Source organism: Cryptomeria japonica, chromosome 5, assembly GCF_030272615.1.
Source record: "Cryptomeria japonica chromosome 5, Sugi_1.0, whole genome shotgun sequence".
Lineage (NCBI taxonomy): Eukaryota > Viridiplantae > Streptophyta > Pinopsida > Cupressales > Cupressaceae > Cryptomeria > Cryptomeria japonica.
The window spans coordinates 554,933,041-555,005,129 of record NC_081409.1 but is presented as its reverse complement, the minus strand read 5'-3'; the positions used below and the strand labels follow the sequence as shown (position 1 = coordinate 555,005,129).

At 36.6% G+C, this 72,089-nt stretch overlaps 1 protein-coding gene across 1 annotated transcript; it reads left to right on the top strand.

Moving 5' to 3' along the window:
- Positions 1 to 38,985: 38,985 nt before the first annotated feature.
- Positions 38,986 to 58,930, top strand: LOC131875971 (glycine-rich cell wall structural protein 1.8-like). Its single transcript, XM_059220717.1, has 3 exons — positions 38,986 to 39,124; positions 52,137 to 52,535; positions 58,731 to 58,930. The coding sequence occupies exons 1-3, from the start codon at positions 38,986 to 38,988 to the stop codon at positions 58,928 to 58,930; spliced, it is 738 nt and encodes a 245-aa protein (XP_059076700.1).
- Positions 58,931 to 72,089: the final 13,159 nt, after the last annotated feature.

Genomic DNA, 72,089 nt, shown 5'->3' with positions numbered 1-72,089 from the left:
ATAGTAATACACATGTCGAGAACTTAGATTTTCATTAATTCTTTCAAAATATAGCCATATGATACATTTCATTCAATAGTAATACACCAATCTGTGTGATTCTACATGCAAATTGCAAAAGTGAATACAAAGTTTCAGAACCCTTTGCAAATGACCCTGAATTCCCTTTTATAGAAACAAGAGAGTGACAACAACTCTTGTGTGATTCTCCAATGTTCATGCAAAAGTGAATACAAAGTTTCAGAACCCTTTGCAAAATTGCAAATGACCCTGAATTCCCTTTTATAGAAACAAGGGATCAACAACAGCTTCAGGTCGAATTGCAAGTTTGCAACATGTGAACACTGAACATCAAAATCACAAACTCAACACATATTTATATGGCCATCACAGGCCGTATTAGCAATTTAACATCTGCTACATGTTTGATGTCTCATATTCAAAAAATAGAGTTCAAAATTAAATATTAATTCACACCATGAGTCATGACAAATTAAACATAGATACTAGCTATAGGAGTGCCTAAAACCTACTAATCAGAAATAGAGAAATGCATAAATGTTAAAGCAAGGGAGAATTTGAGAATACAAATTTACTGGCTGGAGTTTTGCAGTGTGCATCATAGATACATACGCTGGATTAGCAAAATAGCAATAGCGAGTGCTATTTTTTTCCTATTCATAAATTAGATTCATAGGCTGGATTAGCAAAATAGCAAATAGGAAAAAAAAAACCTTGAAATTAAGAATAAAAGAAGAAAATTGTGCAATACATACTATGATTCTTAAGAATTTTGTGCCAATTTTTGTAGGGTGCTCCACTCTTCGTCTGATGGAAGGTCAATATTCTGTAAACTATGGAAAGTCAACTCCAACTTCATCAACATTCCATATTTAGAAGATTTACTTGACATCACTATTTCATCCACTAGCGAATTTAGAGTTGTAAATGGTTGGATGAATTCCAGAAAGCTTTTGGGAGTTGTGTCCTTTGGAAGCAAGTCTAAATTAGACTTCATTTTTTTCTCCATGATTTCTTTGTAAGCTTCTTCTCCAATGAATTTATTTTCTGTGTCAACAGGCTTAGGCAAACCAAGTTTAATCAAATTATTTTTCTTTTCTTGCAGCTTCATTATTTTTTGTCCACAACTGTCCATAACTTCTGATGTTTCCCTTAGCTTCTGGCATTTTTGAATGATAGATGATGTCTTAACTATGGCATCAATGCGGCTCTTAATTCCCTTAGATGCCAAGTAGCTGTCACTGGAACTATAGACTACTTTCAGAATCTTTTTTGCCATTTCCTCTTTTGAATAAACATGTGTGCTCTTCTCATAGTGCCCTTTGATTTTTATAAAAATTTGTCTCATACTTTCAGTCAATTGAAACCATTCACACAACTTCTCACTCCTCTGCATTATTTCCCACCAAATGTTTTCTTGTATATACTTCGTTGTATTTTTCATATTATCTTTGAATCTATCATCCAAAGTTTTTATTTTATCATTTGCATTGTGCAGGTCTTCTTTCATTTGTGCACATTTTTTTCTTTCTTCCTCTACTTCCTCTTGCAAATGTTTTTCTTTTTCCTCCCCATGATCCAATAGGTCCTATAATTTTTTCATTTCGGCGGCAGCAGACTCATAACTTCTGTATAATTTTTGAAAACTGGCTTTTTCCTCAACAATTTTTTTACTGCTTTTAGCCAGTTTTTCTATCAGGTCCTTCAATTCTGCATCCTTCTTGTCCTACTCTGCAATTTCTACTGCAGAGCCCAAATTTTTTATCCTTTTCTGTAATTCATTGCACTTGCTATCTGCTGCTTTCCTCCTTGATTTTTCATTTTCTAGGTTTGCCTGTAACTTTTCTATTTGTTTCTCCAGTTTATTTTTTTCTCTCTCCACCTTTAGTAGTGAAGTGTAGACCACTTCGTTAGTCCTTTTTGACACACTAATTTTGTCCACATTATGTACTTTGGAAAAATCCATTTGGAGGGTGCTAACTTGAAATTGAGAGGGATCTATCTAACTGTGTGGTGGATTTTTATCTTTAGATGTGTCCGGGGGCATAACAACCATGAACTCCATCATAGCTTTCTCTGGGTCATATGTTGGAAATACCCTATTCCTTGCAGGTTGTTCATTTACAACTTCAGACATGGAATTCCTATGAAATGCTTTCTTTTTTTGTTTTTGTTGTGTGTTCATATTTTTCATAGTAATCACGAAATTGAAAATTTGGGCTTGCTAAAGCAATTGAATGTTTGAAATGTGACATAGGAATACCATAGGCTCCAGTTCCACTTATTCCTATGGTTTTAAATAATGCTTGACCAGGATTAGGATTACCAACAACAGTTCCTGATGCTATCCCACTCCCACTGACACTTTCATGTGTAGTTTTCATAGTCTTTTGAGGTGTGTGATCTGAAGTTGCAAATGATTGATTTGTAGTGTCAGTGGCACTTGATATAGGATTCTCAATAGTAGGAGATTGAGTATCTATCTCTAGTGGCCTCTTGCGAGAGATATTTTTTTGTTGCCCTTGTCCAACACCAAGACAACTAGTATCAGTAGTAGTACCCATGCCAACATCACCAATCACAGTGGCACTTGACTGAACAATAATAGGAATACTATCCCCAGATTCCCCACCAGTGGCAGTGGCACTTGATTCACCACCAATGGGAATACCATGATGTGGTGGTGGTTGTGGATTTGAACCTGAAACAAATGTAGGTGGATTCTGAGGGTAATGAGTAGTACCTATCGGTGACGAATCTAAAAAATCAAGTCCAATGACTGGTTTATAAGGACCTTTTGATTTTGACCCACCAATCATAGCGGCACTTGACTGAACAATAATAGGATTACTATCCCCAGATTCCCCACCAGTGGCATTGGCACTTAATTCATCACCAATGTTGAATACCATGATGTGGTGGTGGTTGTGGATTTGAACTAGAAACAAATGTAGGTGGACCCTGAGGGTAATGAGTAGTACCTATCCCTGATGAATCTGAAGAATCAAGTCCAATGACTGGTTTATAAGGACCTTTTGATTTTGACTGTGATGGAAGTTGTACCTAAAGTGGATACCAAATGCCCTCTCCTCTGGGACCTAGACCACCACCTTCAAAACCCATTTTTTCCACAAGGTTTTCCCCTTTGCTATATTTGTCTTTCATGGACTCACTGACTCCACCTAATATTTTAGGCACTATAGTAGTTGTTGGAGGGGGCTCAATGACAACCTAATGCTCATCATCATCACCTTCAGTTCCACCATGCTCCATATCCCACAATTTGCTAAACTTTGCATCCTCGTCGATGCTCTCAAATTCTGCACTTGTCTTTGGTTCACCGAGATTCCTCCTCATAGTCCAAAAATCATTTATTTTGGTTTGAGTCCAGCTATTCTCTTTACATTCATGCAGAATTGATTTGGGAATTGTTTTTAGATGGATTAGCAGATTTTATGTAGAAATTGTAGGACCTCCTATTTTGGATGCCCTCATTGCCCTGGCCCTCCATAATTTGTGATGAAATTTCTTCATTTGAAATGTTATTGTCAGCTGCAATTTTCTCCATCTCTTTTTTAACCTTATCCCAGGAGTCCTTGTTTCTAAGCTTTTCTAGCAATGGTTTACTTTCATGTTGACATAACGCTGAAGAGTTCCCATTTTTCTTAAGCCTTGCTTGAACTACACCAATTAGATCATACTGCCAGAGACCCTCATCACCAAAGTTAAAAACTGTTAAGAAATCATGTGCCACAATGAATGTTTTTCTCTCAAATGTGAACCCTCCACATGAGAAAGGAAAGGAAGGAAATATGCTCTTCTTTTACTGACCATGGAAGTGCCTATCTGTGCTCTCCAATTGCCATACATACTCTAATGCAAATACCCTCTCTGTCACATGTATTGGAAGTCTGTATGGTTTTACTGCTAATCCGTAAAACCTTAGCACAGTGAATTCTTCCATGAAGAACCAGTCAGCCAATTCTATTAGACTTCTGAGTTGAATGCAATCTCTACAAGACATAGGCAACCTAGGCATTGGAGTGCTTGTAATTTTATTATACATTGGTGCCAAAAAGAAGTCTACAAAATTGTTGTAGTTCTTTCTGTTATCATGCATCCTTATCTTTGGGCTCCAATCATATATTGGATAGTCTGTTCTCTTCCCAGTCTTCTCATCAATCTTATAGCTCACAATTTGAAGCTTGTTGGTCTCAAATATTGCATGATACTTGGATAGAAGGAGATAGCACAAGTAGGATGAGAACCTAAATGTCTTACAGGAACCTTTTTTTATCATAAGTAATTGTTTTTGCATGGATTTTACAATGTGATCAATAAAATTATATCTTACTGGCTGACTTGCACAATGGATATTATAAATCATTTCAAGAAGGCTTGCACCCACTTCCCTATCATTTTCCAATCCTAGGCAAAACGATAGCAAGGAAATACTGTCCTCAACCCATGGAACAAAAATTTTAGAATCATAAGGAGGCTTATGATTCTGATCCAACACAATACTAGTACCAATCTTTATTAGACCTTTGATAAATGAATCTCTGCGACTTGGATCGAGACTCTCATAATTCCCTGCCAGCTTTTCAAGGTCAATTTGGACGTTTGAATTTTGGGCTTCAAATTCTAGGTTCAACAAACGAGCAAATTCTCCCTCATTTATGGATAGAATTTCCTCTTTTGTATTTTTATTGACAATTGCTTTTTTATCTTCATCATAATTTTTGGCGCAGACCATGACAAAATCAGGGCAAGGGAATACTTCAGGTAACACCATGCTTCCCAATCCAACATCCCACGATGCGATTTTATTTGTTATTTTTTGTAACATTGCGTTGAAAACAGAAAATTTTGCCCTGGATGCATCTGCCGCCTTACTAGACAATGTATATCTAATATCTATGATACGCTTTTCACCATGGATAGCAGGGTCATAAATATCATGGTATTCATCAGTGAAACTTGGTGTTTTAACCAGTTCGGTTAGGTACATTTTGTTTTTCACTTGGCTTCTTGTTGAACTACTACTTCCCATTTTCCCCATCACTATTATTGTTAATAATTCAAAATAATGCTAGGCAGCTAGATAAAAACCTAAAAATGCTAACCCTCAAATTGGACCATGAGATTACCAAAAGAAAAAAAGGTGGGATGTAGGTGTTCTAGATTTTACCCAGAAATTGGAATTTCTATTTCACTAGATTGGCGCAGACAGTCTCTGTTGCAACTTGCATTCCTCAAACTAGTAGTTGTTTCTGAATCTCCCTCGATTTACAGGTTTATCCAAGAAATGGAAGATGATTATGATTTACGAGTCTCTTATTTTGAAAACTCTAAAAAGTAGAAAAGTAAAACCTAAAGGGCAAAATATCAAGAATCATGTTGTAATTTTATTAATTACTATTAATAACTATTCGATGCCGAAGGACAAAACATTCATTACTTCAGTATAAATTCTGAGGACATTATGAATCATGTTGTAATTTTATTAATTATTATTAATTATTCAATGCCGAAGGACAAAACATTCAATACTTCAGTATAAATTCTGAATTTTTGAGGACATTAAATGTAATACATTCAATTCCGAGCGAAGTTCTCCCAAATGTGTTCACTTCCCACATTCGGGCCGAAATCCACCCTAAGTCGTTGATCTTTGCTCATCCAATGGACGAGGGACCAAGGTACCTGTTGTGACTTTACGGGTGAGTTTTTTAAGTCTGTTTAATAATTTTAAACTTCTGTCCGAAAAAGTGCTCTACAGACTTACTTAAATTTAATTAAATTTAAAACGTTTCAATTCCGGGCGACGTTCTCCGAAATGTGTTCACTTCCCACATTCGGGCCGAAATCCACCCTAAGCCGTTGATCTTTGCTCATCCAACGGATGATGGTACCTATTGTCAGTTGTCATGGGTCCCATCACTTTTGCCAGTTTTCAGGCACGTCACCATACTCGTGTCACTTTTCCGGTTTGATTTTTAGTCTATTTAATCATTTTAAACCTCCACCCGAAAAAAGTTTTATAGACTTAATTGTATTTAATTACATTTAAAATGTCCAATTCTGGGCGAAGTTCTCCCAAATGTGTTCACTTCCCACATTCAGGCCGAAATCCACCCTAGTCGTTGATCTTTGTTCATCCAACGGTTGCAGGTCGATCTTACCTGTTTTAAGATGTAGTGGGTCCCACTACTTTTGCCATTTTTCTAGCACGTCACCATACTCTCGTCACTTTTCTAGTTTGATTTTTAGTCTATTTAATCATTTTAAAATTCTGCCCGAAAAAAGAGATTTTTAGAATTAATTATATTTAATTAAATTTAAAATGTCCAATTCCGAGCGAAGTTCTCAGAAAGGTGTTCGCTTCCCACATTCGGGCCGAAATCCACCCTAGTCGTTGATCTTTGTTCATCCAACGGTCGATGGTACCTATTTTTCGATGAAGTGGGTCCCATGACTTCTGCCATTTTTTCTGGCACGTCACCATACTCGTTACTTTTCTGGTCTGTTTTTAAAGTCTACTAAATCATTTTAAAATTCCTCTCGAAAAAGAGATTTATAGTCTATAGAGTCATAGACAATAAGTATTAAGTATAGACTTTCACTTAATTCTATTTAATTAAATTTAAAATGTTCAATTCCGGGCATTGGACAATAGTTTGAGATAACTATTAAAAATAATGTTAATATTATTTGTAAAAATTTTAAATTCAAAAATAGTATTAAACATGAAACTTAGTTTCTAGAATAAAACAAATAACTAAATAAAAATATAAATTTTGATCTGCAATTTGAAAGGTAAAAGTTTAATATTAAAAAAAAAGCATTCAATATTAAATCTAAAATATTAATTTAACGTTTACCAAAATTCTTTGAAAATATGTTTACGATATATCATTTTCAAAAATAGTTTTAAAATATATATAAAATTTCAACATAAATTTAGTCTATTAATTTAAAAAAATGTGCAACTGCAGTCCTCAACCTGTTAAGGCGAGAAAATTTGGAAAGTACAAATGCCAAGGTGGCGATTAATTGTTGCACAAGGAGTTGTCTACGGCATGTCATACAAAAGGAGGAAGGGGAGGATGGCAGGAAATCTTTTTTTTGATCTCATGGCATTAATGTCTTATTGTGCACATTCATTACCCGGCCTATAAGAGTTAAGATGGAGGCAGATTTTTTTACCTTTTCATCTGTGTACCACTTTTTGCTTTGAAGCAGCTGCAAGTGCAGAACAAAACTGTAGTTCCTAGTTTGTAGAATCATACCTTTTGTAAGACAATGGGGGCCAATTTCACACTTCGAACAAACAAGAAGTTGGTGCCCTTTTTGGGCAAAGTATCTGATAAACGAATGCAAGGACTATTCAGGTTTAAGGAGGAGAAGTTGTGGGCGGTAGCTCGATTGATGCTTGCGGAGGAGGTGGCACATATCAATCACCGGTATTGAACTAACATGGAGGTTTACTCTCTGATTATGGTGTGGGCCTGTGAATTCGAACCGGAGCTAGAAAAGGTAAAACTCACATTGGTCAAATTGATTGATGGGGAGTTTTTGATTAACCTGGATTCAATCTTGGAGTGGGTGGTGCCAGGAGTTGGCATTCGAATTATGGAAGGGGATGACCAGGAGGAATTTCTTCCTTTTATTCGTGGCCCAGAGGATGAAATCAAATACCAGTGCCATGAACGAGCCCGAGTGGGGTAAGAAGCGATGAAACTCTTTGTTAAATTAACGAGGGTGGATGAAGTCCTGAATGCTTTGCATGTGGTGGCAAGGATGGAGGTTGGTAGGGCATTGAGAGATGGGGCTAAAGAAGGAAGGGCCATACAGCTACTGGCAAGCTTGGAGGGTGACCCCGACTTCGGGTTCCTAAACTGCATTCCAAAAATGAAAGCTGAAGCGGCAAAAGGGAAAGCCAAAGCATCGACCTCTGAGGAGGGAAGGGACTGGGAGGACTAGGGGGATAGTGAGACTGAGTGAGCGGCCTATTGGCAATGAACTAGTTTTTTTGTTTGCTTGCTATAAGTTGTGGACAAATTTTGTATCTTGAAACGTTTCAATTAATTGAATGAAAAAACCTTGACCGATAAACTTTTGTATCTTGCAACTTTTGAAATTTTGTATTTTGAATGACTATATAGTAATAGTATATATTTATAAAATTATAATCAACCATAATCAATGTACAAATAATTAATGGAACGAATTGAATTTTTTTTTTATAGCATTACATAAAAAGATCACGGTATTAAATTTATTTCCATTGTTTAACAAATAATTGAAATAATGTAGCCGGTACCTCATATACAAAAAGCATTTGAAAGAAATTAATTAATAAAAATGAAATAGAATTATAGAAAGCATTTTTATATCCATAAGAATGTAAGAGGCAAAGTGAAACAAACTAGAATTTGAAAAATTATCATTAAATTATTTATGCTTTTGAAATTTACAATTTTTTCGTCAGAGATTTGAGTCCCCCAAAAACTTAAAAGCCAAAATGAGTGAGCCTCTGGCACTCAGCCTATTAGGGTTCAAGGACATAGGAAAAAAAAACTACAGGTAGTGGAATTGTTTACAATTTTTCCCTATGAATCTATCCCTCCTTCCATGTAGAATTCTTTAGACAGCATAAGCTGATAGAATTCTTCAAGCCACATGTAGTTTGGAAAGTCATCCAAGAGGAACCATTTCCGAAGGAAGTCCCTGCCAATCCGCGCCCATTTTCTGTGACATGTCAGTTGCTCCGCATTCAGGTTTAGGAGAAACCGTTGCCTGGCCACTAGCACTGCTTGGTCAGGGAGGAGAAGCTTGGATAATTCACTCACCCAAGGGATCCCCACCCCTACTTCTGCAAGAATGACAAGAGTAATGTCATCTCTAAGGAAGTCTTCCTTAAAATCCTTCCTCAACAGCATCAGCATATCCACCTTGTCTCCTCCCAAGTCCAGAAGAGACGCTAAGAAGCGGGATGTAATGTCCGTGTTAACACGGTACCTATTTTCATTTTGCAAAAATTCTCTGCCCAGCACCATCCACACAGCTTCATTGGTGAATGACCCAACCTCCTTGTAGACTGATTGGAGGGTTGGGTCTCTAACGGAGCCTAGAAAGGCCCTCTGGTCCTCTACAGAAATGCTTCTCAAGCGGATGGGAGTGTCCATCTTGAGAAAATAGATTAACAAATTAAACAACCTGAGCACTGAGCACTGAGCCTATAAACCTAAAATACCGTGAGCTCTGACGATTTATCTACTAAATGGCAAAGGCTAATTGAAGATGAAAGAAGCAGAGATCGTATACAAATTGTTGAAGCTCCTGATTGTAATAATTACTTCTTTAACAGTATTAACTGTTATAAAAAAATTTAAATCTTTCGTATCTCTGCAAATCTTTCCCATAAATGCACGAGTGTGCGAAATTGGAAACAGCTATGAACTAGTACCAAATTGGCAAGTATCACATTGGAAGTCGTGGGGACAGAGTGGATTGCCATAAGTGAAAAGATATATATTAAATGAATGAAATTATGGATCGTGATTCGTGACATTTGATACGTGTCTATTGAATCCAATTCCATTCCGGGCACTTTCTGGTGAGCTATGTTCTCTTCAGAAGATTGGGCCAAAATAAAACTTCATCCATTGATATACAATCATCAAAAAGTTTAAAATCATTGATAGATTTTAGGTATGTGTCACCCTTTACGTGTCAAAGAGGCCGCGTTTATTGATACATCGTGCAGAGTCCGGACTCAATGTATTATGTGATGTGATGTGCCTTGTCTATTAATGGCAATGAATTTATGAAATCACCAATGAATTAAATATTATACCATAAATAACAAAATATTCGCCAATACATTTAAATAATTTTCAAGCGGTGGATAAAAATCGCCAATACATTTAAATAATTTTTCCTTCGGAGTAAAAATTTTCGCTCATCCAATTATATATTTGTTCCTTTTAACAATAATTATTTGCCTCCCACAATAAATATTTTCCCCATAGAACAAGGTATTATTCACCAGAAATTTATCACATTTTCGTACACTAGAAAAAAATTCGCCAATACAAAATAATTTTTTCGTCATTTAAAAAAAAAAATTCGCCATCGATATGAAAATTTCACCCTGAAAATAATGTTTGATTCGCCAGGATTTTACATAGTTGCCCCGGGGGGGGTTTCTTAAAGTTATCCCTAGTCATCTCCCCAACTGGCAAATGGAACATGTTATGCTCCGAATGAAATCTCTCAACTAACGTCGTGAGCATACCATCATTCACACCGATATCAAGTAAATCAAGAAGGTGGGTCAATCCACACAAATTAATATGTGCCCAGTCAACCTCTGACAACTGATGCACTAATGTCATCTTCGATGGATAGACGCATCTAAAAAGAACATGAGGCAATCAAACCTGCAAAATCAAACAACGAAGCATCAAGAGATATTTCAAATGAGCTTATAAGAGAAGTAAAACATCATGCAAATTCAACTACGCCAATTGCAAAATCAAAATTTCAAGTTTGCACCTTAAAAAATACTCTCTATTTTCCAAACGATAAAAAATAGAAGGGCAGAAACTCGTACGAGTCAGGAATGGGCCTCGTATGACAAAAGACTCCCATACGATACAAGACTACACTTAGGATGACAAAAGGGGCTCTTTTGAATGTTGTTGTATGATACAAGGGTGGGCATTGAATGACAAAACTAGTAGGCTTAAACGACAAAACAAACTTCATCAATTTGTTGTATGAGATAGGATCCTGTCTCGCACGACAAAACGAGAATGGATGACTTTAAACGTGCTAAAAATTAAAAAATTCAACAAAAAAATTCAAAAATGAAATGATCAATCACTTACCATTGGCTCATAGTTCCAAGGTCGATTATGTTGTCTTTGTCGCTCGAATCGATGCTCACGAGTGGGAACCACCATTTTTCTTCACAGAAGGCTTTTTGAATTTTCAAACTTTTAAAATGATTTGAAAATGACACTTTTACCCCATATATAGCCAAAACCCTAATTTTTTAATTTGCTTTGATGGACATGAAAATTGTACCCTTAGCTAATTTTCCCATTCAGATTCCATTTTCAGGATCTAAATCGAAATACAACATCATTTTCCTAGTCAATTTCAAAATTTGAACCACTTAATGCTTTTTCATCAGATGCTCATTCTCGCTTCAATTTGCGCTCAATTTCTCATGAATCAATGTTGAATCTCAATTTCAATTCTTCATATCACTTTGCTCTCAATTTCTCATCAATCAAGGCCAAATCTACGAAAATTCCTTAGAATCAATTTGTGCTCAAATAACTTCTCATTGCCAAAAATTGCCTATAATCATGTACCCTCGCTATCTTTCGATTTCGCTCCCGAGGGGGCATAGAAGTGACCTTATGACCTCATATCTTCAAAGACGAGAAAATTTTCAAATCTTCATCAAAAGTCGAGCAAAAAAATCTTTTCAACTAAAGAAAATCAAATTCTTATTGCTAAGGGGCATCTCAGCTTCATCTCTTCACATCAAGTTGAGATCTCTCGATCATCTGAATCGAATCAATCGCTAGGGGCATATCAGTTTCATCACCTCAAATCAAGCTGATATTTGTCTTCTTCTGAATTAATCTCTTAACGTTAATCAGTTTCATCATTTTTCATCAAGATAATTATTCGTTTAAACTCAATCAAGGGTTTAAAGAGTATCTTCGATCACATGCTCAATCTAAGCAGGTGTTTAGTTTCATCGCATCAAATCAAGCTGGATAGTTTATCTTTGCTCATCGTATCTTGATCCATCAAGTTTAAGATCTATTGTATCTTCGCTCGTTGTGTCTAGATCAATCAAGTTCTAGATCAGTAAGATCTGCTTCTTGATCAATCAAGTTTAAGTTTGGTATCTTTGCTCTCTATCGTTCCTAGTTCAATCAAGTTCGGGATCGGTTTTCACTTTAATCAACTCTGTTCAGCTTCATTGCTTCAAATCAAGCTAAACACCTCGCTTTTCATCTGGTTCGTGATCAATCAAGTTTAGAACTGGCATCTCCTAGACATCATCTATTCTTTGAACCAACGCGCTACTCGCACATTAATTCAAAGAGGGGTAAATGTAATACCCTAAAATTGGTCATCTAAACCATGGGCCCCTAATCTCGACAACATCACCAAGGTCCTAACCAAAGGCAATTAAATCAATCTTGAGCACATTATTAATTCTTCAATCATCAAATATTACATGGCAAATCAATTACTCAATATTAATTAAATATTTATTTAATTAATTAAATCATTCCAAGAATATCATTTTGATCAATTATCCTATTTAATTTATTAAATATCCTAGCATATTTAATTAATTAATAAATTTGCCATTTAATCGTGAAAAAAAGAATTAATTTATTACAAAAGAGGAATTAATTACAAAGCAAGAGTTGAATTGAAAATAAAATAAAAGAATTGAATTGAGAGAGAAATCAAACTTGAGATATTATTTCTTCTTCTAAATTTAGAACTTGAAATTAGAAAAGCAATTGATTGAATTATTAATCATTCTCTATAATTGGAACTCAAAGCTTTTCAGAAAAAGAAGTTCAGTTGCATTAAAAGACCCTTTTCTTGAATAAATCAAATGATTGCATGGAATTATCTATTTTTATCACAAATGCATGGAATTAATTAATTATTATTTCTAATGCAACTTGAACTTTTTATCTGAATGCATTTCAATTAAACTATAATTGGAATCTATCTCAAAGTTAACTGAACTTGATTTCTCAGTTATTTCAATTAATTCTAAATTGTGCTTTTTCTTGATCTCTCTTGTGAATTCTTTATAAATTCAGCCTTCGGCTCTCATTCAAATCACCCCAGAGACATTTGAGAAACACCTTGGAGATTATTATTATGCTGGTTTTCGCTCTGGAGTCATTGAAGATCTTGTGCTTGCTTTTTGAGATTATTGCATCTTAGTTTAGATTTTTCTATATTTAGTTTATTCCATATTGCTTGAATCCATATTTCTTGAATTCACTATTGCTTGAATTATTCATCCATCTTGCATCTGTTTTGCTTGTATATCATTATCATATAGATTAAATCCTTCATCTTGGTGTAGTCTAGTCACTGGTATTGCTTATAAAAATCTGAGAGCAATCTTATACTCACATCTTTTAGAAGGCAATTAGTCACTTTGTTATGGTTTATTATTTATTGATTATTGATTTACTAACCATACATGTAATGACTTAATTGAAGTGTTGTGCTTGCAGCTATCAGACTCTTTTTCACTTTTTCACACACACAATAGTAAGATGGATAAATGATGTTAAAGTGAATTATAAGTGGTGGATGCGAAAGTTATGTCATAAAGGAAGTGTGAAGATTCATAGATGTATTGAGAAAACATATTAGTATACATTGTGAACTATTATCTACATTGTTACAAATGCTATTTTGTATATAGTTCAATCTACTATTTATTTTGTATTGGAAGAGTAGTTTTGTATCTTGCCTTGAACAAGTGATCTTCAACTGAGCAAGTCCCTATTTGTATCTTACCTAAGGTTATGTGCCTGAGTCAGCAAGTCTAGAGTAGTAAGTTCTTTTTGGCAGGAAGCCTTGTTCATTGCAAAATAGTTATAATATATTATGAGTTTGAATATCATCGTGGTTTTTCCCAGTTTGGGTTTTCCATGTAAAAATCTTGGTGCTCTTGTGAGAGTGTTTTGATAATTGGGTTGTTCACTTTCATACACATGTATTGGGATAATTGTCATTGATCAAATAACTTAACATGATCAGGTTTTTGTAAATGCTAATTTACCCCTCCTTCTCTGCTTCTGGTAGTGTTCAACAAAGAATAGATGGAAAAATAAAATTTGTAGCAAGAGAGTTCCAAAGAATAGGAATACAAAGGTCAAAAGCATGACAAAAAAATGCAAATATGTAGCAATGAGAAGCAAAAGTGCAGCAACATATCATAAATGTGTAGAAACAGGCAACAAATATGCCACAACAATGATATTTTTTTCAAAATTGAACAAGTACACAAAATGCTAAACAAATATCTCAAATAGCTAGGAAAATGCAATAAACTATAAAAAGACAACCTCGACAATTTGACAAAACTAATCAAAAAAGGTGCTCAGGCCTACAAACAAGTTTGATGAACTTGGGTAAATAACTTAGCAAATAGCAATAGTTTTTCATTTTTTGCAAGATGATCATCAATTATATAATAGTGATTGACATTTTTACAAGGTAATATTTTTTTATTTGACAGAATCAAATGCATAACAATAATGGTCAAATGTGTAGCAATAAACCACAAAACCGTGGTAATAAATCTCAAATGCACAGAATATAGAATTAAAATGGAGGAAAAAGGAACAAATGTGTAGGTATACACATTAGATATGCAAAAAGGCTATAGGTTGCTAATTTGGCCTAAAATTTGAACTTTTTTGGTCAAAATCTAAGTTGTTTGTGTGATAAATATGGCAAGAAGACACATCAAATAATAGAAAATACGTGTTTGGTTGCTTTTAACTCTTTAAACTCTAAAATAATAATATAAAAGAGGGCCCTAAATGGGTCCCTAAAGGATGAAATGGATAAACTGGTTTCACATAACATATCAAGACACTCATAAGTGAATCGCAACCTAAAAGTCAAGTGTGTTAGTTACTAGACAATCAATAAAATACAACCAAGAAGCAAATAGATAGAGATCTAGACCTATAAAATATTTCCCTTCTCTCTCTTAGAGAGGTAATGAATACACCAAAACCCCAATATTCCTATCTCATTTATAGTACATGTTGATTATCTTCAAGGTACAATCTACATCCCTTGCACCAATCCAATAGTGCTAAAAGGTTGGCCTCTAAAAAATCACAAAAGTGTTAGCATTACACTATGTGTTGTCATTGATGTCAAATCCTTTGGTCCAAATTAGGTCTGGATGTGGTATGATGAGAAGAAGTATTTGATTAAGCTATGTTGTGCACTTGGAGTTTTCTTGGTTTTACCGAATGAGTTTGGTATATCGAAAGATGTTTCTTAGTATTATCTTTGGGTATGGATTGGTCCGGAGCTTAAGGACTTGGACTGGATATTGAGGTTGTATAAAATGCAGATATATTTTGGGTCCAACTTTGGTAATGTAAGTAGAATGTTGATATGTTTGATGTGGAATAGTGTGATATGGTCCACTTCTCATTCCTTCCCACTATCGGAATGTTTAGTGGAGACCTATTTTAGATCTTTGTCTTAGCCGACATTGAGAATTTTGATTTTCCTAGACAATATTTATAGGAATATGATTTGATGAGTTAAGATATGGCTTTTTATGTTGAAGACATGTGAGATTGAAATAATTCCAGTTGTTGTGCGGGTATAGTATTGTGGATTGTTACCGAAACTAGTTTTGGTAGTGCAGACTATGATTTTGTGGTGGATTATCTTTATCTTTCTTTCTTCATCGGTAGTGAGCCTTTTAGGGAAGTGAGAACCTTGGCAGTGATCCACCCTTTGTAAAAATCACTTTAACTGGTGTCATCTTAACCGATGTTTATATATTGAGAATTAGCATTCTTCATGGTTTTTCCCTTTTTGGGTTTTCCACGTAAATTTTGGTGTTTCTTGTGTCTGATCTGTTTCTTGCATGTGCTTTCATTTTTCTTTTTAATTTTGTTAATTATTCCATATTTGTGTATTAAGGTTAAAAGAAAATTTTATTGTCAACTTATTCACCCCCCCCACTTCAGTTGCCCGAATAATCAACAATTAGTATCAAAGTTGTGGTTCCCTAATATAGAGATTAATCGCTTGAGGTAGATCTTGATCCGATGGCACACAAGTTATCCATTTCTATCTTTGAAGGGTCTGATTATAGGTTTTGGAAAGTGAAGATGAGAGGTTATTTGGTTTCTCTGAGATGCAATACTTGGAAGGTTGTGGAGACTAAGTATGTTCTATCGGTGAACAGTCTTAACACTTCGGATGAAATTCAAGCTTGTGAAGAAAATGAAAAGGCGAGGTATGCTATTTTTAGTGCATTATCAAAAACTAAATTAACTAAGTCTATCTCTTTGAATACTGCTCATGAGGTTTGGCAGAAGCTGAAAGACATCTATGAAGGGAATGAGAGATTCAAACTAACAAAGAGATAACAGCTAAGAGAAGATACGAAAACCTAAGGATGGAAGAAGGAGAAGATATTGTGAGCTATTTTGAGAGGGTTGATACCATAGTGAATGAGATTAAAGAACTTAGAGGTACCTTGAATAAGGAAGATGTGATTGACAAAATCCTGATGACATTATCGATAAGCTACAATGACAAGATCTCATCGATTGAAGAGAATTATGATCCAAATAAATTCACCAGAGAGTTGTTGTTTGGCACCCTGACTGCATTTGAAGTAAGGAAATTCAAAAAGGATAAAGACAAGTTAGAAACTGCATTCGCATCTGAACATAGTTTGGGTGATGAAGAGAGCCTGAATGAGATAGACGAAAACTTTGTGAGAAAGTTGAAGAAAGGCACTAGAAAATACAAAGGTATGTTACCCTATAAATGTTTTAGATGTGGTAAGACTGGTCATATTGCAACTAGATGTTTGGAAAGGGGAAATAGACAAAAATTTAAGGAAAACAAGGGAAAATTCAATAAGGAATATTACTTTAAGGATGATGTTGGTATCTCAAATGATGAATCAGACTATGAGGATGGTGATTGCTTGTTTTTGGTAGAAAAGGATGTTCCTAAGTTTGATATCTCTAAGACTATTGCTAATGCATTTCATGTTAGAAGAGATAAGAATGAATGGCTGATTGACAGAAGATGTTCAAATCATATGACTGGTGATAAAAGTAAATTCATAAAACTTGAAAAATATGATGGAGGTTTAGTTAAGTTTGGAGATGATCAAACAAAACAAATTGTTGGTATCAATTACTTTTAATGGAAAACATAACATTGACAATGTTTACTATATGAAGGGGTACATCATAATCTCTTGAGTGTTGGACAAATGTGTGAAATTGGATACAATGTTGTTTTCAGGACAATGGATGTGAGATTTGGAAGGAGTTCAGAATGGTCATTACAGCTAGAAGAAGGACAAATGGAAACATGTACCAGTTAGAAGGAGCTATGTAAAACATTGCTTGATATCACAACTTGACAACAACTTCTTATGGAACTAGAGGATGTGTCATATCAATTATTCATAACCTGGTACAGATTAGTTCAAGGAGTGTAGTAAGAGACTTGCCTAGATTGACTAAACCGAAGAAAAACATCTATAGGGAATGTCAAATAAAAAAGAAGACTAGAAGCACATTCAGAGGAAAGGAGTATTCATCGACCATATTACTAGACCTGGTTCACACAAATCTTTGTGGTCCGACCCAGGCAAGGATCCTACAAGGTGAGATTTATTTTATGTTACTAATCGATGATTATTCTAGAATGACTCGGGTTCCATTTCTGAGAGATAAATCTGAAGCATTAGAAAAGTTCAAGATATTCAAAGCAAAAGTTGAAAATTAAGTTGACAGGAAAATTAAGTGTTTAAGGTCCGACAAAGGAGGAGAATTCATCTCAAATGAGTTCAATGACTTTTGTGATAAGCATGGCATCAAAAGACAGTTATCTTGTCCCCGGACACCTCAGCAAAATGGTGTAGTTGAAATAATGAATCGGACCATACAAGAAGCAGCTAGAGCCATGATAAAAGGAGCAGGATTACCAACAGTTTATTGGAAAGAAGAAATTCATACAAAAACATACTCACTTAATATAATTCTATATCAGAGGAAGTATAGTAAGGCATCTTATCAACTTTGCTATGGGAGAACTTCGACAGTGAAATATTTCAAATTTTTTGGAACCAAGTGCTATATCCGAAGAGATGAGGATAATCTTGGAAAGTTTGACAATAGAGAAGATGAAGGCATATTCTTGGGTGATTCAACCAAGAGAAAAGCATATCATTGTTTCAACAAAAGATTGAATAATATTGTTGAAAGTGCAAGGGTAAAAGTTGATGAGAACACTTCAAAGGATTCGGAGATAGCAGCAAGATATGAATCAGATGAGTCCGGAGAAAGGAAAAGAAAGAAGAAAGAAGGAGTGAAGAAACAAATGATCAGGATGCTCCAGCATCTACATCCAAGACTCCAAGGTATGTCAAAAAGAGTCACTTAGAAGAATAGCTCATCAGAGATAAGCGCAAAGGTGTCATCACAAGAAGCAAAGTAGCACAAGAAGAGGTCTTGTTGTGTTTGCTATCTGAAATTGAGCCAAAGATAGTAGAAGAGGCTTGAAATGATCAAAACTAGATGAAGGCAATGAAAGAGGAACTAGATCAGATTGAGAAAAACTAGACATGGGAATTAGTTAGCAGATCAGAAATCAAGAATGTGATTGGAACCAAATGGGTATTACAGAACAAGCTGGATGAAGATGGAAAGGTTGTAACAAATAAGGAAATGTTGGTTTGCAAAGGATACACTCAAATTGAAGCAATTGACTTTGATGAAACTTATGCCCCAGTTTAAAGGATTGAGGCAATCCAAATGTTCCTGGTGTTTGCAACATTCAAGGATTTCAAAGTCTATCAGATGGATGTGAAATCAACATTTTTGAATGGAGAATTGAAAGAAGAGGTTTACATTGAACAAATAGAAGGATTCAAGTTGAAAGATAATCCAAACATTGTTTACAGGCTAAAAAAGGCTTTGTATGGACTGAAACAAGCCCCTAGAGCTTGGTATGGGAGATTAGACAAGTATCTAACTGATCAAGGATTTCAGAAGGGTTTAGCAGACAACAACTTGTATTTCAAGACAGATTCGGATATAACTCTAATTGTGGTATTATATGTTGATGATATAATTGTGGGAGGAAATAAAGACATGTGTAGAAGATTTGTTGTTGAGATGCAGAAAGAATTTGAAATGTCCATGATTGGTGAGTTAAACTTCTTCCTTGGATTCCAAGTTAATCAGAATAATAAAGGAATTTTCATTTCTCAATCTCAGTATGTCAAAGTGTAGTGTCAAAAATTGCATACCCCTTTGTAATTTGACCTACATCTTTTGTAACCACTTTGGTGTCCATTCCCCTAGCACTTGAGTAGGCTCACTTTAGCCCTTGTAGTAGCCTTTTCCCTCTCAAGATGCTCAAGATACCTTTCAGTAGCTATCATTTATCTTATGTTTCCTATTAGCCGCATGTTTCTCTTGTCACTTGTCGTTTCTAAGCATGATTTGTCTAGACACTAGCATGTTGCATGGATGTCCATGCATTGCGCATTTGTCCCATGACATCTTAACATTCAAATATTGGTTCTACTCATTTTGACACTTGTCACCTATCTTGGTCGGTGGAAACGGCTTGCGACCCTCTATTTCCCTCCTCTTCTCTCATTTTAAAGGGATCTTGTTTCTCTTCTTTCAAGCTCTCTAGATTCAGGACACAATCTCTCTTATTCTTTGGTCTCTCTCTCGCTTGCTACATCAGTCTCTAGTTTGCTAAAACATTCTCAAACTCTCACAATATTATTTTGCAACTCTCTTAGATTTCTCAAGCCTTTTTGGTAATATCTATATGTTTATCCTATTTTTGAGCATCTTGGGATTCATCACATCCCTTATCCATCAAATCATTTATCATTTATCATTTATCATTTATCATTTATCATTTATCATTTATCTTATCTTGCATCTATTTTATTTATCTATCTATCTATATGGGCTATTCGTAGAGGTGGAAACATCAAAATGGGGGTTTGACTGAGGTAGACTCCAAAACACAACCCCCAACATTTTCCTTCTTGCTTGTGTAGGTTTATAATCATAAGAAAGAGATCATTCAGCAAGAGGCTTCAATCGTGGACTGGTTGCGAGCTTCCTAATTTTACCTCTTCTCAAGTCATTCTAATATTTCTCATTATATGTTATTAGCTTATCTTGTTGTTTTTCCATGTTTATTTAATAATATAATTGTATCTGCTACCCCCATACAGTTTCTATATTCTATCAATACTGGACGATAATGTGTCATGCTGGTGTCCCAGCTTCACGCACTCGTCTTGAGGACAAAGACTCAATAGAGTCATCTGGGAGTCTTGTCTGTAGTCTATTAGCTTAGCTTTTCATTTTTATCCCCTGGCTCATCCTTAGCACCAATTTGAGTGAGGTAGAAGAGGATCGATTTGTCCTCTGAGATTCATTATCTTGGAGGTTACAAATCCCCACCTCTATACAAATAACTATTGAAGAAGTTTGGGTTGGAGAATTCCAAACCAGTATGTACACCTATGAGTACCAGATGCAAGTTAACTAAAGATGTCAAATCTCCTAAGGCAGATGCAAGTCGGTACAAATCAATGATTAGAGGTCTGTTATATCTTACTACTACTAGACCAGATATCATGCATGCAGTATGTTTGGTAGCAAGGTTTTAGCAAGAACTGAAAGAATCACATGTTATGGTAGTGAAAAGGATTTTTAGATATCTGAAAGGTACAAAAGAATTTGGTTTGTGGTATCCCAAGAGCTCATATTTTACCCTCATAGCTTACATAGATGCAAACTAGGCCGGAAGTATTGATGACAAAAAAAGTACAAGTGGGGAGCATTCTTTCTTGGCTCCCGATTAGTTGCTTGGTTGAGTAAGAAGCAAGATTTTGTGTCTTTATCTATGACAGAAGTAGAGTACATTGCAACATCTTCTTGTTGTACTCAAATTTTATGGATGAAACAGACCTTGAAGGACATTGGTGTAAAGTTTGATGATCCCATTCCAATCATGTGTGATAATACGAGTGCAAAAAATATCTCAAAGAATTTGGTACAACATTCCAGAACAAAGCATATATCTATTAGGTATCACTTCTTGAGGGAAAAAATTCTAGATAATAAGGTCAGACTTGAGCATGTACCTACAAAAGAGAAGATTCCACACATATTGACTAAGGCATTGTGCAAAAACACTTTTGAGTATCTTCATCAGAAGTTAGGGGTATTACCCCTTACCAGTTTGAACTAGTGTGCATTTCAGATGTGCATTGGTCTAGTGAGCAGCATGCAGATTCTTTTCTGGACCAATGTCAGTGTGCTTCCTCTTAAGGGGAGCAAGAATGAGTTTCTCAAGGGGATTTTTTTCCACCTTTGTCATTTCTATCAAAGGGGGTGAGAGAGAGAGATGATTGTGTTGATCTTTCATTTTTCATGTTTTTTTTGTTATTGATGGATGTGGTAATCAATGACAAAGGGGGAGATTGATAGCATTATAATATGTGGTTTCATTGATGTCAAATCCTTTGGTTTGGATGTGGTATGATGAGTATAAGTGTTTGATTAAGTTATTTTGTGTGCTTGGAGGTTTCCCAATTTCACCAAATGAGTTTGATATCTCAGAAGATGTTTCTCAGTATTATCTTTAGGTATGGATTGGTCTGAAGCTCGAGGACTTGGACCGGATATTGAGGTTGTATAACATGCAGATGTATTTTGGGTCCAACTTTGGTAATGTAAGTAGTGTGTTGATATGTTCAATGTGGAATAGTGTGATATGGTTCACTTCTCATTCCTTCCCACCACTGGAATGTTTAGTGGAGACTTATTTTAGATCTTTGTCTTAGCCAACATTGAGAATTTTGATTTTTGAAGACAATATTTATAGGAATATAATTTGATGAGTTGAGATATGGATTTTTGCATTGAATACATGTGAGATTGAAATAAATCTAGTTGTGTGAGTATAGTATTGTAGATTATTACTGGATCTAGTTCTGGCAGTGCAGACTGTGATTTTCTGGTGGATTCTCTATATCTTTCTTTCTTCATCAGAAATGAGCCTTTCAAGGTAGTGAGCACCTTGGTAGTGAGACACCCTTTGTAAAAATCACCTTAACCGATGTCACCTTAACTGGTGTTTATATATTGAGAATTATCATTCTTCTTGGTTTTTCTCTTTTTGGGTTTTCCATGTAAATTCTGGTGTTTCTTGTGTCTGATATGTTTCTTGGATGCACTTTCATTTTTTGTTAACTCTGTTAATTAATTATGGATCTATGTATTAAGGTTAAAAGAAAATTTTATTGTCAATTGATTCAACCCGCCCCCCTCTCAGTTGCCCAGATAATCAATAACAAAAAACACATGTACAAGAATGAGACCCAAGTGTTTAAGCTTAAATCCCTCACCTTGAGTCCTGAATCACCAGGGACCCCGAGGATACACTTGACACATCATATTGGATTGAGGTACAACTTTCACTCTCACCCCTTTATATAGTTCATTGGAGATACCGCTTGAGGTTGAACCTTGGGGTTAGCTTTCATCCAACATTCATCTTTACATGCTTCAATTACTAATACTGGTTCAACTTGAGAAATTAAACATACCTCATTAGATGTCAATCTCCTTCTTGTCATCACTCCATTGTTCTTATCCCCAATGATTTGATATTCTGAATGATTCAATTTCACATACCTAGGAGTCTTTTGACTCTTTGTTCCTCTTCCTGGTTCTTCAGTTACTGCTGAATTTTTTGATACTACCAGAGTAACGGGTTCAACATTTTGTTCTGTTAAAGATGTTACTAGTTTAGTTATGATCATTTCCACCACCGGTTCTTGCTCATAAACTCTGATTTGACTTCTATTCAGCTCATCCACCTTGACATTAGCATTCTCCACAATTCTCTGCAATCTCTTGTTATAACATCTATATGCTTTACTTTCATTAGAATAACCAAGAAAAATTCCTTCATCACATCTAGGATAAAAATTGCCAATGATATCATCTCTCCTAATATAACATTTACTACCAAAGATTTTGAAATACTTAACTGTAGGTGTATTTCCAAACCATAATTCATAAGGTGTCTTACTGATTTCTCCTTTGATATGTACTCTATTGAATGTATAAACCGATGTGCTCACTGCTTCTCTCCAGTAGATATGAGGTAGACTAGCTTCCATCATCATTGTTCGAGCAACATCCAAGATGGTTTTGTTCTTCCTTTCCACAACTCGATTTTGTTGAGGTGTCCAGGGAAAAGAAAATTATCTCCTAATACCATGCTTCTCACAAAAGTTATTAAACTCACCGGATGTGAATTCTCCACCATGATCTTGTTGGCATTTCAATAAGGATATTGAGAAGGTTGTTGATGATTATGGATATAACTGATTAAGGATGTTTACTATCTTAATATTATTATTTTGTCATTGATGTCAAGGAATTGATTTTCTGATTCAGTATGATGTTGCCATATCTTAAGAAGTATGTTTTGAAGAGAGTTAAGATGTCGGTAAAAGGCATAGAAAGAATGTGATGAATAAGGGGAGGAATAAGTTATTCAATGGGAAACTATTACTGAGTTAGACAATGATGAGATCATGATGTTTAGATTATTTTGATATCCTATATATGTTGTTGATTGTAAGGTTAATACTATACTATGTTACCGAGCAAGGAACCTAGTCGGTAAACCCTAAGGTTATCGCTATCGGTTAATGAAGGCAGAATGTCTACCGAGTGAAGTTTAGAATTTACCGAGTTACAACCAAGTAATAACAGAATGCATTGAATGAATAAAAGCATTATTTAATGAAGGAAGTTGATGAGATGGAACTGATTAAATGATTGGTATGTCGTCCATGAAGTTTGTTAAGGATCTTTGGCAATGAAAGATCGGCAGGAAGATCTACAGCTCAAATTGAACCACAATACCCTAGCACAAGTTCCAAGAAATGTATGCAAGTTCCAAGGTGGGGTAAAATGTTTTCAGATCGAAGGATACATTGAACCTGGTCAAGTTTGAAGATCTGATGGCTATGATTGATCATGGGAAATGTGATCAAGGATATTAAGCAGCTGGTAAATTGTTTATAAATAAGGAACTGTTGATAAACAATGTATGCGGGCAAGTGTAAGCATAGGGATGCTACATAGTGATTACCAAGCACTGAAGCTTGAAGACCTGTTTTGATAATAGAGTATAGAGCCCAGCAGAAGGACAAGATAAGTCCTATGATTAGATTGTATTGAGCAAATAAGAATCTGCTTTAGCATTTTTAGATGTGAAGTTGCAGATATATTTTATTACTGTTATTTTGTAAAGTGACAGAAAATCTCTTAACCGAGTGGACTTAATAGTCTTATTTGTAAAAACCTCTAGCAAGGTGACATTCTTATTGAGTGTTTGAAATCCTTTAACAAGGTCACTTCTAACAAGGTGAAGATCCTAATAGATCTGAGGGAAATCCCTTAACCGGGTCACATCTAGCAATGTGTTTGTAATCTTTAACAGGATTGCTTTTAACCGAGCATACTCTAGAAGAGTATATTTCTTAGTGGGTCTGAAATCCCACAGTGGTTTTTCCCTATTTGGGTTTCCACATTAAATCTGGTGTTATATGTTTTCTGATCTTATCTATTTATGAGTTTGCATGCTTTACAGTTTTTCTAATAAGGTTACTGAGGTTGAATCTGTTGATTTTATGGAAGATTAAGTTTGTATGATTCACCCCCCCCCCCTCTCATCTTGTTACCTTGCAATCTGTACTAAACATTTAGTATCAGAACTATCAATTGGTATCAAAGCTTTGGACTCCAGAAGAAAAGTTTAAAGGTACTTGAGGCAAAGATCCAAAGATGTATAAGAGGGATGCACCGAAGCTGAACAAGTCAAGTTTCTCTACATGGTAGAAAAGGATGAAGCTGCACCTATCAGGAGTTGGAGAATATGTTGTATATTATCTGGAGAATGATTTCATTACACTGAGCACCTATCCATTGACAATGGAAGAGATAAAGGCAAAGAAAGAACATATCCAAGCAATGATTGAAATAACATCTGCATTAACCGACTCAGAGTTTAATGATCTAGAAGGCTACAATGATGCAAAGGCGGTGTGGGATAAGCTCATATCTGTGTATGGTGGAGATGAACATGTTCAAAGAGAAAAAGTTGATAGTCTAAGAGGACAACTTGAATCTATGAGGATGAATGAAGGTGAGAACATAACCCAGTATAGTACAAGATTAAAGGAGATTGTCAATCAAATCAAAGGAATGGGTGGAACTATTGAAGAAAAGGATATAACAAATAAGTTGTTAAGAACTCTTCTACCAGCTTATGCAATCTGAGTCTCTGCAATCAATGAATTGAGGTCTGTACCCAATATGCCAGTTTCTTTAGTTGCTACTATCAGTAAGCTACATGCATTTGAGTTAAATAACTTTGATAACAGTGGGTCATCGATAAATAAAGTTGAGTCTGCATTTAGTTCTTTTCATATTGATGAATCTGATGATAGAATGAGTAAGTACACTGAAGGGGATCACAGTGGAGCAAGTGAGAGATTTTGCAAGAACATGGAAAAAGTGCACAAATTGTATGAGGAAATCAAGAAGCAAGAAGAGTTTGAAGCACTATTAGCCAGAAGGTTACCGAGAGGCAAAGGTAAGTATAAATGAAAACTACCTTTGAAATGTTTCAATTGTGATAAGATAGGACATATGGCCTCAAACTATCCTAACAGAGAATCAAGTGAAAAGAGAGATTACCGAGATGACAGACAAAAAGATAATCATTATAGACGACACTGAGACTTCAGAAGAAGAGATAGAAAGTCATGCCTAATAGCCGATGAGGAATCAGCTGATGATAAATCAGACAAAACTGATACAAAGGAAGTAGTTTATGTGGCTATCAAAGATGGATCAAATGAAGAAAGGTATGAAGAAAAAGCTTTAATATCTCATATAAATACTAATAATTCTTGGATCATAGATAGTAGATGCTCACATCACATGACAGGTGATAAACACAAGTTTGTTATATTAGAAGATTATGATGGAGGCTATGTAAGATTTTTTAATGAGGCACAATGTCCACTAAGAGGTAAAGGATCTATAACACTTCTTGACAATGCAAAATGCAATGATGTTTATTGGTTTGAAGGTTTGAAATACAATTTGTTAAGTGTAGCACAACTAAACAACACAGGTTACCGAATAGAATTTCAGAAAGGAATTGTCAAAGTTCATGACAAGCATGGAAAGTTAGCTGCTACCGGGACACAAACAAAAGGTAACACATTTCACCTTGACTCAACTCAGAATAAGTGTCTATATGCAAAGATAGATGATACCTGGTTATGGCATAAAAGGTTTTGTCATGTAAATTTTGATAATCTGATCAAAATAAGAAAGAAACACTGCGTAAGAGGTCTACCGAGTTGTGAGAAACCTGAGAATGCTATGTGCCGAGGATGCCAGATGGGTAAGATGACAAGATCAAGCTTTACAAGTAAGTCCTACACTTCTAAGGGAATTTTAGATCTTGTGCATACTGATCTTTGCGGTCCTATGAAAGTTCAAAGTTATTATGGTGATAAATATTTCATATTATTTGTGGATGATTATTCAAGGATGATGTCAGTAATATTTTTAAAAGAAAAATTAGAAGCTTTTCAAATGTTTAAATGGTACAAGGCAAGAGTTGAAAATGAAACAAGAAGACAACTGAAATGTCTTAGATCAGACAGAGGAGGAGAGTTCACATCTGATGAGTTCAACTTATTCTGCAATGATCATGGTATTAAAAGACAAGTCTTTGCATCGAGAACTTCACAAAAAAATGGAATAGCTGAGAGAAGAAACAAATCTATTGTGGATTGTGCCAGAACCTTGATGATTGAAAAGAAAGTGCCACAAATATTTTGGAGAGAAGCAATAAGCACAATAGTTTACACCCTGAACCGAGTACAACTGAAGAAAGGAACTTTGAAGACACCATATGAAATCTGGTATGACAAGAAACCTAATGTAAGTTATTTTAAAATCTTTGGAAGTAGATGCCATGTTCATAAAGATGATAGAAATGGTACGTTTGATTAGAAAAGTGAAGAAGGAACATTTCTAGGTTATTCTTCTAGAAGCAAAACATTTAAATGTCTGATCAAATCATCTAACAAAATAGTAGAAAGTGCAAATGTGAAAATTGATGAATTTGCAGAAAGAAATGATGAAGGAAATTCCAAGGAACTAGAAGATTATGATGAATTTGTCTATGTTCAACCGACAAGTCTTACCGAGAGGATTGCTGAAGGAAATGAAGAGAATATCCAGTTACCAAGTGATGAACAAGATCATATAGAGCCTATCGAGCCTATATTAGCAAAGTATGTCATTAGGAATCATGCATCAAGTTAGATTAAAGGATATAAGAATGATCCAGTAATGACAAGGATCAACTGAGACAGAACACATGTCTAATATCTGAATTTGAACCGAGGATAGTGAAAGAGGCATTTAACAGTGAAGATTGGATAAATGCTATGATAGAAGAGATTGATCAAATCAAGAAGAATGACACATGGACACTGGTCCCAAGACCAAAGGACAAAAATGTAATCAGTACAAAGTGGATTTTCAGAAACAAACTGAATGAAAAAGGTGAGGTCATTAGAAATAAAGCAAGACTAGTTTGCAAAGGTTATGCCCAAGAAGAAGGAATTGATTATGGTGAGACTTTTGCACCTGTGGCAAGACTTAAAGGAGTAAGAACATTGTTGGCATATGTTGCTTACAAGAATTTCAAGGTATATCAAATGGATGTCAAATCTTCATTTCTGAATGGTATATTAGAAGAAGAAGTTTTTATTGAACAACCTGAAGGATTTGTTAAAGACAAGAATAAAGATCAGGTATGTAAATTGAATAAAGCTTTATATGGTTTGAAACAAGCACCTAGAGCATGGTATGAAAGATTGCACTCTTATTTCATCAAGATTGGTTTTATAAGAACAATTGAAAATAGCAATATATACATGAAGAACAATGACAATGGAATACTGATCTCAACCATATTTGTTGATGACCTTATATTTTGTGGGAATTATTCTTTATGCAAGAACTTTGGAAATTAAATGAGCAAAGAATTTGAGATGTCACTAATCAGTGAGATAAAGTAATTTATAGGTTTACATATACTACAAATGAAAGATGAGATTTTCATTACTCAATCCAAGTACATAAAGGAAATCTTGAAGAAATTTGGAATGGAGGATTCAAAACCAGTAAGTATTCCTATGACTACCAACTGTAAATTATCAAAGAATGATGAATTTGCATATGTTGATGAGACACTTTAGCGATCTATGATTGGAAAGTTGCAATATGTTGTTCACAGTAGGCCAGATATAGCACATGCAGTAGGTATAGTTGCAAGTTTTTCTGCAGATCCCAAGGAAACATACATGACAACAATCAAGAGAATTTTTAGATACTTAAAAGGCACTGAAGATTATGGATTAGTATATCAGAAAGGAAATGATTTTGATTTAAAAGTTTATAATGATGTTGATTGGGCAGGCAACATTGATGATAGAAAAAGCACAAGTGGAGGAGCTTTCTTTTTAGGAGAAAGACTAGTGAGTTGGCTTAGCAAGAAACAAGGATGTGTTTCACAGTCAATAGCAAAAGCTGAATATGTTGTTGCAGCATTGAATTGTACCAATATAGCATGGATCAAACAACTATTGGAAGGTATAAATGAGAAAGTTACTGAGCCAGTAACTATATTCTATGACAATACTAGTGTCATTAACATTTCAAAGAATCTTGTTATGCACTCTAAGACAAAGCACATCTCTATCAAGTATCATTATCTTAGAGAAGAAGTTCAAGAGAAGAAAGTGGTGTTGGATTATGTTAGCACAAAGGAACAAATAGCAGATATCTTCACCAAGCCACTGCCAAGGGACACTTTTGAGTATCTCAGAAGTCAGTTAGGGGTCCCACCCCTATCTTCCATTCACTAACCGAGTTCGGTGAAAGCATCAATTCGATGACTCTACAAATATCTTTTAGGAGTTGATGCCAATTTACACACTTTAGGAGGTTTTCTAAAGGTGTGGAGGAACAATAACAAGGAATGGGAATTGAAGACAAAATGCTCTGATCGAGACTAAGTTGAGACCAAATAGCAAAGGAAAACACTTCATACAGGAATAAATTATGTTTTAGTTTTCTTTTTGGCATTATTGTCAAAGGGGGAGAAGACTAATGACAGGGGGAGAGCATTTCAGAATCTCACAGCAATCTAAATCATTTAGGTCAAATCAATTGGTTTTGCCATCAATGCAAAAGGGGGAGATTGTTGGCATTTCAATAAGGATATTGAGAAGGTTGTTGATGATTATGGATATAACTGATTAAGGATGTTTACTGTCTTAATATTATTATTTTGTCATTGATGTCAAGGAATTGATTTTCTGATTCAGTATGATGTTGCCATATCTTAAGAAGTATGTTTTGAAGAGAGTTAAGATGTCGGTAAAAGGCACAGAAAGAATGAGATGAATAAGGAGAGGAATAAGTTATTCAATGGGCAACTATTACCGAGTTAGACAATGATGAGATCATGATGTTTAGATTGTTTTGATATCCTATATATGTTATTGATTGTAAGGTTAATACTATACTATGTTACCGAGCAAGGAACCTAGTCGGTAAACCCTAAGGTTATCGCTATCGGTTAATGAAGGCAGAATGTCTACCGAGTGAAGTTTAGTATTTACCGAGTTGCAACCGAGTAATAACAGAATGCATTGAATGAATAAAAGCATTATTTAATGAAGGAAGCTGATGAGCTGGAACTTATTAAATGATTGGTATGCCATGCATGAAGTTTGTTAAGGATCTATGGCAATGAAAGATCAGCAGGAAGATCTACAGCTCAGATTGAACCGCAATACCCTAGCACAAGTTCCAAGAAATGTATGCAAGTTCCAAGGCGGGGTAAAATGTTTTCAGATAGAAGGATACATTGAACCTGGTCAAGTTTGAAGATCTGATGGCTATGATTGATCATGGGAAATGTGATCAAGGAGATTAAGCGGTTGGCAAATTGTTTATAAATAAGGAACTGTTGATAAACAATGTATGCGGGCAAGTGTAAGCATAGGGATGCTACATATTGATTACCGAGCACTAAAGCTTGAAGACCTGTTTTGATAACAGAGTATAGAGCCCAGCAGAAGGACAAGATAAGTCCTATGATTAGATTGTATTGAGAAAATAAGAATCTGCTTTAGCATTTTTAGATGTGAAGTAGATATATTTTATTACTGTTATTTTGTAAAGTGACAGAAAATCTCTTAACCAAGTGGACTTAATAGTCTTATTTGTAAAACCTTCTAGCAAGGTGACATTTGTATTGAGTGTTTGAAATCCTTTAACAAGGTCACTTCTAACAAGGTGAAGATCCTAACAGATCTAAGGGAAATCCCTTAACCGGGTCACATCTAGCAATTTGGTTGTAATCTTTAACAGGATTTGCTTTTAACCGAGCATACTCTAGAAGAGTATATTTCTTAGTGGGTCTGAAATCCCACAGTGGTTTTTCCCTATTTGGGTTTCCACGTTAAATCTGGTGTTATATGTTTTGTGATCTTATCTGTTTATGAGTTTGCATGCTTTACAGTTTTTCTAATAAGGTTACCGAGGTTGAATCTATTGATTTTATGGAATATTAAGTTTGTATGATTCACCCCCCTTTCATCTTGTTAGCTTGGCATCTATACTAAACATTTAGTATCAGAACTATCAGATCTAACCTTAAACATTTAATCTTTAATCCTGTCTCTGTCTCAACTTTAGCTTTAAAGATTTTTATCTTTTCAAAAGCCTTAGATTTCTCCCTTAGAAAAGTAACCCACATCATTCTAGAATAATCATCAATGATTAGCATAAAATATCTATCACCTTGAAAACTTTTAACTCTAGCAGGGCCACTCGAATCAGTATGGATAAGATCAAGAACATCATTAGAATTGTCTTGTATACTCTTAAAAGAGGTTCTGACCTGTTTTTCCATTTGACATTCTTTACATACCAGATTATAGGGCTTCACAATCTTAGGTATATCTCTAACTACCTTAGTTGAAATGATCTTTACAATGCAATCAAAATTCACATGACATAGCCTTTTATGCCATAGCCAACTCTCATCAATTTGTGCAATCAAACATGTCTTCTCACCAGAATTCAAATGAAATATATTACCTTTTGTATGTGTACCGGTTGCAATCTCCAAACTAGATCTATTAATGATTTTGCATTTTCCATCCTTGAACTGTAATTGAAATCCCTTATCCACCAATTGTCCTATACTCAAAATATTATTCCTTAAACCTTCAACATAATAAACATTATCATTATTGTACTTACTATCCAATGATATATTTCCTTTTCCCTTGATCATACATGCTTTGTCATCTCCAAATCTAACCAGACCACCATCAAATTCTTGAAAAGATAAAAGCTTCCCTTTATCTCTAGTCATATGATGTGAACATCCACTATCAATTACCCATTCATCCTTATCTTCAATTTTAGCAGCAAGTTCCTTCTCTTTAGGTACATTCTCTTCTAGTGCCGGAACATCTTCCTTGATAGCCATGAACACCCATTCCTTTCCATTGTCAGAACCACCAGCAGAGTCTTGTGTCGGTTCATCATCAAAATCAGTCACACCTTCCTCATCCGCTATGTAGCATGATTTATCTCTATTTTTCTTGTACTTATACTTGTTCTGATATCCAGGGTTAGGCTTAAAAGATCTATCTATCTCTTCAAATCTTGAATTCCTTTCAGGACATCCAGATGCAAAATGACCAATCTTATTGCATGCAAAACATTTAAAAGGTGCTTTTCCTTCATACTTACTTCCTATCGGTCCTTTAGGTACTCTTCTAGAAAATAGGGCTTCAAATTTCTCAAATTAGTCATCTTCTCTCTTCATATCATCCAATTCCTTTCCATATAAATCTTTCCAATCTTGCTTGTTGGTTGATGATGTAGATGCATGAAAAGAAGGTTCAGTGTTCACAGCTCTAGAAGGTCCAAATTCTTCAAGCTCAAAAGTAGATAATTTCCCAACCAAGGTATCTCTATTAATAGAAGTATTAACCATTATTCTCAATTCATTAATTGCAATAGCCTTCATCTTGTAAGATGGTGGTAAAGCTCTCAGAACTTTAGAAACTATTTCATCTTCACTCAGAGTTCCACCACAACATTGAATTCCCATAACAATCTCATTTACCCTTTCCATGAATGCAGTAATCCTTTCATCTTCTTCCATCTTCAGTTTTTCATATCTCACCCAATAACCATCAAGTTTAGCAATCTTCACAGTAGGGTCACCTTCATTAAGAGTCTCCAACTTGTCCCATATAGCCTTTGTAGATGATTTGTTAGTTAATCCCATTATTTGTTGATCAGAAAGTGCACACAAGAGGGCTTCTCTTGCTCTACAATCATTCTCAAGCTCCTTATCCAATTTTATTGGAGGAGGGTTGTCAGATGTCAGATTATGAGGTGTAACACCATTCTTTGTGATCTCCCAAATCTCCTTGCCAAGACATCTTAGTTGAGTCTCCATCTGAATCTTCCATACTTTGTAATTTGTTCCATCAAGCATAGGAATATCTCTACGAAAGATAGCTCCAGATGAACTTGAACTGTTAGTCACCATAGGATCTTCCTCAAGCCATTAAGCTTCTGCAGAGAGGACCCGATCTCTGATACCATTTGTTAGACAGTTCAAATAACTGGAAGACAACTGAGAGAGAGGGGTGAATTAGTTGTCACCATATTACCAGAACCTTAAGCATTTAAAACTTTAATACCGGAACCCAAAAGATTAATATTGGAATGTATAAACCAAATACTGAAATAGAAGATAAACCAATTAAGCATAAACAATAATCGGAGAATAAATACCATCAACATGACACCAAGATTTATACGTGGAAAACCCTGTAAAGAGAAAAACCATGGTGGGAAGATTACCCATAGTCAAATAATACTTCTATAGTAAGTATGTGAATTTCAATTGAGGGGCTTGCACTTGCAAGAAGGACAATATCCTAGAGTGCACTGCTCATCACAAAAGGAGTCTCATTGACTACATAGAAATCCATACTGCAATCCAGAAAAAGGAATGAACTACAAAGATAGCATCTCCTATGCCTGAATACAGTTTTGGTTAAGCTCAATACCGGAGGACTAAATCCTCTTACATAACCCAACTTGATCACCAATGATCGATCAAATTCTCTTCCTGAATGATTATTACATTATTTGCTCCTTACATATCCATATCCCATACCATATGATCTACAATGAGATCTTACATCATATATATACAAACCCTCGACCATAAACAATCAGGTAAGCCACTAGACAATAAAATAATTGCATAATTACAAAACATGTGAGCCAGAGACCAAACAAATAATATCCAACCCATAAGATATCCTGAAAATGCATTAAGAGGTCCAATTCACACATTACATTAATTCGGTCCATAACCTAGACAATACCGGGACCCAATATAGGTCCAAACATACTAAAGCAATGATCCCAATCAACCAAGTCTTGAACATGATCACCATCAGCATCCTGAATCTCCACTAGAAGCTGCACCAACACCACTTATGCATATGATCAAAGATATTTAACAAAGCTCTATTAGTGAAACCCTCGCCGGAACAACAAACCAAGCTTGCCAGTAAGCAGGATAGCATCTGATCACCAGATCAAAACCAACTGGGTGACTATGAACATGAATAAGCCAATTCCATTACCAAAACATATCGAAGCATACTGGATCATGTCGAACCCAATCCAACCAGAAACCAAACATCCTATCAGGACCAGAAGGATACCGGTAAAGCAACCAAAATAGCTAGTGTTGACATTAATGACAAAACATAAATGCAACACATAATCAATTCCTCCAAATGGTCAACAACACTCACATAGTCTTCCCTTTGCCTTTGCAAAAATAGCAGCTCAGCCTGAAGAGAATTTACCTTTTTACTTTGTTCTTTATCCTTGTCACTTAGAAAATCAAATGACTTACCTAAAGAACTCAGTTCTTCTTCAATAGTTTTAATCTTTGCTTTATGTTTCACCATAGTACTCGGCCAAGAAAGAAAATATGTGTAAATTTTTCTATCACTATCGATACAATCTCTCATTTCATTTATACATTCAGATAGAGTCCTTTGTGCATCATTGCATTTCTCCAACATACTTTGCATATTATTAGCTTCTTCTTCTAAATCTCCTACTCTAATAGGTTGCATGATCAATTTCTCTTTAACTAACTCAAACAAATATTTTGGAAGCACGTCACTAACATCTTCAATTTTAACATTGTTTTGGAATACCCCTTTTTTTCCAATCATATTCTTATCTGTCGATCTGTTAACTAATTCCCATGTTTGATTCTTCTCAATCTGATCCAGCTCTTCTTTCATTGCCTTTATCCAATTCATTCAGATATTGAAAGATTTTCCTAGCAACCAGGACTCCAGATTCCTATATCACATTCTCCTTAGCCGAAAGGAATCCTAGACAATACATATCCAAACACACAAGTAATGATCCAAACCAGAAGGAATAGCCTTGATCTTTTGTCATTCTGATATTATCTAACAATTGACTCTTTAACAATTCATGAAAATTGAACACAACATCTTCCATAGAAATCATATGTGCAACATACATTGCAATAGCCAAAGTACAACCTTCCTTATTTCTGAAATAAATCTTATAAGATATTTTTGTTAGACTTGTGTGAATAATGTTGTCATTGACGTCAAACCAGTCATCTGGTTCTAGACCGAACAGTGTATTCAGGCTTGAATATCAGTCTAAACATCATGGATGTTATGGACATTATATGGATATAGTTATGCAAGGATTGTATGTGGTCAGTATGTATTTGCAGTTCAGGTGTTGCGGTTTTTTGTTAGAATTTATTATGCAGCATGGATAGCTTTGTGTGAGATTATGCTTGAAGCAACCAAGATCAAAGAGACCAAAAGATAGCACAATTAAGAAAGAATAAATTGTATTCCTATCAAGATGCAAAAGAGATCAACTGGATCATTACAAGAGCCTATTTATAAAGGCAAGGCTGAGAGACAAGAGATCACATAGTGATGACATGTGGCTCAATAATATGTAAGGTTAGGTTAGGGGTAGGTAGGAGAAATAGTAAAATATTCCACATCAAGTGGATCACCCACTGAAGGTCAAATTATCACTCCACAATAAGTGGATATGATAAAGTAATAACAAGATCACACCATAAAAGGTGAAAAATATCCTACATACACACTCCTAATGTATGCACATCTCCCTAAGTGTCTCATATGCAAACTACAATGTTATGCATGTACCTAAGTAAACTTGAGTAAAGTGTAATTATATCCAACATGAATAAATAATTACACCAACACTCCCCCTTAAGTTCAGCTTAGGGGAATTCACTTAAGTCTACAATGTGACTAAGCAAGCAAGATGGGTCCCAGCTATAAGGCCATGTTAGGTACCCATTTACAAATGCAAATGCAATCTCCCATAAAGTGAGGAAAGAGAGAAAAACCCAATGGGAAAAACCTGCCCCCTAAAAGAGAGATGAAAACTATACAATAACTCTCAAAGAAGTATGTGGAGGACAAAACCCCATGTGAGGAAAAAGTCCCCCCATAGGAGAGAAGAAGAAGAAGGAGAAGAAGAGAGACTAAGTATCCCCCCCTCAATGTATAATTTACACCAATAGTAGAAGCTTGAAATTGAATGAAGAAATTGATCTATGATCGTCGAACAACTTTCCTCCCCTTAGGAAGAAACAAAACCAAAGGTGTATCCATGAAGTCTTCCCAATCATGCAGGGAAGATGTAGGAGAAAAACACATGATGTATGAAGTCTCTGAAAACTGCTCAAGTGTCCCCATGTTGATGTCAAAAGTTACCCCCTCCAAAGGTGGTGTACTGATCCACACTGCTGAAAAGGGGACTCCAAGATCTAGTGGAGATGAATGTAGAATTGTAGATCAAGATCCAAAGACTCACATGTCTCCTCTAAGGATAAAGAGACCTCCTCCAAATGTTGTACAAAAGTATCCACAATCATGTCAACCTCAAAAGAATGATCATGTAGAGAATGCATAAGAGGGTCAGAGTTTTCTCTCACAACAATTGAAGAAGGATCATCTTCATCAAAGAGAAGATGAATATCATCAATGATGTCTCCCAAATCTGCAATGTAGGACTCCACAAACAAACCTGCAATGTCTATCAAGTAGTCATCCTAATGAACTAAAGTTGGAAGACAAGATATATCCTGCTACACTAAATCACAAGAAGGCCAAACTATAGCATCATCTACATCATCTAGTGCAATAGGCGATGTCATATCAAGAGGAGGAGATGAAATGCAAGGCTCAAGAATAGGGTCACATATGAGAATCCCCAAGTTCAAGTACCCAAAGTTCTCAAAATCTAAATCATCATAAGAAGTATGATCATCATGTGAAGAATCATCCTCATCAATTGGAACAAAATTTGAAAAGGAATATAACCAAGATGCATGAACCACCACCCTAGTTGCAATCATAGCTCTACTCTCCAAGTCTCTAATGATAACTTACTCAAATGTGAACTCCATGGTTTTTCTTGTTGCTCCATGTGTGATTTGATAAATGGAAAGAAGATTGTTTGTCAAATGGGGTACACACAACACATCATTGAAGGAGTTATCCCCAATGGAAATAGATCCTTCCCCAATCGCATCCATGTATGTATGATTGCCCATCAAAATCTGTAGCATGGTGCAAGGCTCAAATGAAGATAACATAGACTGTGAAGATGTCATATGATGAGAAGCCCCTAAATCTAGAAGCCATCTCCGTGAAGCATGACTTGTAGTAGCACAAAGAGATTGTCCCTTACCTTTTGACTACGAGGAAGGGGAAGGAGATGAATCCTTCTTCTTATAAGTGGATGGTAAATCAATGTTGTTTTTCTTGAGGATGTTGGTCAACTCATCAATCTGCTTTGTGTGGCAACGATGCTCGTCATGACCACTTTTCTTGCAATAAGAACAAAACCTCTCCTTATATGATTTTCCCTTAGGTGAGGAAGAAGAGTCATTTTGTTGTGGAGAGGAATATTGTGCTTTATCCTATTGTGTCTTAGGCTTAGACTACTTCTACTTCTTGTTGGAATTATTTCCTTGATTCTCTTGATTACCTTTATTAGCCACCAAAGCTTGTGAATTCCAAGATTTGAGAATCTCTATGCGGAACAACTTTAATTGCTCCAACATCAACATTACTGTGAATGCATCAAAAGAAGGCATAGTGAAGGAACTACCCATTGTTAAGCGATGGATTTGGAAGCTAGAAACAAATATTGCATACTTTGATGGAAGATTTCCCAAAAGGTTGTAAACCAGTTGTGCATCCTTCTTATTAATGCCACAATCCTTTAGTTATGCTCTTAGCTCATTTACCTTGGTAACATAATCTTGGATTGTATCAAATTTCTTGGGATCCAACATGGTGAGATCATTATCAAGTTGATAGCCTCTAATCTCATCAATTTTCCCATACAATTTTCCCAAGACATCCCATGCTTCCTTAAATGTATTACACTTGTTAATGTGAAAGATGAGATCCTTTGATATTAACTTCCTCAATGTGCCAATAGCCATAATTTTTTTAGTGAGCCATTCCATGTGAGTATTAGGATCAGCTTTAGGATTAGTTGGTGCAGTTATAGTTCCATCAATATAGTGAGTTAATCCTTTTTCCATTAGCTTACTCTATGCATCAATTTTCCAAAAAGCATAGTTATGTGGAGTTAAAAGTGGAAATTTAGGAGAACCCATAGAAGCAAAATGAAATATCACTAAAAAAAGAGAGGAAAAATCACACAAGACACCCCCCCAAATCACTCAATCAAGAAACCCCCCCAAAAATGATGATTTGGCACTTTATACTTACTGCGATTACAATGGGCCAATTGCAAAGAAGGTCAAAGTGGACTTCTAATTTCAACCTTACAACTGCCTCAAATAGGATAAAAGAGAACCCAACAAATAATGTAAGTGATCTAAACTGAGATCCAAGCAAAATACAAGTACCTAATAGGCCAGAAATGACCAAATACTGAAAGTACAATTTCTAATCAAAAATCAGTACAAATTGATGGCAGATTATGAAAGTAGATAAATAATTATGCACTTTCAAAAAAACAACACTTGAAAAGGAGGTCATATGAGCCGAACAAAGCCTTTGAAGTTGCAAAATTGAAGACTAGATAGGTACAATCATGAAAAACTAAAAATTGTGAAAAATTTGCCCATCAAAATCATAAAATTCCACCAACATTGCGAAGAGCATGAAAAATTAGCCCAAGTAAAAAAAAAATGTACCCAAAGAAAAATTGAGCAAGTTATGGGCTCTCAAAGTCAGACTGCAAATCTGAAAAGCCTATTAGAGAGGGGGTCCAAAATTTTCAAAAAATTACTGACGTCATAATTATACGAGGTTAAATTTGACAGTTGTCTAGTCATTGAAAAAAATTCACCTCCTTGTCTGCATGGGCGTATGTACAATACGGACTGATGATGTGGTCCAATCAGAATGTGACGTGTCATACAAAATTTGAGGTGGCTGATGATGTGGTGTTGACTATACAGGTTGACTAAGTTGTTCGTATGGTGACATGTCCTCCCAAGTGACAATATGATAGGTTGATTGGGCAGTGACGTGGTAGATCGTACGGATGATGTGGTTGCTAACTAAGCGGCTGACAATACCCATTGATTGGATTGGTTGTAATGATGTGGCAGCCTATATAGATGCCAACTTGACTGACATGGTAGCAACTTGGTGCTAACATGGCACAATGAATTTCTGTTGTGTGGTAGATGACTCAGCAAAGGACCCTGTGTGACTGTGTGTAGCTTCTGATGTGGTAGAATAAGGAGTTGTCGCGTGGCACAAATGTGGGCAGATAGGGCAAAATGAGAAATCATCTCATGGCAGAAGTAGGCCCAGTGGATGAGTGTTACACAAAGGAGTCAGAGTCAGTGGTCGGGAGGGGCTGTCAGAGCAGTGCAGCTACGGAGGCAGTTGGAACAGGAGCCGGAGGAAGAAGTTCTGGTAGGAGGTGCCGGTAAAGCTAGTGGAAGGATGTTCACCAATAGAGGATGGGTGGTGGGGCCCAAAAAACTGTGAAAGATTAAATACCTGCAGAATAATGTCAGCAAAGTACAGGTGCGATGGGGGCGAGGGTACAATGTATAAAAAAAAACTGTGAAATATATGAAAATTAATTAATTTTTTTGCAAAGAAAAAAATATTATTATTTTTTTTAACAAAATCGTACCATACACTCAAATTGGGCAAAAACTTTCTCTAAGCCCTGAAATTTACTTTCTCAAAAATAGGCCGAATTTATACTCAAAATTTATGGAAACGGCCACTCAGACACAATGGTGAGGTCAGATCTGGTCTAGGACACCTCTATAAGACGCTTCTTCTCAAATTTTCCTCTTGACCTCCTTCAAAGATGCAATATAATCTCTCCAAAGGCTATGTAATGGCACTCCAACCACTTTGATACCATGTAAGATTATGTTTGAAGCAACCAAGATCAAAGAGACCAAAAGATAGCACAATTAAAAAAGAATAAAATATGACAAGAATAAACGGTATTCCTATCAAGATGCAAAAGAAATCAACTAGATCATTACAAGAGCCTTCTTATAAAGGCAAGGTTGACAGATGAGAGCACATAATGACGACATGTGGATCAATAAGATGCAAGGGTAGGTAGGGGTAGGTAGGAGAAATAGTAAAATATTCCACATCAGGTGGATCACCCACTGAAGGTGGAATTATCACTCCATAATAAGTAGATATGATAAATTAATAACAAGATCACACCATAAAAGGTAGAAATTCTCCTACATACACACTCCCAATGTATGCACATCTCCCTAAGTGTCTCATATGCAAACTACAATGTTATGCATGTACCTAAGTAAACTTAAGTAAAGTGTAATTATATCCAACATGAATAAATAATTACACCAACACTTTGGATGATGACCTTTTGAGGTCCCATTGAGTTCTCATTGACCCTGGAATCCCGGTGTTAGGAATTCTTGTTGATCTTGGTATCAATTATGTATCCCAAAGTTTGTGTTTTTTATGGCTATTAGAAGTATCTCTTCGATTTTTGTAATTGTGGTTTCCTTGGTAAATGTGGAGTCTACATTTTGAAGATATTGAGCTTAATCTTGTAACGATAAGTCCATTCTCTTGGGTCCAGATGACCCTTGCCCTTTTTCTAGTAATCTCGGTATATGCATTAGTAATCAAAAGTATGTAAAGGAATTGTGTAGAAGTATTGTGGAGGCCGACATGAGCTAATTGATAATGTATTGGGCCTGGCTCACACACTATTCTATAATTTTACCCTCTAGTATATATACATGTACATGAGTGGTGAATAAAAACATCGATCAAGAGAGTGTGTGTGATGTGTGGAAGATAGTTGGCAGTGAAAGAAGAATTGTATGTGAGAGTTGCAAACAACGAAGGTAATCAGTGACACAATAGTGCAGTAGTCCTTTACTGGACCTGCTGCAGAATAGTGGTGCAAAGATCTCTAACCAGATCTTCTGTAAAATTTGAGATTTGTAATTTGAGCTTAAACTTGGAACTGATCTCAAGCATTTGGAGATGCAAACCTTCTTAGTTCAACCTTTTCAGTTGTAGTGAGCATTCCGGCATTTAGCTATTTCTTTTTGTATCTACAGTGAGCAGTCCGACGGTGAGCCAATTTTATAATCTTGCAGTGAGCCACCTATTTGTAAACACAACTATAACTAGTTATACTTTTCTGAGAGTTAACACTCTCTGTGGTTTTTCCCATTTGGGTTTTCTATGTACAAATTATGGTGTTTATCATGTGGTTGTGTTCTTTTTGTTTATTCTGCATTAATTGTTTTTACTTCAGTCAAGTTTATTTGATATTTTTTAGGATAGCTTCAATTGGTAAAAAGTTTATTGTTTTAAATAAGTGGGAATATTGGTTCCCCCCCTCTCAGTGTTATGGTGCTTTCAACCTGATCAACAATTTCATATGAAACATACCTCACAATAGGATTAATGATTTTGTCAATCAACAATGCTCTTTGATCACCTATCACACCGGTTAGGGTTTTAACCTCTTTGTTCTTTACTATCTTCTTAACTGGTACACTACCACTGTTGACATTTTGATGATGTTTTGATTGTCATTGATGGACACACACTTTCTTGATATATGAGTTATGCTCAACTGGTAATTGTTCCAACCGGTATTGTGTATTATTGAATGTATAGTCTTTAGACTATCGGTATTTTGCAGAAGATGGTTTACCGGTCACAGATTGACTGAAGATCTCAAGTGGTATGAAGACCCCAAGAGGTTCGAGGATCTCAAGCGGCACGAAGGACCCAAGCGATAGTTAACTTTTGATCGGAACACTACGATCTTCCAATCTTCATTTTTGACATCCGGTAATTGGTATATTGTATTAACTGGTATATATCTGTGATGAGTTACCAACCGGTATCACTGTAATGTGTGATGAGTTATCATCCACCAACACTTTGGCCGTGTGTTTGTGTTGTGTTACCAAATGTGTCCAGATGCACTGTACCTAGGAACTTGTAGTCTAATTCTATTAGACCGACATGAAATCAGACTCCTTTATAAGGACATCATGTCTAGGGTTTGCATGTATGAGAGATAGAATAGAAAAGGTTATGTGTGATCATCGTAGAGAAGATTAGATCTATGTGAAGAGATAGAGTGTGGAGATATTGAAGACTGAAGTAATGTTGAAATGCATTAACAATGAGCTATCAAGGATCTAACTAAGCATATTGTGCTATTATCTAGATCATTCACTTGTTGATTACTAATATCTTTGACAAGTCTGAAACCCTTAATCGGGTAGGCCCAGCAAAGCCTTTGTAAATCCTCTAACAAGGTGGTTCACAACTGTGGATCTGAAATCCTTTAACAAGGTAGTCTTTAACAGGACTTATCTCCTAACAAAGATCTAGATTCCTAATAGGATCTATTCTGGTGAATAACATTGTATGACCTTAACCATTCTGGTTACTATTCTACAGATAGTTACTTGTGAGTTTTTGCTCACTGTGGTTTTTCCCATTTGGTTTTCCACATCAAATATCTTATGCTATGGCAATTATGCTTTTGTGGGTGAATTCTTTGTTTGCTATTTGGTTTGCACTTATCTTAACTGGTTTATTAGTGAAAATGTTGCACCGGTTATCTGTTAAATTGTTCAAAAGATTGATTACAATATTTTTTGGTATACTAATTCACCCCCCCTCTTAGTATTCATCAATTGGTATCAGAGCCAACCTTTCTTTAAGTCTAATCACTTGGAAGGAGATATGGGGGAATACAGTATAAGGGAACTTACTCATCATCTCACTCAGACTGAGAGAGCCTATGATGAACTCAAAGTCAAGTATAAAGCCTCTTTGGCCAAAAGAAGAGAGCATGCTGAGAAACTGATGGAACTCACTGAAAATAGCTCTTCTGATGAAGCAGACATGGATGCCCTAGTTGAAGAAGTTGAAAAACTGAATGAATCTAAAGCCAACCTGAGAAGAGAGTTGGAAGAACTAACTATCAGAATGTGTCAATAGCTTGAGAACAGAAGGAAAGCTGAAGATCTGGTAAAAGACAAAGATCATGAGATCTCCAAGCTGAAGCAAGAAATTAGTACCCTTATCGCTCATCTCCAAGAGAGTAAAGTGGAAAAAGAAGAAATACAAGGTGAACTAAACATGGCTATTTCTAAGAATGCAACCTTGATGGAATCTAATGCTGCTATTTCCAAGGAAATTACTGAGTCAAAGGAGATACTTGCCAAATTCAATAAGAGTACTGCTAAGCTAGAGCAAAAGCTAGAATCGGCAAAGCCAGTAAAGAATACCACTGGACTTGGTTTCTCTGGGTATGAGGAAGGTGAGACCTCTAGAACAAAATCTGAAGCATCAAAGAAGCAACCGACATCCAAGGATAAAGGTAAGCAAAAATTTAAACCTATTTGCTTTAATTGTCTCAAAGAAGGACATACTGCCAATGTGTGTAGAAACAAGTCCTACAACAATTTTCCTTATTTTCAAAACAATATGCCTAGATCTAATAGATTCAATGGAAATTGTTATGCATGCAACAAGTTTGGGCATAGAGCATTTGAATGCAGGTCAGTTTTGCACAATACTGGGAGATATCCTCCAAGGACTCAAGGAGTCATCCTGGAACCTTCTGTGAACCGGAATTTCAACCGATACAACACCTATGACGATCGGTCAACTGGTTATCAAGTGGCAACTAGTTGGAGAGAAACTTGTTTGATCTGTCATGGTAGTGGTTACACTACTACAACATGCAGAAGGAAGAATGGAAGTATGAACAACGAACCATGGAGAACACCTGGAATGATATGCTATCATTGCAACAAACTGGGACACACTGCCAGAACTTGCAGACTGAGAAAGAACCTATCGGATGATATACCGATCACTCCAGAAGGGAAGATTGATGTTGAAACTATTCAAGTGGAAATGAATAAAACTTGGAGAAAGAAATCAGAAGAAGAGTCACAGGATGAACCTGTTTCTGCACCTAGTATGGAAGTCTCTTAACTGGCAAACTGAGCTTCAGAAAAGCTTAGGGGGAACATATTGGTGAAATATTTTGAACCCCCAATTTATATCAATAAAGACCTTTACTAGTACATGTTACCTGTTAGTCGACAGAAGATCTGAAGTGGTAAAAGGCAAAATTAGGGTTTCTGCCCTAGCGGTGATGCATTTATTATGGTAGGTGAGAGTTTGTTTAAAAGGATTTCCGTCATCATTTTTACTTATCTATTTTAAAAAGAAGAATCTTCAAGAGCAGAGCAACCAGAGCAATTTGTTTAGCATTTGGAGAAATTGTGTGCGAAATCTTGCAATCATCTTCAAGCAATCAGTGAAGAACACTAAGCGGTGAACAAGCAACTGAAGTGGTGAAACATGCGCGATATTGGAAAACCTAAATTTCAGATTGAGAAGGTATTTTGCAAAATTCTTTCTTATCATTTGGTTATGGCTTCTGCATCGCACTCTAGTTCTAGTGCACCTAAAGATACACCTGAGTTTCTTCAAAAGAAAATGAGATACAATGCCCTATCTCAAATTCCTGCTAGAGTTATTGTTGAGGAAGATATTTCAGGGTATATAGACTGTAAGTTGGAAGACCTAGGATCCCTAGTAATTCACTCCTAGCTAAGTTTGTTCTGTGGAGATGACAAGAAGATCAAACTAGACTATAGCATCCTTGAGAAGATGAATCTATATAATGCAGTATACTTTCTAGAAGAATTTACAAAAGAACATATTCACATTATCCTCAGCAGAGTGCATGGTGACAAGATGTATCTCAAGCGGACCCATGACATCACACCGGAAGCGATTCATGCCATCACCGAATTCTGCAATGTTGGAGAAGTACTAACTCTATGGAAGGTCACCAAAACTAAAATTATAGAGCTCACCAGTTCTATGAGTGACCAATGAGCAATGACCGCCAACACCATTAATGATGATCTAGTGAAATATGCTTGCATGGTGAATGGTTACATGATATTTTATGCCAGCAAAATGAATTTTATCCCTACTGCTGTGGTGAATGTTGCTTACAGAATGATCAAGGAAGATACCAAATTTGACCTATGTACCTATTTACAGAAGCAATTATTGTTGAATTTGAAATCCATCAAACAAGATAAATCACTGAGGTTCAAGTTTGGCCAACTTCTGGTCGGCCTATTCTTCTATTTTCAAGGTTATTTCCCTAGAGTAGGTGATGTTGAATGGTCTACTGACCTACCGATTTCCAAACAGATTAAGGAGAGTATACAAGTAGTGGGAACTGCATATCCTGAGGTTCTACATAAGTATTTTGATGAATTAAAACAAAAGATGAACCAGAGAATAAGGATATTTGGTGATATTGTGAAGATGTATGAAGATGACATTTGCTTCACAATAAGAACAGATGACTGCATAATGGAAGTTGTGGAACCAAGAAAGGAAGTAGTTGGCCCTATGAGGTATGAAGTGGTGAATGACTTATTGATCGAGTATTCCTCTACCCTACTTGCCTCACCACTAGATGCAAAGAAGAAAAGAATTGGTACCTACTTGGAGAAGGTCACACCAATTAAGGAACCGAAGCAGAAAAAGGGAAAAGTAGTGCCATCGATATCTGCACCAGTTACATCTGCCAGTCTAAAAGTGACCTAGTGGTCACCAGCCAAAAGGAAACCTAAGATTATTTCGGCAAAAGTATTCGAGAGGAAGTGGAAATCCAGGAATCACTCACTGGAGGAAGAAGACACTAAACCGGAGATTCAAACAAAGAAGACAAGGCAATCAAGAAAAAGGCCAAAGTCTATCGGTAATGCACCAGCAGCTTCTACATCGGTAAATATAGATATTACCTCTTATAAACCAATCACACATTGTCAAAGGACAATAAAGAATATTAGGAGGAAAGTGCTTGATGAATTAAAGGAATATTTTGATGACTTTAGTGATAGTGAGAAAGAGGAGGTAGAATAGGAGGTCATTAAATATTTATGTATTAATGATCAGTCACCATCTGAGATTAAATCTATTACTCCAAATTTTTTGTATAATTCTTTGGATAATAAATGGTGAATTGCCATTGAGAGAGAACAAGAGATCAGGGAGAAAAATTTTGCCCAGTACTTTCCTGATGTTTCAAATTCTGAGTTATTTGAAATTATGGATAAGAACAAAGGCATCTTCTTTATGAGGAGGCAACTCACGTTACTAGAAGGTAAAACTTCTGAAGTAGAAAGGGATACACACATACATGTTAAAGTTGTTGGTGAAATACACCAAGTATCTGAAGCCACTAGGAAGGCTAATCAAGAACTTAACCTATCCTCAGGCAAATCGGATGAGGCACTTGACAGTCAAGGTGAAAGAGTGACAGAACAAATTGACCCTATTGATGTTGATGCATTAGATAATGAGGATGTCACTCTTGACAAAGAAAAAGATGAGAAAAAGAAAGAGGACAAAGAGAAAGCAGAGAAAGAACAAGAGGAAAAGAAAAAGCAAGAAGAAGATAAGAGAAAAGAAGAATAGAAGATGAGAGAAGAAGATAAGAGAAAAGAAGAAGACAATAAGAGAAAAGAAGAGAGAAGAAGAGAAGAGAAGAGAAGAAGAGAGAAGAAGATAAAAGAAAAGAAGAAGAGAAGAAGAAAGAAGAAAACAAGAGAAAGGAAGAAGAAAGGAAGAAGGAGGAAGAGAAGAAAAAGCAGGAAGAAGATAAGAAGAAGGAAGAAATAGAGAAAAAACAAGAAGAGGAGAAAAAGAAAGAGTCAGAGAAGAAGAAAGAAGAAGAAAAGAAAAGAGTGGAAGAGGAGAAGGAAGCAGAGAAGAGAAAACAAGCGGAGATCAAGACCAAAGAAGGAGAGCAGACTCCTAAGGCAACCGGTGATCAAACCCAGAAGTTTGATTCCACCAGTCCTATTGATCTAACTCTTGCATGTCTGACTCAATCAGCAGATGAGTTTGAGCTACTTCGAGGCATCCAACTTGCACAAGAGAGACTGGAAGAATTATGGAGGAAGAAAGAACAGGATGTCATACAAATTGCAGTTGACACCCTTACCAGTCTAATTCCCAGTACTAACCTCCCCAGTATCCTCTCTATCCAAGCTCAAACTTATTTGTACCATAGTAGAGGAAAAGGTACAATGCTTGGAAGATGTTGCTCAAGCAACTGCAAGAAAGAATCATGAGAAGGCACTCAATATCAAGCAAATGAATGAACTCAGGACACAACTATTGAAGCACCAGAAAGATATCAGTGTTTCTATGGGTGAGGGTAAATTACTTTTGAGTAAAATCTGCCAACCCCATCTATTTTGTGAAGATGTGCTCAAACAGAAAGCTAAACTCCAATCAAAGTTACAAGAGTATATCAGCACCTTCAACATTCCCTATGATTTATTCACTACCTATGGACAAAGTATTGTGAGATTTTACCAAGATCAAGAGCTCAATGAAATGTACAAAGTAGAGACACAATATAGGACAAGAATAAAATGTATTCTCATCAATAGAAAATGATCAATAATATCAAATACATACAATGTAGATGAGCTTGCTTATATAGGCAAGGCAAGGGATATGTGAGCACACAAACATGACATGTGGCTCAATAAGAAACAAGGGTAGGTAGGAAATAGGTGTAGGTAGGTAGGAGAAATAATATAATAGTCCACATGAGGTGGATCACCCACTGAATGTGGAGTGTAACAACAAGATCAACACCATAAAAGGTGGAATTTCTCCTACACACACTATCCCAATGTGGCACAAACACCCAAGTGTCTCATACCCAAACTACTATGAAATGCATTTCCTAAGTAAACTTAAGTAAGTGTAATAATATCCAAGATGAATAATTATTTACACCAACACCCCCCCTTAAGTGCAACTTAGGGGAATGCACTTAAGTCTATAATACAACTAAGCAATGCAAGATGAGTCCCGGCTACTAGGCCATGTTAGGTACCCATGTACAAATGCAAATGCATGCAAACCAATGCAATGAAAACTCTCACAAAGTGGGGAAAGAGAGAAAAACTAAATGGGAAAAAACCCTCCCCCAAAAGAGAGATGAAAAACATACAAGAGAACTCTCATAGAAGTATGTGAAGGACAAAACCCCATGTGAGGAAAAAGTCCCCCCCATATGAGAGAAGAAGAGAAGCTAGGAAGCCCCCCCTCGATGTGGAATCTGCACCAATGATAGAAGCTCGATGCATGAAGAAACTACTCCATGAATGTTGAACAACATTCCTCCCCTTAGGAAGGAACAAAACCAAAGGTGTATCCATGAAGTCTCCCCAATCATGAAGGGAAGATGTATGAAGAAAACTCATGATGAAAGGAATCTCTGAAAACTGCTCAAGTGTCCCCATGTCAATGCTGAAAGATACCCCCTCCAAAGGTGGTAAACTATGCCACACTGCTGAAAAAGGCACTCCAAGATCTAGTGGAGATGGATGTAGAACATGTCCCAAAGAATCACATGTCTCCTCAAAAAATAAAGAGACCTCCTCCAACTGTTGTACATAAGTATCCACAATCATGTCAACCTCTAAAGATTGATCATGTAGAGAATGCACAAGAGGGTCAGAGTGTGCCCTCACAACAATCGAAGAAGGACCACCTTCATCAAAGAGGAGATGAATGTCATCAATGATGTCTCCCAAATCTGCAATGTAGGATTCCACAAACAAACCTGCAATATCTTTCAAGTAATCATCCCATGAATCTGAAGCTGGAAGACAATGAAAATATCCTGCTGCACTGAATCACATGAAGGCAAAACCGTCACACTATCCACATCATCAGGTGCAATAGGTGATGTGATATCAATATGAGGAGATGAAATACAAGGCTCAAGAATGGGGTCACATGTGAGAATCCCCATGTTCAAGTGTCCAAAGTTCTCCTCAAAAACTGAACCATCACAAGAAGTGTGATCATAATGTGTAGAATCATCAAATGTGAAATCATCATCATCAACAAAATCTGAAAAGGAGAATAACCAAGATGCATGATCAACCACCCCAGTTGCAATGATAGCTCTAGTCTCCAAGTCTCTAATGAAAACTGACTCGGGTGTGAACTCCACAACTCTCTTAGTTGTGCCATGTGTGATTTGATAGATAGAAAGGAGATTGTTTGTCAAGTGGAGTACACACAACACATCATTGAAGGAGTTGTCCCCAATGTCAATAGATCCTTTCCCAATCACATCCATGTATGTATGTGTAGCGTCCTAAAATTGTGACACTTGCAATTTCGACTGCATTTCGGTCTTCACGATGGCGACGCAACACGCAACCTGAATGGAGACCCCAAAACTTGCTCGCGACACTGAAAACTGCATTTTTCAAGCACCCTGGCCTGAACCTCCTTGCACCCTGTTGTCCCGGGAGGTGGGACTAGAGCGCCCAGCACCCTGGTCCTTCTGGACCAGGGCGCCCAGCGCCCTGGTCCCTGGGTCCTATTTTGGGCCCGGTCTCCTAAGGGGCTCGGGTCTTTTTGTTTGCAATTTGGAAATTACATTTCCTGGTCGGCCTAAGGTCGGGAAAATCAGTCTATCAGCCCTAAATGACAAGTATATAAACTACATTTTTCTCTCTCATTTGGATATGAGGAGGATATGTGTACAAAGCGTGGAAATTATACTCAAACATTCAAGCATTCAAGCATTCAAGCATTCCTTCAAGCAATTGATCATTTCAAGTCTCCATTCAAGGCTAAGTGTTGCATTCAAGTCAAGGATTCAACCATTGAAAAGGAGATCACATACTACATGCTACAACATACAACATACAACATCTATACCTTCGCACATAAGGATACAAACATCCTTAGAACAAGGTATTAGTACTTGTTTTACAATCATTTACATTTATAGCTCTTGCTCATTTCTTGGTTAATTCCAAAACCGGGGTTTGACCTAAAGGCAAACCCCTAATCCCTAACCCCCCAATCGTGTTCGCTTTTCTGTGTGTAGGTTGTAGGTACGCGGCTGAAATTGAAGATCTGGAATCCTGGTGCAGAGACGAACAGATCCCCCTTCGTTTCGTGGATTTTTCGGAGGACCGTGGCGCCGGGCGCCATCGTCCCGACAACTTTTGCTCAAATTTGCAGGACAGCGCCGTATCGACATTCTACTGCTAATTCCAGGTCCGCAGCTTCATCCTATAACCCGAACTCAGTTTATAAGTGAATCTTTATGACTTTCTATGTATTCTTAGCTTAATTTCCTTAACAACATTCTTTACAAAAGAGGGTAGCCTTGCTTTCCTAACCCTTGAAATTCATTTAGCATCCAATCTTACATTGTGTGGGAATGGATCTTATGAGTTTCAACCCCTCTTTTGAATGTAAAGTCTCTCCCCTAAGTGAAAACCATCAAATCCTAGCAAACCTCCCTTCTCTCTCTTCGGAGTTGGAAGAGGGGAGAACAACTAGGGTTCGATCACGATTTTCCGCTTTACAGTATGATTGCCCATCAAAATCTACGGCATGGTGCAAGGCTCAAATGTAGAGAACATAGACTACGAAGATGCCATATGATGAGAAGCCCCTGAATCTAGAAGCCATCTCTTTGAATCATGACTGATAGTAGCACATAGAGCTTTTCCTTTTCTTGTTCCAAAAAAGTGAGTCTTTCCACTTGTAGAAGCCATGAATGCTTGCCCTTTTCCTTTTGAATGTGAGGAAGTGGAAGTTGATGAATCATCCTTCTTGTAGACTTTAGGCAAATCAATGTTATGCTTTTTGATGATATGTGTGAGCTCATCAATCTTCTTAGAATGGCAACGATGCTCCTCATGACCAATCTTTTTACAATAAGCACAAGTAGGTCTCTCCCTCTTTAGTGAATTATCTCTCTTGGAAGAGGATGAATCTCCTTGTTTAGGAGAAGATGGTGCTTTGTCCTTAGGCTTTGATTGCCATTTCTTCTTGTTTGAGTTGTCCTTTCCTTGATTTCCTTTGTTCCCTTGATTTGCCACTAATGCTTGAGACTTAGAAGCCTTAAGAATGCCCATGCTTATCAACTTAGTTTGTTCCATCATCAACATTTCATTGAAAGCATCAAATGTAGGCATTTTGTAGCTTGAACCCATTGTCATCCTATGGGTTTGGAAACTAGAAACAAATGCTGCATATTCTTGTGGAAGCTTGCCTATCAAGTTGAATATCAATTGAGTATCCTTCTTATCAATGCCACAATCTTTGAGTTGTGCCCTCAACTCATTTGCCTTAGTGACATAATCTTGTATAGTATCAAAGTTCTTGGGATCTAACATGGTGAGATCACTATCAATTTGATATCCCCTAATCTCATCAACTTGACCATACAAGTTTTGAAACTTTTTCCAAGCATCCTTGATTAGAGTACACTTCTCAATATGAAAAATGAGATCCTTTGATACATACTTTCTTAAGGTACCAATTGCCATGATATTTTTAGTGAGCCAATCCAAGTGACCAACTGGATCAACCTTAGGATCAGTGGGAGCAACAATAGTTCCATCAATGTAATGAGTGAGTCCTTTTTCCATAAGTTTACTCCATGCATCAATTTTTCAAGTAGCATAATTATGAGGAGTTAAGAGAGGAAACTTAGAAGAACCCATAGCAGCAAAAAAGAAGGAACACAAGAGCACAAAAGCACAAGAGACACCCTCCCAAATTCAATCAATCAAAGTACCCCCCCCCCAAAAGTGATGATTTTGGCACTTTATACTTAGTGCGATTACAATGAGCCACTTGCAAAACAAGGCAAAGTGGACTTATGATGCAAATTTTACAACTTCTCAAATGAGATACAAGAGACTTCAATCAATAGTGCAATGAATCTAACTGAGATTCAAGAAAATATACAAGTACCAAAAGAGCCAAAAATGGTCAAAATCTGAAAGTACAATTTCTACTTACAATGGCATCAATCTGATAGCATCATGTGAAAGTAGAAGAAAAAATATACACTTTCAAAAAACTGGCACTTGAAAAGGAGGTCGTATGACCCTAAACGAAGCCTCTGAAGTTGCAAAAACTGGGATTACTCAGGTACAATCACCAAAAACTGCATTTTCTGAAAAATCAGTGCATCAAAATCAAAAAATTCTTCACCACTGCAGAGAGCACGAAATTCTATCCCATTTCAAAAAAAATTGCACCCAAAAAGGAGCAAAAATGAGCAAGTTATGGCCATTTGAAGTTGAACTGCAAAATAAAAAATGCAAATGAGAGGGGCCTGCAAAATTTTGAAAAATGATGATGTGGCACTGATGTTAGCAAGTCATTGTGTTAAATTTGACAACCGTTTGACCGTCGCAAAAATTTCGCCTCCCTGCTGACTGGGCGTCCGTACTGTACGGACTGCTGACTATGTAGATGACTGAGTTGTCGTACCGTACGAATGGCTGACTGGGCGGTGTGCGTTAACTCTGCGTGGTAGATGACGTGGTGGATGACTATGCGTATGGGTTTTACCCATGGGCCAGTGGCCGCCTACCACGTGGCGGACGCGGGTCCTCCTGGTTTAGTGGTCGCCGGCGGGAGCAGGCTGCCGGAGTCACCGAAGGCGGCCGAAGGTGTGAGCTGAGCGGGCTGGTAGTGGGAGCTGAGCGGGCCAACAGGGGGAGCAAGGCGGCTAGCGAAGTTCCTATGCGGCCGGTGGGACGTTCTGCGGCGGCTGGCAGTGGTCTGGGCAACCGGCGGGACATTCTGCGAGGCGGCGTGCGGAACAAGGCGGCGACAAGTCTGGGCAGCGGCACGGCAAGAGGACGGGATGGGAGGACAGGACGGCCGGTGCTGATAGCGGCAGGTCCGGACCTGCAACACGTGCGACACGCAGGTACGGATTGCACGGGGGGGGTCTGCGGACCCCCCAAAAACAGCGAAAAAAACTTTTTTTTTTTTTTTTTTTTCAATTTTTTTTTGATAAATTTTTCCAAAATTTTTATATTTTTTTTGATGAAAATTTTTCGAATTTTTGATTTTTATTTTTCGAAAAATATTATAAAAAATTCGAAATTCATACAATAATTGCAAAATTGGCGAAAAATAATTTTTTCACCAAAATAGGCCGACTTTATAACCAAAATTCATGGAAACGGCCTTCTGGATGCAATGGCGGGGTCGGATCTGGTCTAGGATGCCTCCAAAAGATGTTGCTCCTTAGATCTGCCTCTTGACGTCGCAATAATGTCTCTTCAAGACGAATCAATGAAGCCCCAATGGCTCTGATACCATGTGAGATTTTGCCAAGATCAAGAGCTCAATGAAATGTACAAAATAGAGACACAATATAGGACAAGAATAAACTATATTCTCATCAATAGAAAATGATCAATAATATCAAATACATACAATGTAGATGAGCTTGCTTATATAGGCAAGGCTAGGGATATGTGAGCACACAAACATGACATGTGGCTCAATAAGAAACAAGGGTAGGTAGGAAATAGGTGTGGGTAGGTAGGAGAAATAATATAATAGTCCACATGAGGTGGATCACCCACTGAATGTGGAGTGTAACAACAAGATCAACACCATAAAAGGTGGAATTTCTCCTACACACACTATCCCAATGTGGCACAAACACCCAAGTGTCTCATACCCAAACTACTATGAAATGCATTTCCTAAGTAAACTTAAGTAAGTGTAATAATATCCAAGATGAATAATTATTTACACCAACAAGTATTCATCATTTTCACCATCAGACTGCCAAGATGGACTTAGAGATCAGCAACCGGACTCAAGATTTGCAAGAGCTTCAATTGCTCCTATTACCTAAACTATAGGTTCTTCAGAGATTTTTTCTCAACTTGGAAGCCATCATGGTAACTCAAGAGATGAGTACCATCGATGCAATGGAAGAACTGGCATTCCAGATGAAGACTGAAAGTGAGGTTGCTACCTCATTACTTGAGTCATGGACATTGGACATGAATATTTTTGTGCAGAACTTTAAATCTGTTTTTGAGAAATTTCATTCCTTATTGTCATGAACATCTACTCTTTGTTATTTTATAAAAAGGATAGTTTGCATTACTTTGTCACTGTTGGCAAAGGGGGAGTAGTGTACATACATTAAAATTTTGGTGAATGTTTATGCACTTACTTGTAATTTTTGCAAAGGGGGTAGTGTATATGCTTAGGGGGAGTAATTTTGATTGTAGCATCTTTTGTGTTATTTCTGTAAAAACACTTAGATGTCAAAATTTTCTTAAGTGTTGCCATCAATGCCAAAGGGGGAGATTGTTGACATTTTGATGATTTTTTGATTGTCATTGATGGACATACACTTTCTTGATGTATGAGTTATGCTCAACTTGTAATTGTTCCAACCGGTATTGTGCATTATTGAATGTATAGTCTTTAGACTATCGGTATTTTGCAGAAGATGGTTTACCGGTCATAGATTGATTGAAGATCCCAAGCGGTATGAAGACCCCAAGCGGTTCAAGGATCTCAAGCGGTAGTTAACTTTTGATCAAAACACTACGATCTTCCAGTCTTCATTTTTGACAACCGGTAATCAGTATATTGTATTAACCGATATATATCTGTGATGAGTTACCAACCGGTATCACTATAATGTGTGATGAGTTAACATCCACCGATACTTTAGCAGTGTGTTTGTGTCGTGTTACCAAATGTGTCCAGATGCACTGTACCTAGGAAATTGTAGTCTAATTCTATTACACTGACATGAAATCAGATTCCTTTATAAGGACACCATGTCTAGGGTTTGCATGTATGAGAGATAGAATAGAAAAGGTTATGTGTGATCATCGTAGAGAAGATTAGGTCTATGTGAAGAGACAGAGTGTGGAGATATTGAAAACTGAAGTAATGCTAAAATGCATTAACAATAAGTTGTCAAGGATCTAACTAAGCATACTGTGTTATTATCTAGATCATTCACTTGTTGATTACTAATATCTTTGACAAGTCTAAAACCCTTAACCGAGTAGGCCTAGCAAAGCTTTTGTAAATCCTCTAACAAGGTGGTTCACAACTATGGATCTAAAATCCTTTAACAAGGTAGTCTTTAATAGGACTTATCTCCTAACAGAGATCTAGATTCCTAACAGGATCTGTTTTGGTGAAGAACATTGTATGACCTTAACCGGTCTGGTTACTATTCTACAGATAGTTACTTGTGAGTTTCTGCTCACCGTGGTTTTTCCCATTTGGGTTTCCACGTCAAATATCTTGTGTTATGGTGATTGTGTTTTTGTGGGTGAATTCTTTGTTTTCCATTTGGTTTGCACTTATCTTAACCGGTTTATTAGTGTGAGATTTTGCCAAGAGCAAGAGCTCAATGAAAAGTACAATAGAGACAAAATATAGGACAAGAATAAACTGTATTTTCATCAATAGAAAATGATCAATAATATCAATTACATACAATGTAGATGAGCCTGCTTATATAGGCAAGGCTAGGGATATGTGAGCACACAAACATGACATGTTGCTCAATAAGAAACAAGGGTAGGTAGGAAATAGGTGTGGGTAGGTAGGAGAAACAATATAATAGTCCACATGAGGTGGATCACCCACTGAATGTGGAGTGTAACAACAAGATCAACACCATAAAAGGTGGAAATTCTCCTACACACACTATCCCAATGTGGCACAAACACTCAAGTGTCTCATACCCAAACTACTATGAAATGCATTTCCTAAGTAAACTTAAGTAAGTGAAATAATATCCAAGATGAATAATTATTTACACCAACACCCCCCCTTAAATGCAACTTAGGGGAATGCACTTAAGTCTATAATGCAACTAAGCAATGCAAGATGGGTCCCGGCTACTAGGCCATGTTAGGTACCCATGTACAGATGCAAATGCATGCAAACCAATGCAATGAAATCTCTCACAAAGTGGGGAAAGAGAGAAAAACCCAATGGGAAAAAACCCTCCCCCAAAAGAGAGATGTAAAACATACAAGAGAACTCTCATAGAAGAATGTGAAGGAAAAAACCCCATGTGAGGAAAAAGTCCCCCCCATATGAGAGAAGAAGAGAAGCTAGGAAGCCCCCCCTCAATGTGGAATCTGCACCAATGATAGAAGCTTGATGTATGAAGAAACTGCTCCACGAAGATCGAACAACATTCCTCCCCTTAGGAAGAAACAAAACCAAAGGTGTATCCATGAAGTCTCCCCAATCATGAAAGGAAGATGTATGAAGAAAACTCATGATGAATGGAATCTCTAAAAACTACTCAAGTGTCCCCATGTCGATGCTGAAAGATACCCCCTCCAAAGGTGGTAAACTGTGCCACACTGCTGAAAAAGGCACTCCAAGATCTAGTGGAGATGGATGTAGAACATGTCCCAAAGACTCACATGTCTCCTCAAAAAATAAAGAGACCTCCTCCAACTGTTGTACATAAGTATCCACAATCATGTCAACCTCGAAAGAATGATCATGTAGAGAATGAACAAGACGGTCAGAGTGTTCCCTCGCAACAATCAAAGAAGGATCATCTTCATGAAAGAGAAGATGAATGTCATCAGTGATGTCTCCCAAATCTGCAATGTAGGATTCCACAAAAAAACCTGCAATGTCTGTCAAGTAATCATCCCATGAATCTGAAGCTGGAAGACAATGAATATCCTGCTGCACTGAATCGCATGAAGGCAAAACTGTCGCACTATCTGCATCATCAGGTGCAATAGGTGATATGATATCAATATGAGGAGATGAAATACAAGGCTCAAGAATGGGGTCACATGTGAGAATCCCCATGTTCAAGTGTCCAAAGTTCTCCTCAAAAATTGAACCATCACAAGAAGTGTGATCATCATGTGTAGAATCATCAAATGTGAAATCGTCATCATCAACAAAATCTGAAAAGGAGTATAACTGAGATGCATGATCAACCACCCTAGTCGCAATGATGGCTCTAGTATCCAAGTCTCGAATGAAAATAGACTCAGGTGTGAACTCCACAACTCTCTTAGTTGCGCCATGTGTGATTTGATAGATGGAAAGGAGATTGTTTGTCAAGTGGAGTACACACAACAAATCATTGAAGGAGTTATCCCGAATGTCGATAGATCCTTTCCCAATCACATCCATGTATGTATGATTGCCCATCAAAATCTATGGCATGGTGCAAGGCTCAAATGTAGAGAACATAGACTATGAAGATGCCATATTAAGAGAAGCCCCTGAATCTAGAAGCCATCTCTCTGAATCATGACTTGTTGTAGCACAAAGAGCTTTTCCTTTTCTTGTCCCAAAAGAGTGAGTCTTCCCACTTGTAGAAGCCATGAATGCTTGCCCTTTTCCTTTTGAATGTGAGGAAGAGGAAGTTGATGAATCATCCTTCTTGTAGACTTTAGGCAAATCAATGTTATGCTTTTTGAGGATATGTGTGAGCTCATCAATCTTCTTAGAATGGCAATGATGCTCCTCATGACCAACCTTTTTACAATAGGCACAAGTAGGTCTCTCCCTCTTTGGTGAATTATCTCTCTTGGAAGAGGATGAATCTTCTTGTTGTGGAGAAGATGGTGCTTTGTCTTTAGGCTTTGATTGCCATTTCTTCTTGTTTGAGTTGTCCTTTCCTTGATTTCCTTTGTTCCCTTGATTTGCCACTAATGCTTGAGACTTAGAAGCCTTAAGAATGCCCATGCTTATCAACTTAGTTTGTTTCATCATCAACATTTCATTGAAAGTATCAAATGTAGGCATTGTGTAGCTTGAACCCATTGTCATCCTATGGGTTTGGAAACTAGAAACAAATGTTGCATATTCTTGTGGAAGCTTGCCCATCAAGTTGAAGATCAATTGAGTATCCTTCTTATCAATGCCACAATCTTTGAGTTGTGCCCTCAACTCATTTGCCTTAGTGACATAATCTTGTATAGTATCAAAGTTCTTGGGATCTAACATGATGAGATCACTATCAATTTAATATCCCCTAATCTCATCAACTTGACCATACAAGTCTTGAAACATTTTCCAAGCATCCTTGATTAGAGTACACTTCTCAATATGAAAAATGAGATCCTTTGATACATACTTTCTTAAGGTACCAATTGCCATGATATTTTTAGTGAGCCAATCCAAGTGACCAACTGGATCAACCTTAGGATCAACGAGATCAACAATAGTTCCATCAATGTAATGAGTGAGTCCTTTTTCCATAAGTTTACTCCATGCATCAATTTTCCAAGTAGCATAATTATGAGGAGTTAAGAGAGGAAAATTAGAAGAACCCATAGCAGCAGAAAGGAAGGAAGACAAGAGCACAAAATCACAAGAGACACCCCCCCAAATTCACTCAATCAAAGTACCCCCCAAAAAATGATGATTTTGGCACTTTATATGTAGTGTGTGTACAATAGGCCACTTGCAAACAATGGAAAGGTGGACTTCTGATTTTGTTTTATAATTGCCTCAATAGGCTTAGAACTTCAAAGAAAAAGATCAAAAAGATAGATCTATGCAATACAAATGCCAAATTGGCCAAATAAGACCATATGATGAAATTACAATGTCTACCCACAATTTCTACAAACTGATAGCATATTCTGAGAGTAGACAAAAAATAAAACACTTTCAAAAAAAATGGCACCTGAAAAGGAGTTCGTATGAGCCCGAACGGAGACCTGGAAGTTGCAGAAACGGGGATTGGACAGGTACAGTCACCAAAAACTGATAATTTTGAAAAATATGTCCATTAAAATCAGAAAATAATTCCACCATGTGAATGTACAATAAATTCTATCCCATTTCAAAAAAAATTGCACCAAAAAAGGAGCAAAAATGAGCAAGATATGGCCATTTGAAGTTGAACTGCAAAATCAAAAAGCTCAATGAGAGGGGCCTGCAAAAAAATTTTAAAAATGATGACATCAGTGGAATGCGGGGTTAAATTTGACTACCGTATGACCATCGTCAAAACTTCACAGCTAACTGGGCGCTGACTTGGCGCGATCTGGTTTGTCGAAAAAATATGATGTAGCTGATGACGTGACAGTCTGATGTGTCCACGGGTCATTGGCCTCCTGCCACGTAGCGGGCGTGGATTCGTCGGGTCCTGTTGATGGGGCTGGCAGTCTACATGGCAGAGGAGGTGGCGGTAGTGGAGGGCTCGCCGGAGGGCCGGCGATGGCAGGTGGGCCGCTGGTGGCGGCGGCCGGTGGGGCGGCGCGGAGGAGCGTCGACGGTATGCTGTGGAGGCGATGGGAGGTTCCTCCGAGGGCAGCGCAGCTGTAGTGGCTGTGCGGCGGGCATTGCGGCTGCGGTGTAGTCCGAGGGTCCCAATGGGCAGCGTGGTAGGGAGGCGTAGCGGGACACGGGAGGCTGCGTGCGGGCGGGGAGGCCGGTTGTGGCTGGAGGCGCCGCTTGGAGCTGTGGGGAAGAGCTGCCGAGGGAGCTGCGCGGGCGGTGGCGTGGCGAGCGGTGGCAGCTTGCGGGCTGCAGGGTGGCGCGGTGGGGCCCAGCTGCGGTGCCAGGAGATGAACCTGCAAACCTGCAGGTTACGGGGGGGGAGGAGTCTGCGGACCCCCCAAAAACCAATTTTTTTGTTTTTTTTTTTGAAAATTTTTCCAAAAAATTATCTTTTTTTTCGAAATTTTTTTTTTTTCAATTTTTTTTTTGACAAAAATTTTTTCGAAAATTTTTTGCAAATATATTTTTTTTTTTAAAAAAAAATTTGAAATTCGTACAATAATAGCAAAATTGGCGAAAAAAAAATTCTCACCAAAATAGGTCGACTTTATAACCAAAATTCATGGAAATGACCTTCTGGACGCAATGGCGGGGTCGGATCTAGTCTAGGATGCCTCCAAAAGATGCTTCTCCTCGGATCTGCCTCTTGACGTCGCAATAATGCCTCTTCAAGACAAATCAATGAAGCCCCAATAGCTCTGATACCATGTGAGATTTTGCCAAGATCAAGAGCTCAATGAAAAGTAAAATAGAGACAAAATATAGGAAAAGAATAAACTGTATTCTCATCAATAGAAAATGATCAATAATATCAATTACATACAATGTAGATGAGCTTGCTTATATAGGCAAGGCTAGGGATATGTGAGCACACAAACATGACATGTGGCTCAATAAGAAACAAGGGTAGGTAGGAAATAGGTGTGGGTAGGTAGGAGAAACAATATAATAGTCCACATGAGGTGGATCACCCACTAAATGTGGAGTGTAACAACAAGATCAACACCATAAAAGGTGGAAATTCTCCTACACACACTATCCCAATGTGGCACAAACACTCAAGTGTCTCATACCCAAACTACTATGAAATGCATTTCCTAAGTAAACTTAAGTAAGTGTAATAATATCCAAGATGAATAATTATTTACACCAACAATTAGTGAATCTGTTGCACCGGTTATCTACTAAACTATTTAAAAGATTGATTATAGTATTTTTTTGGTATACTAATTCACCCCCCTCCCCTCTTAGTATTCATCACCCACTGTCGTACAAGCTAATAACAGCCAAAATAATGTCCTCCATGATTAGATAGGGTTTATCCAACATGATACATTCATTCTACACATGACTCAAAATTAACCTGATTACATCCTCATTGTCGAACCACAAAAACTCACTCCATAAATCCATTCCTTTGTGACTCAACTCTTTGACCTTCTACAAATCTACTTCACTTAGACTCCTTTCCATTTTTCCAATCTTCTTTGTGTCAAATTCATCTAGTTGTACCTTTTCCATTAACTGAAAGATTTCACTGCTTGATTCTCTGACAATCATTTTTGATTCCATGCTTGCTATGCTTCTCTGTTCTACGCTCTTTAAATTGTTGCTCCTGCTCTTCAAGTCTTTTTTGCATAATCACATAAATGATCTCAAATTTCCAAATTTAACTTACCAATTCCCTCTAGGGTTTTTCCGCCAAAAAGTGTCTTATTGATGATATCAGCACAAGCCTTGAATTACTGGATAGCATCTCTAGCATGGTCATGTCGAACCGATGACATGAACCAATTCAAAAGAGGGCACAAAAAGATTTTCTTTGAAAACTCCCATTGAACCAAAGCAATAAGTTCAGTTACTGGAGGAAGAGGTGTCTGCATCAGATTCTGGTACACCAGGCTTGTTCTCATTATTCATCTCCTTCTTTATCCAAACCATGACTTCCTTCTTCTTTGATTCACTAGAATTCACCATATTCTTCTCAGTAGACTTTTCCATCCCTTCATTTCTACACCGATTAGCATAATGTCTAGATTTCTTGCACTTGTAACAATTGTTATTCCTTTGCACTAAATTTGTTGAATGTGTTCTAGATCTGCACTTATTAGCTTTAATGTAACCATAACCATTGCATATATGACAATATCCATGAAAGTTATTATTCACCTTATTTGCTCCAACCGGATTATGACTCGGACTCATAGTATGATTTCTATAGTAATTTTATTTATGACCAAACATCTTGTAATTGTAACATCGAATACTTTTACTATTTGCAACCATATGGCCAAATTTATTGCATTGAAAATAATAACCATTAAATGATGGGTACCTTTGTGCATTCAATTGACGAATCAGTGGTCTCATTGCAGTAGACTATGAATTCATTTTTTGCTTGCATCTTCTAATTTCTTCTCTACTTCCACCTTAAGTTATTTTCTTTTGTCTTTGTCATTCTAATTTGAACATTCAGCAGTCTATAATCCAATTCCAATCTGTTGGATATTAGAGTTGTTGGAATGTGTTGTTGTCATTGATGTTAACATATTCATATGTTCTTGTGCTTCAATGTTGTAGAGAGTTGGTTTGATTGTAAATATGATGATGCGGATTAATGGGTTTTGAGATACTTATCTCGAGTTGATTCAGTATGAGTTTTAGTGTTCCGAAAGGTGATTTGATTGAGTTATGTGATCTGTTGTGATAATTGGTTTTTTTGTTGGTTATGTATTGCAAAGTTGTGACTTTTGGTTTTTATTGCTCTGGAATTGATTCTTTATGTTGAGTGGATTTTGGAGATTGTTTGGGATGTTCATGTGTGTCATCATTTTAGGTGGTTCATGATTTGGAACTTCACAAGCGTATCTTTCAGTTTATCAATAAGTTATGTTGGTGTTTTTGAGCTCCGGTGGTAAAATGATGATGATTCTAGTTATCTAAGTTGTTGCAGTTATTGTGGAGGAATTCACATTGCTTGTTGATGTTATTTGATCGTATTATATGCGTTTTGGTGGTTTGCATTGATCGTTGTGTGTGTTATTGAAGATTTTATTGGTCTGGTTGTATTCTTCGTGTTATACGACTTTCTGGCCGACCCGATAGTTCTTGTGTGTTGCGGATGATCTTGGAGAGATATTTGATGGTTTTGTGTGTTCGAGGTTTTTATTTGGGTCCATGCTATGTCCTTTCCAACATTGTATTGGTCTACATATTGATTTATGTATCGTGTGATGTAATTTTTTAATTAGGTCTTATGTGTTGAGTCGACCTTGAAGTTAAGGTTGATGATTTGTATAAATAAGTGTTGTAATCATGTAAGATGTATGTCTGCATTCTTTGAGCGTGTTGTATGTGTGAACAAATGAATTTATCATTCGGGAGTATGGATAAGAGCAGAGAAGTGTTGCAATGCAGATAGTGTGCTTAACTGGAACTGTGATCGGACATTTGGAGATGTTATTCTTTCAGTTCATGTAATTTGGATTTTTGTTCGATCTTTGTAAGGCACTGTCCCTTCCCAGGGTTGTAGCCCTTTGTTTTTTTTGAGCAGTGAGGTCTAGGCAGTGTGTCTGAATGCATGTACATTCCCCATTGTAATATCTATACATACTACTGCAGAGTATCATCATATTGTGGGTAGGTTCCCATCATGGTTTTTCCTTTAACTGAGTTTTCCACGTCAAAAATTTATGTGTTATGTGTGTTGTTAATGTTGTGTTTATCTTTTTTATTGTTGTTCTTGATTAGATCTGAAGTTGAGGTTAATTTGGTTAAGTTTGGTTAAAATTGATTCACCACCCCCCCTCATTTTTCCTGCATTGTTGTTGCCAACAATTGGTATCAAAGCTAGATCCTCTCGAAGAAGCTTGACCGCTTGAGGAGATCTAGGATGGAAACTCTTGTTTTAAAGAAGGAGATTCCAAGGTTGGATGGAACTAATTACACTATATGGAAGAACTAGATAGAGTTTCACTTGAAGTGTCTTGGAGAAGATTATTGGAAGATCACAAAGAATGTCTACAATGTTCCTCGGAATGGTCATGTCACTACAGATGAGATTAAGGATGTTGAACATAACATAAGAGCCAAAGAAGCATTGTTGACTGTCCTAGCTGATTTAGAGATGACTATGTGATGGGATTGCAGACTACTCATGAGATTTGGGAAAAGATAGAAACCTTGTATCAAGGACATAAACATGTGAAAGTTGCTCAATTGCAGAGCTTGAAAGGAAAGTATAAGTTATTGAGAATAGGAGAAGATGAAAATATTTCATCCTTTATGGATAAATTGAATGATCTTGTACTGAACATCATATGTGTCGATAGAGTCATTAAAGAAGATGAGATTGTAGCTAAAGCAATGAGATCATTGCCTCCTTCTTACAAACATAAAGTTGTTGCTATTGATGAGATTTGGATTGTGACAACTATGACAAGAGATATGTTGGTTGGTAAGCTTGCTAATTTTGCATTAAGTGAACTTGGAGAATCACATGGCAAAGCTGAGACTACATTTAAAGCTACTATATCAGGGAAGAAGAAGTATGATCTGGGAGAGAGTTCAACTAGGGTTTCCAAATATGAAAGACAAATGGGAGAGATGGAAGAACAGGAAAGAGGATTGGAAGAGCTTGAAGCACTTATTGCCAGAAGATTGCCTAAGAGAGTTGGTAAGTATGAAGGGAAGTTACCTTTGAAATGTTTTTCATGCAATAAGATAGGACATTTTTCTTCTAGGTGTCCTGAAAGAGAAGAAAGAGTATCAAAGTATGATAAGCCTTACAAGCCTAATCCCAAGTATAGATATCAGAATAAATATTATTATGCTCTTGATGAAGGTGTGTTAGATGTTGAGTCTAAGAAAGGGAATTCTAAAGATAAATTTATGATCATTGCTATCAAGTAAGATGATCCAATACCTGATGATTCTACGAGTTGCATTGTTGAAGAGAAAGCCTTGGCTTCTAAGATTGAAGAGAAAGATGAATGAGTGATTGACAGTAGTTTCTCACATCATATGACAGGTAATAAAGGTAAATTTGTTAATATGGAGAAGTATGATGGCAATGTAGTAAGATTTGGAGACAACAAAGCTTGTGTAATCCGTGCTAGATGTTTTATTTCTCTTGATGGTATGCATAATATTGATGATCTTTTATATGTTGAGGGTTTGAAGCATAATATTTTGAGTGTTGCATAGATTGTTGATAAGAGATATAATTTACATTCAAGAATGGGAAATGTGACATCTTGAATAGCTCTGGTATATAAATTGCATCCAGAACTAAAACTAAAGGTAATATCTTTCATCTGAATGCTGGTGAGAAAAGTTGCTTGATTGCTCAGATTGATGAAAGTTAGTTGTGGCATAGGAGAATGTGTCATGTTAACTTTGACTACATGATTAAGATACGTTCTACCCAAGCCACTAGAGATCTACCTAAGATAGTGAAGCCTACTAATCTAATGTGTAAAGAATGTCAATTGGTAAAGAAAACAAGAATTTTATTCAAGAGAAAATTGTATACATCTAATGGGATATTGGACCTTGTGCATACTGATTTATGTGGTCCTTCTAGGGTGAGAAGCTTCCAGGGTGACAGATACTTTATGTTGTTGATTGATGACTATTCTAGAATGATGTGAGTCACTTTTCTAAGGGAGAAATCTGAAGCACTGGAGAAATTCAAAATATTCAAAGCTAAGGTGAAGACATAGACAGGATTGAAGTTGAAGTGTCTAAGATTTGACAAAGGAGGATAATTCACTTTCGATGAGTTCAATTCCTTTTGTGAAGAGCATGGAATTAGGAGACAGTAATCTACTCAAAATCACTAGTTTGATGATCCCTAAGGGTATGTCAATCCCTATAATCAAGATCAGCAACTGATTTTGGCCAACTAGTGGAATGACCAATTTGGTCTATCTTCCCTTCACTTTTGGCTTTGCCAAACCAAGGTAGGTGTAACTTATTACCAACTTTTCTTTCTATATACTACACTTAGCTTATAATACTTAGGCAAATCATATTATTGTATTCTTATCTAGAGTCACTCTCAAATGGCATGAAAATAAGAATGACTTTCCCTTATATCTTCTACTCTTATTTTTCCAAATTGAAACTGAAATAAAATCTGAATTTATACTTTGAGAAATTAGAATAAAATTATATTTTAGAATGCAATGATGGAAATGCAATACAAACTAGTGTCTTTCTCTTAATTGGGCACTGGGTCTTATGAGGCTTCCTTTCTTTTTTTCTCCTTACTAGATAGTTTTACTAAACTATCCACTACTGATCTTCCTACACCAATTAGTCTTATTATGACAGTCACTATATGGCGACTTTAATCAAGCTCACACGGTAACTTATCCAAGAATATATACCTTCTTGTTCACAAAATAAAAATAATAAGACAGCAACAATATGTAGACAGAACTTTAAATGCAGCCTTTGATCTTCACAGTATCAAAATAGAAAGAGATTCAAAAGTAACCCACAATAATTTGAATAAAGCATATAAGCATAAAGATAACTGATTTTATATTATCTATATCAGAATTGCATAGAAGTAGTAGTGAAATGCTTAATGTTTTAAACTGAAAGTTTTTTTTTATGATATCTCTCCCCTCTGTCACATTGAAATGATTTTCCTCTTATAAGGACAGATCCAGTACATATAAAACAACATGTATTTTTGTAACAACATACTAATTAGTTACATAATGTAACTAATTCAAACAAGAACTTAATGATTCCAAAGAAATAAATTGACATCCCCTAGGTGGTTTATGTAAACTTGCTCCTTGTAGGTGGTAATATTTAAGATGAAGTGTCTCGTCATGTACTCCTTTTTATAAAGCTTGTCCAAGACGATCTTTACATTTTCCTAAATGTGATCCTCATAGTTGATTACCTCTAATGGTTGCGGGTACTCCTGCGAGAATTTCTTCCATTGTTCTTGAGGCATTAGCATTCCATCATGGTTGCTTAGCAGAGAACGGAGACTCTCAATGTCCTCTATGTCTAACCACCTCATATCATCCTCTAATTCATCTTTGTATTCCATTTGTTTAGACCATAATTTTCTAACATTTTTTGGAAGCTTGGAAGATTCAAGGTCCTGCACCTTATCAACTATCTCCTTCACCCGTTCTGTCAGTCTAGTATGTTCATGTAATACCCTAAAAGTTCCTACATAGGTGTTCCAATAATTATTGGTATGTTGCATCATTTCACCAAACTTGTAAGTAACTAGTCCTACCATCATGTCATAGACAACTCTCTTCCCCTATTCTTTCTTTTGCAATTTCTTTTGCAATTTCTCAGCCTGATATCTCCAGTAATTGGTATCCTGGAGGGCTTCATTAATTTTTTGTTCACATTCATATGAAAATTCCTCTCTATTAGGCATTGATCTCAATTGTTCCTCTAACTGTTGGATTCATTCTTTGGCTATCTCATACTTTGATTTGTAGGCATTATTCTCTTTCACAACATGTCTCATTTTTGCTTTCATAAACTCGGCCACATTAACATTAAGATCAATCATCTCCAAGGGATCCATTTCTCCCACCCTTTGGACCATAAGATGTCCAAACATTTTGTCGGTATCAACTAGAGTAGTCACTTTATTTATGGGGTACAAATCCCATTGGAGTAACACTTTCTTGTCTAGATCAAACCCAGAGCCTAAGTATATCCTATCAATCTCTTGTGATGGTAATTTCATCTGAGAGGTGTAATTTCTCACAAAACTATCAAAAAGAAGAGCAAAATTTATATCCCATCTGGGTACAATGAGTACACCGGCTTCTCGTAAGAGTTGTCTTCCTTTTACTGGAGTCATCATGGAAATTTTACTGTCAATATCATTTTCCAATTTTTCAAGTAGCACATTTTAATTCTCACAAGTCACATTATTGGCATGTTACTTGATCAATTTCCCTTGATATGTGTACAAGAATGCTTTAAACTCCTGTGAATGAATAAACTCATCATCAAAGATAAACTTCTCACTTGCAAGTAACCTTGTCTCCTTATCATCAGGTCGAGCTTCCCTCCCTCCTAACTCCTAATGCAAGTCATATTCTTGGTCATCCTCTGTATCACTAAGTTCATAGGGGTAGGTTGGGGGGACAAATGAGCAAGAGGTATCATAATTTGTATGCCTCTTCCTATAGGCCTTCTTGCATCTCTTCTTATAATGCTTGGTGGGTCACCTTTAATTAATTCATTTAAATGAATACTATTCATATTTGCACGGGAAATGGGATCTTGAATTTTTTAATATGCATCTGACATTGGCAAATTTTGGCCCTTTCTCCATTCCTCAGCCCTAATGATTTTTTCATAAGCCTCTAGATTCTCAGTAGCATGTGCTTCATCTAGGTTTTGGGTCAAGTGTTCATCCTCAAGTGGCACACGTTCATATGGGCGTAGTTTCTATGATTGTTTTGTAGAATTAATAAAACTGTCAGGATCAAAATTGACCCTTGGTATATCTTAGCTCAGGCCATAATAGGTCAGTTTATCTTTAATGCACTCATATCCTTTTGTAGAAAAAATGCTAAAACTTTCAAAACACAAATATCCAGGCAGTAGGGACTGCTTCCCATATTTCTCCAAATGCAAGTTATTTGCTTACGCTAACTGCCTCATGATTTCTAAGTATGCAATCCTATTTGGTACTACTTTAAGAAGTTGAAAATGAGCCCCCTCAAACCCATATATTATGATCTTGGTGTAGCTCTTAACAGCATACCAGTCTCCCCAATTATGGTTGACTAACTATCGATCATCATTATCTTTTGGCCTGAGGAACTTTTGTACCTTCGAAGTTAAAGTGTAATTGCGGGGGTAGCCAAGGAGTTGACACAGAGGTTTGACAAAATGTTCTTCAAAGAACAAATATTGGGACCATTGCCACCCCTGATCCCATATTACTATCCACATTTGTACCATGTTTCCTTATACCCTCCCTATCATATTCATTCACTTTTAGACCGACACTCCACATATCCATCATTTGACCAACATCAACAACATATGCATTAGCACATAATAGTGTTTGAAATGGATCTCACTGGAATCATTTTTTACCCTCTCCAAGCCATGGTTGATTTGGTCCACCATTAAGGTCACATAATCAAACGGTTGAGCATCATGTGTTTGTACATCAGCAATCAATTTCATTGGTGCTACTTCCATCAGAACACTTGCCTCAATTCCCATAATTTGGCACATAGAATAATAAGTGTATTTGAAATATTCCTGAAACAAATCAACATCATAAGGAGGTTCGTCATTCTTTTCAAACATTCTGAGATTATCTTCATCCTTGGGCCTGTGTATAGGCAACCTCCATCATTGATAGATCTCTTTGATCCTGGCAAACTCATTGGCTAAGAGGGTTTGATTAATATGCTCATCAAGGGTTATATCTAGGTCAAACACTCTCGACATGTAATCCCTAGTTATCGGCAACAATGGTTGTCTAGTAGCATCATAGATTGTTTTGTCTTTAGACCTATAATTCTTTGCCAATTCTATCATCAAATCCACACTCACAAAGACAATTGGCACAACCAATTTCCCTATGTTGAATGCCCATGAGTTGCATATTGGCTCTAGCTTATTCTTCTTTTGGTAATGATATAGAAACAACTCATAACCTCTCATGGGTGTCCAGACATCACCTAGGTCTTCATGTTTATCTCCTCATAGTTTCAATTGGGAAGATCTTCTAGATTTTGGACCAGAATCAGGAAATTGGTCCATTAAGTCTTGGTTCAAATGTCGTCCCTCCTTCCTCTGGTTTTTAGGTTTTGGTTCAGAAGGATTCTCTGTCTCAGTAGACTTTTCTTTTTGTTTCTTAGCTCTAGGTTTCTTGGATGTGTCTTCCACTAATTAGTACTGGATAATTGAAACATTACTTGTAATGAAGTCACTGAAACTAATTTCTCTTAGTTCCTTGTTTTGACTGCTCTAGCTTTTGCAACCCGAATTTCTCCTCAACAATATGATGAGTGTGAAATATGTGTTTTAATTTTGTGAATCATCACTTCGGAATATAGTTGCAAAATGGTCATTTATTGCTTTGAATTCAAATTCATGCGACAATCTATCAAATTGGCACATATTAATGTCGGGGAATTATGAGCTTCATTATTCCATCACCTAGGTTTTTTGGTGTATGTGTTCTTGTCAACAAAGCTATTTTTTTCCTTCTTCGTCATCTTTACCTTTGTCGAATCACGCAATATTGTTGGTTTAGCACCCTCCTATTTCTCTGACATTTTGGTGTAGATATCAGCTTTGGCTTAGTGCTCATACTCCTTTACCAATATGTTTAGTTATACCAAAAATGAGCTTTTTGGAAAGACCTATGTAGATAAAGCATAGTGTGCTACGTCATAGCTTTGTAGATCTGAATCGCTACACCGAAACTTAATATTTTGGCAAAATGTATACATTGTTTCTCTGATATTTATGTTTTGGTGGAAGATGCAACTTCGGTGTAGTGCTTACAACTCTCGTCAAGTGATATAATTACAATGAAAACAAGCTTTCGATAAGACCACATTAAGGTTTGTCGATACTTTTTTTTTTTCCTTTTTCAGTGTAGCACATCACTTTGGTAAAGCACCCCTAGGTTTAAGAGATTTCAAGTATGTTGCTGAAAAACATTTGGTGAAAATAAAAGACAACTTATATCATCGATATAACCCACATGACCTGGCCCGATATACCTTCTTTTTGTTATAGGATATGCTTTTAGGAAAGCATCTTTATATTTGGTAGAACAGATGCAATACACAGAAACTTATATTTTTTACCAAAACATATGCAAATATATGTCGACATGAAATCCCTTTTTGGTATAAGTATCCCTTTCGAAGAAAGTCATATCTGTTGTGTCGGTATTGTTAGCTACTCTGAAACATTATTTTTTTGTTGTAACATTATGTGAGTATTGTTGATAATGAGTATTTCACACAAGGAGAAGTATAATGCACTTTCCTTGGGCTTTTTGAGATAAGGTCATGGATTTTGTCTTCTTCTGGAGCCATATGTTAGGCTCAATCCTTATGAGAGCCACATTTATCCAAACATATAGCATTCATATTTATGTAGCAAACATGTTCTATAATTGATATGTATCTAACTGTATTTTCATGTATGTCTTTCATTAATGAACTTATAATAATAATGATCAAATAAACCATTCTTCTCAATCCAATGTTTGTAGACAACTTGGAAAGTACTAAGTAAAACTCTAGAGGGGAATATCCTTTTCTAGTTAAATACAAAAGCTTGTTGATGAAAAAACTAGGGAAACTAACTTATTATTTGAGGAGCACTAAATCTTGTCAGAAATTAAGGTTCCAACAGGACAGATGGCTGATAAGGGATATGATTTACAATTCAAGAATGGGAAATGTAATATCTTGAATAGCTCTGGTATAGAAATTGCATCAGGAACTAAAACTAAAGGTAATATCTTTCATCCAAATGTTGGTGAGAAAAGTTGCTTGATTGCCCAGATTGGTGAGAGTTAGTTGTGGCATAGGAGAATGTGTCATGTTAACTTTGACTGCATGATTGAGATATGTTCTACCCAAGCCATTAGAGATCTGCCTAAGATAGTGAAGCCTACTAATCTAGTGTGTAAGGAATGTCAATTGGGAAAGCAAACAAGAATTTCATTTAAGAGAAAATTGTATACATCTAATAAGATATCAGATCTTGTGCATACTGATTTATGTTTTCCTTCTAGGGTGAGAAGCTTGTAGGGTGACAAATACTTTATGTTGTTGATTGATGGCTATTCTAGAATGATGTGGGTCACTTTTATAAGGGAGAAATCTGAAGCACTAGAGAAATTCAAAATATTCAAAGCTAAGGTGGAGACAGAGATAGGATTGAAGTTGAAATGTCTAAGATCTGACAGAGGAGGAGAATTCACTTCCAGTGAGTTCAATTCCTTTTGTGAAGAGAATGGAATTAGGAGACAGTCATCTGCTCTATGAACTCCTCAATAGAATGGAGTTGTTGAAAGGAAGAACAAAACTATTTTGGATGTTGTTGGGACTATGATGATTGAAGAAAATATTATGCATAGCTATTGGAGAGAAGTTGTTAGAACTATTGTGTACACATTCAACCGAGTGCATATAAAAGGTGATTCTGTTAAGATTCCTTATGAGTTATGGTTTGGTCATGTTCCTACAATTAGATATTTCAGAATCTTTGGAAGCAAATGTTATATCAAAAGAGATGAGGATATAGGAAAATTTTATGCAAGATGTGATGAAGGAATCTTATTGGGATGTTCTACTAAGAGCAAGGCCTACCGGTGTTACAACAAAAGACTAAGAAAAATAGTGGAAAGTGTGAATGTGAAGGTTGATGAGTGTTATGAGAAACAAATCAGAGCATGTAGATATGAATTTGATGAACAAGATGTTAGTTCAAAGCAAGTACAGACTCCGATCATAAAACAAAGTGATTTAGAAGAGTCATTAAATCCAAATGTTGTTGGCGGAGAAGAAGTTCAAGAAACTAAAAACCAAAACAATCAGAAGACCCCCAAGTATGTAAGATTAAATCATTCAGAGAATCAAATTATCGGTGATAAAAATAAAGGTGCGATGACTAGGAGAAGAATTGTTGTTGAAGAGACATGTTTGATTTTAAAATTGAACCTAAAGATGTTGATGAAGCTTGTGAAGATGAAAATTGGGTAAAAGCTATGGAAGAAGAGTTAAATTAGATTGAGAAGAACAATACATGGGAACTTGTTCTGAGACCTAAAGACAAGAATGCAATTGGTACTAAATGGGTATTCCAGAATAAACTGAATGAAGATGGAGAAGTTGTTAGGAACAAAGCAAGACTAGTATGTAAAGGATATTCACAAAAGGAAGGTATTGATTTTGAGGAGACTTTTTCTCCAGTAGCTAGAATTGAAGTTGTTAGATTATTTCTTTCATATGCTTCTCATAAGAAATTCAAGGTATATCAAATGGATGTGAAGTCAGCCTTTTTGAATGGTGAATTGGAAGAGGAAGTCTACATTGAGCAACCGGATGGATTTTCATTGACAAATGAAGGAGACATGGTATGGAGATTGAAGAAAGCATTGTATGGACTTAAACAAGCCCCTAGAGCTTGGTACTCTAGATTGGACAGGTAT

What these genes read in the sequence shown, in the direction of transcription:
- LOC131875971 (XM_059220717.1), top strand. Translation starts at nt 38,986, where the DNA reads ATGAGAAATCATCTCATGGCAGAAGTAGGCCCAGTGGATGAGTGTTAC. An exon ending in AGCCGGAGGAAGAAGTTCTG is followed by an intron (nt 39,125 to 52,136) that starts GTAGGAGGTGCC and finishes TCTGCGTGGTAG; the next exon opens with ATGACGTGGTGGATGACTAT. An exon ending in GCAACACGTGCGACACGCAG is followed by an intron (nt 52,536 to 58,730) that starts GTACGGATTGCA and finishes CCTGCCACGTAG; the next exon opens with CGGGCGTGGATTCGTCGGGT.